Consider the following 60,948-nt stretch of genomic DNA (forward strand, 5'->3'; position numbering starts at 1 on the left):
GAAGAATTATCACACAAACCCACTCCTTCACTGGGGCTTTCTGCTTCCTGATGCAGGAATCAGGTCATTTGGTGAAGGAACTGTTAAAGCAGAATCGTGTGGTCGTGAGAGACGCGGTCTCTTTCTGTGCCTGCCTGTGTCCTCTAGGAACCAGGGCTACCTTGGAGTCTCTCAGGAGATAATCGGGAAACAGCCTAGTCTTTGATCATGTGAGGGTTACTATCTGGAGAGCAGAGGTGGCCAGTGGGGTAACTGCTGACGGCTTCTACTAGCGGAGGAGGGTGTTCTGCACATCTGTTACGGTTACTGAGCCCAGCGCCTGGCAACAAAAGGCAAGCACTAAAATTAACCAAATCTATGTAGATGTTATAATCTTAGATAAAATTATAATATAATGTAATATTATACTTAAAGGAAATTTTGACAAGAAAGAGAAAGGGTGAGTGTACAGAGGTGGGAGAGAGAGAGAGAGAGAGAGAGAGAGAGAGAGAGAGAGAGAGAGAACAAATGGAAAGTAATGGTCCCCGGGGGCATGGGAAGACAAAAACGGTGGTGGATCAGGTTTATAATACTGAGACCAGCATAGGCTTAACCAATTCCAGGACGGGGGGTGGGGGGGGGCGGGCTTTTCCCTGCCCCTCCCAAAAGTGGACTGTGCCCAAATAACTGTCGCCACTCTAGGGGCAGTGGGACTGGGGAGAATGTAGTGGAGCATCAGATGGTTCATACTCTGAGGGTTAAGCGGCACCACGTGAGTGAAGCTCTCAAGAGTTCAAGCTGTGTACAATCTGGCCGAAACACGGTTTTCCATAGAGGATTATAAAAGATAGTTTGAATATTCAATTGAGTAACACCAGCAAGCAGTAATGAGCAATCCAAGGTAAACTCGCGCCCACGGGCTCCACCTGGGAGGAGCGCGGAAGCACATTCCGAGAACAGTTCCGTGTTTTGAAGAAACCGATGCCACAACACTCCTGTCTTGTTCTCTTGGAGTGTTCTAACATAACAAGCGCTCAGACTTCTCCTCCTCGCAAGACTCCACTCGCAAGACTTTGGACAAAAAGCAACACCCGACGTTGAAAACAATTCCCCACCAAATATAACAAAAGTAAGAGATGCTAAAAAGATTCTTAAGATGAATGAGACCAATCACAAAGCAAAATAGGAATCACCGAAAGAGGTTTAAACAGTTTGTGAGGTGGCCTAGAACCAGGAGCACCTAAAGACCACTAGGTGGTAACCATTGGGTGGTGACCACTAGATGGGCTTCACTGAGGATGGTTGTTGACAAAGACTAAAGGGTGAACAGTATTTGGACTCGGAGGACAAAGCACTTGCCATGCAAAAACAAATCCTAGAGTTCATATCCCTAGGACTCACATGGGGCCAAATGTGGAGGATATAATTCTAACCCAACAAGGTCATGGAAAGGGTGGGAAGGGAAACCCACAGGAGACCCCAGAGAACCCGCAGCAGGGATAAGAGAGACCACCCAAAACAAAGTGTGAGTGCTGACACCCCACATGTGTGCACACTGGCGCACGTGTGTGCGTACACACACACACACACACAGAGCACAAAGAGGGAGAGAGAGACTGACTTACATCTGACCAATCGCAGGAGAATGTGAGCTCACCCTGCCACAACAGAACACCCCTGTGCAAACCCTCAACGATGCTTGGCTGTCTGACGGCTGCCTGTCTGTTAAAAGTCAGGATGAAAAGAGAAAATTGATGATAATTTTTCCATCTTGTTGAAGTGAGGGCCGCTTGTTAGTTTCCCTACCGCACAGCAGCTCATACCTGAAATAACCACACAGAAACTGTATTATTTAAATCACTGCTTGGCCCATTAGCTCTGGATTCTTATTTCCTAACTCTTACATCTTAGTTTAACCCATCTCCATTAATCTGTCCATTATTAGGAGGTCATGGCCTACTAGCAAAGTTTTAGCATGTCTGGCTCTGGCGGGGCTCCATGGCCTCTCTCTTCTCCACCTTCTTGCTCCCAGCATTCAGTTTAGTTTTTCCCACCCAGCTCTGTTCTACCCTGTCAGGCCAAGCCAGTTTCTTTATTCACCAATGGTATTCACAGCATACTGAGGGGAGTCCCATATCAGTTTGTGTTTTATTTTGTTTTTAACTTCTGATATAACTGTTAGAAAAGAATAATGCATGAGAAAGAAACTGTGATAACTCACTGACATGGGGAAGGTTGGTTTTGCTCATAGCTTTAAAATATTTATTTATTTGATGTGTGTCCATGCACCATGTGCATGCCTGGAGCTGCCAGAATCCGGAAGCAGGTGTTGGATCCCCTGGGACTGGAGTTACAGATGGCTGTGAACCTTCACGTGGTTTATGGGACTCGAACCCAGATCCTTTGGAAGAGCAGCAGAGCTCATTATGACTGACCCATCTCTCCAGCCTTGCTCTAAGACTCAGTGTATGGAACTGAATCACCTTCTGGCTGTGGGCATCTCGTGCTCTGATGTTTGATGCAGGGGTTGGTGCATGAGGAGGTGATTTCTGTTACTCCCTACGGTTCCTCCCTCGATTGTCTGCTTCCCCAGCTGCCTCATAAGGTGTGATGTTTATTATTATTATTATTATTATTAATAATAATAATAATTTTGTCACTGTTGTGGACTTAGGCTGTCACACTGCCGCCTAGGCTGGTTTGGAACTCACCAGGAAACCCAGATTAAATTGCCTTTGCCCATCTTGACAATCATTTGCCTCAGGCTCCTAAACACTGGGATTACAACAAGGACAGCCACACCCTGCTCTGTTCATTTGTGACAATCCCCTGTCTCAGCCTCCAGAGTGCCAGGATTGCAGGCCTCGGGCAGGGCCATCGCACCTAGCAGAAGAAGAGGTTTGTTTTTCTTTTCTTCCCAGCGCTGGGTGTTAAGCCCAGGCCCTCATGAATGCTGGGTAAGTACTCTCTATCCGAGCCATACCCACGGCTCAGCTTTTAAAATTCATTTCCAATGTCTTAGAGCTTCCCTCATCTTCACCAACCTGATGCTTGCCTTCTAAGCTGCCCGCTAGTGGCCACATCTGGGGATGAGGAGCCTTTCTGGTTTTCCTGAGGCTCAGTCAGAGATGACAGGACTGCCTGGAGGACACGCACAGGCCCTGAAAAGGGCTTGTCTGCCAGAGGTCAGGGTTCCTCACTGATGATGCCCCACCATTTGCTTCAGCCTGTGGAGGCTGCAATGATTGTTTTTCTGCCACTACCTCACCAAGGTAGCATTGCCTCTCAGTCTAGGAAGCAGCAGTGGACAGTCCTAGACACACTGCTAGCTCCTCCCTGGAGCCCACCCCATTACCCGAGATACAAGAACGCATTTATTTCCTTGCAGTTTGAAGGCAGACAAGTTAGCAGGATGGTCTCTACTGTCTTCCTGATTGTGTATTTGTGGTTAGAACTCGGGTTTTCTACTCTAGAAAGACAAAGTATTTGCCCAGGAGTCAGCGTGTGCGAAACTGCATGGTGGGATGGGCAGCTGATGGTTGGCTCTTTTCCCGTTTTGTTTTTATTGTATGTAAATGGGTGTTTTGCCTCCATGTATGTCTGTGTACTACGCGTGTGCAGTCCTCAAGATGACCAGAATGGGACATCGGTTCTCCTGGGACTGGAGTCACCGGGAGCTACTGTGGGTGCTGGGAACCAAACTTTGGTGCTTTCAAGAGTATCTGGTGCTCACAACTGCTCATCCCCTCTCCAGCCTGTGGGGTTGGCTTTTGCTCATCTCTCTGTAGTAAGGAGGCCGCTTGTTTGATCCCAGCTGCTCAGCTAGCTTAGACCAGAAATAATCACACACAAACTATATATATTATTTAAAACACTGCTTGGTCTATTAGCTCTAACCTCTTATCTGCTGGCTCTTACATTTTAATTTAACCCATCTCCATTAATCTGTGTATCGCACGTGGCAGTGGCTTACCGGCAAAGTTTCGGCATGTCTGACTCTGACAGTGGCTCCATGGCATCTCTCTCTGACTCCGCCCTTCTTTTTTGTTTGTTTGGTTTTCTTTTTTTGTTGTTGTTGTTTTCAAGACAAGGTTTCTCTGTAGCTTTGGAACCTGTCCTGGAACTAGCTCTTGTAGACCAGGCTGGCCTCCAACTCACAGAGATTCACCTGCCTCTGCCTCCCAAGTGCTGGGATTAAAGGCCTGCGCCACCACCACCCAGCTGACTCCACCCTTCTTTAACCCAGCATTCAGCCTAGCTTTCCCTGCCTACATAAATTCTACCCTGCTTAGCTCCAAAGCAGTTTCTTTATTCATTAATGGTAATCATACCACACAGAGGGGACTCCCACATCACCTCCCCTTTTCTGTTTAAATAAAAAGGAAAGTTTTAATTTTAACATAGTAAAATTACATATAACAAAACAGGTATCAAACAAGAATTACAGTTACAATATTTATATCTACTTTATCTTTTACTATAAATAAGGAAAACTGTAACTATAAATTCTTCAACTCTATCAAAGACTCCAGAAGGATATAACATTACCTAAGTAAACAAGAAGTACATTGTAAGCAACTTCCAAAACTCTAGAATTGCCAGATACATTTTGCTGCCTGGACAATCACCCAAAGTTTTCCTCTACCATTGGGTCATCCATCTTCAGCCTACAGGACCATAGTATCCAGCAGACTTTTCCATGAAGCAGGAAATTTCAAAGACAGTTCCTCCTATATTGGCAGTTTGCCAGTCACTTTCTTTTGTATCCTGCAGAATGTCTAGCAGACTCTTTTATGAAGCAGGAACCCCAAAGGATTATCTCACCTTTAAGCAAGTTCAGCAGTCATCTTTCTGTGGGTCCTACATGTCCAGTTCATCTAACAAACTCCATAAGGAGCCACCATGATGCCCATCTTCCTCTTGAAGTAGCTTGGTGTTGCCAGGAGCAGATGTGTCTCACTGTCATGAAAAGTCCTAAATTTGCTAGGGATTGAACCCAGGCCCTGAAGCGTGCTAAGCATGGTGTTCTGCTGATGTGCTACGCTCCCAGCCCATGTGTTTCTGGGTTTGGGGCTATATTTCTTCATCCTGCATTTCTTTTATCTTTTAAAAATATTTTTAGGCTGGGAGGTGGTGGCGCAAGCCTTTAATACCAGCACTCAGGAGGCAGAGTCAGGCAGATCTCTGTCAGTTCGAGGTTAGTTTGGTTTACAAGAGCTAGTTCCAGGACAGCTAGGGCTGTTACACAGAGAAATTCTGTCTCAAAAAAACAAACAAAAATTTTTTATTTAGTATTTATACATATGTATTTGTTTGGATCAAATCTGCTCTCATTCCCTTTTCTCCAATTCCTCATCTCCTACATCCCCACTTTATCCCCCAACTTCATGTACTCCCTACCTATCTACATACATGCATGCATGGCATGCATACATACATACACTCACTGAGTATCCTTGGTGCTGCCTGTATGTGCATGGGTGTAGGACCATGTACTGAAACATGGGTAATATCATCGCAGGGCCCATATCCAGACTCCCCCACAGCAGGGATCAAGTGTCAACCGTACCTGGACTAGGGATGGGACCTTTTGGGCTCCCCCACATTTTGTTTTTGAAGCAGGGTGTTGTTATGAGTCGACACTGGCCCAGAACTCAGAATGATCCTCCTGACTCAGCCTCCTTGGGTGCTGAGGTTTACACAAATGTATCACCTGGCTAAAATAAATAAATTCAATTAATTAAAACAATAATTAATCACAGACTCACAGGAACAACATCTGGTGTGCTTCAGTGACTTGGAAGAAAATTTGCACCAACTTAGTCCTCTTTGTGAATGCTCATCCACCTTTTCCACGTTTTCTTTGTTAAACGGTGCAAATAAAAAGCCTCTTAATGTCAGGGACCAGAGGGCAGCTGGGTGCTGGGAACGGGGTGGGGGTGGGGGAGGCTAAAGAGGATGGACATAGAGAAGAGGGGCTATCACAGGGAAAGCATTGGCCATCTGGATGGAGCTGCCGAGGAAGGCACCGAAGGGAGCAGGCCCCTAGACCAGAAGGAATAAGCCCTAACAGAGGCCTCCTGAAAAGACATCTGGTTTTAAAAATGGGAAAGAAGTGTCTCTATTTGACAAGAACTCCGAAGACAGCAGCCCCTAGCAGCTCCACAGAAACCAGACCCATCCTGCCCTCCAGCCCGAGGCGATACCCAACACACCCGGTTGCGGATGAGGGGAATTCCCCAGGAGGGTGACTTTCGGTCATTCTTGCTCAACCTATGAATTGCTGCGGAGTGTTCCAACTCACTCCCTCCTCCCGGCATCTCCGTACAGACTGAAGCAAAGGTGGAAATAAGCCAAATACCCAGTTGTGCCTGGAACGGGTTTTCTGCCCCCTTCCGAGCAGGGTCAAGTGAATGGCACAACTGGGGGTTCTGAGAGATGGGGAGGGGGAGAGGGTTGCCGCATTGCAAGACACAAAGCCCGGGAACAACCCTGTCCTTGCTTCATTGACAAAGGAGAATGAGGAACCGGAGCCAGGCTGGCTTGAACTGACTGTAGAAAAGCCACTTTTGTAATTCATGGCCCCCGGGCGTGCAATGGAAACACTGGCAAAGCAGCTGGGCAGGCACGCACTCTCCGGGAAGCAAGAACGTGGCGTGTGAAATGATGAGAGGCTCTGTGGTTGTGGACAGGTTGCCCGGAGCCTCGGGGAGTTCCAGGATGCGGTAGGAGTAAGAAGAGAGCCCCCCAGCCCTCGGGGTCCCAGTGTCCTGGGTATACTTCTCAGGATACGTGCATCTAGCTTCCTGGCAGTGGAGGCAGTGCGGGCTTCCGCAGCGTCTGGACATGATACTTCGGAAGATGTCCAGAAGACATCGAGGGCCTCCAGGATATGGCTGTTGGCCGAGGAGAGGTACAAAGGCTGAATCAGTTGGTAGACAAGGATTCCATGGGCGGTGCACTCACTGAACACAAGGAGGTAAAAAAAAAAAAAAAAAATTGGAGGAGTCTCAATGCCAGGGACAAACTAACAGGATACAGATAAAGGTTGAAGCCACCGCTGACCCCACACTGTTTCTCTGCTGTTCTGGGTCTCCCCTGGTGCCAAGCAAGAGCCAGAGCAAGCAAGCGAGCACCCTTCTATCTTAGTAGTCCCCAGTAGTACCTCACACCTGAGCACCCCAAACGCTATTGGCTGAATGAATTTACACAACACCCGCCGCTCAGCACAGCTGACCCTTGGCTTCCACTACCTTTAACTGGTATAGAATATTGAAGATCTGCCCCCACAGGTGCTGTAAGAGCCTCAAAGAGAAGGTGGAATCTTGTTGGTTGATAATGGATTTCTTATCAGCATTGGTAGGCACACCTTTTATATCCAAGTCATCAGAGAAAAGCCTTACTAATCACCTGGCAGCACCCTGCTGTGGTCGTGCTAAATTAGGTGTGGGGGGGGGGAGGGGGATACAGCTGTGCCCAGACAGAGATAGATCTCCGGGGCCCAGAATGGGGTCGGTGCTGGAAGAATGAGGTCGGTGCTGGCATATGGGCAGGATATGGAGCAGAGGAAAGCAGGCATGGGTAAGACAGTCAAAGACTGAGGTGAGCAGGGTGGGTTTAGGGCTTTCGGGGTGATCAGCCTGTTTGAGGTTTGGCAGGTGCTTGGAGAGACAACTGGGGTACAGTTGTATGTGGGCAGGACACCACGGTGCTTAGGAGGGTGATGGCTTTCCGGGTCTTGAGGTTCATCCTGGGTCCTCTGTTATGAAGACCTTTCATCGGGGTTCCCAGCATGTTTTGGCTGATTTCTCTTCTCACTCACTGAATCCCCACAGGGTGCTGTCGAGAGCAGGAGCGACTCCTCTGAGGTACTGAAATGCTGAAAACCTGTGCTCTACCCTTGCAAGAAATATGAGAATAACTCATCTTTTATGCAAAACACAAGTTTGGGTCTCTTGGGCAAGAAGGCAGGGGATGAAGCAAAAAGGCTTCACCTTTGCTGGGAGACCACCAGGTTCTCTTTGGAATGACAGAATCTAGGACCTGCTGAAAGGCAAGACCGTTTGCTCTTGCTGCCTCTGTTCCTCTTTATACAGATACCTTAATAGATGCTATGGACAAGGAAGTAATCAAAGATGTGCAAATCAGGAGGGAAGAAGTAAAATTCTATTTCCATACCACGGTTTTATCTGCAGAAAAGCCTAAGGAATCCACAGATGTCTACCAGAGCCAGTAAGCAAAGTTAGAAGGCCACAGGATACTCCACCAATAAACAACAGCACACATCTTTAGTCCCAGCACTAAAGGCAAAGGCAAGTGGATCTCTGTGAGTTCAAGGCCAGCCTGGGCTACGTAGCAAGTGCCAGGACGTCTAGAGCTATATAAGAGAAAGACCCTGTCTCCATAAAACTATAATGATAATGATAATAAGCAGGAAAATAAAATCAAGAAGGATGTTTCATTCATACTAGCATAAAAAGAATACAATAGGACCAATATTTATTTATTTAGTCTGTCTGGACACACATCACATGCACGTAGTGTCTGCAGAGGTCAGAAGAGAGCATCAGATCTTCTAAACTGCAGTTACAGATGCTGTGAGCCATGATGTGGATGCTGAAAACTTCAAAACATTGCTGGGGAAAAAAAAAAGAAAGAAAGAAATCACAGGTCTGAGCAAATGGAATGAGCTGCTGAATTCACAGATAGCAGGATGCAAAAGCGTTAAGGTAGCAATTGTTGCCAGGCCTAGCCGAGCAAGCCTGTGATTCCAGTCTGAGGCAAGAGGAGTAAGCTCAAGTCCAGGCCAGCACCATCTCAGGAAACAAACTAACTAACCAAGAAGAACACAACTCAGTGGCAGAACACCCGCCTGGCTCTGGCTTCAGTCCCCGGTGATGGGGAGAACAGAGTCCACGTGCTGCCCTATTTAACTTGTAACAACCCCCAGAAAGCATTTGCTTATGTTTGTTTTGATAAGCTTGTCCTTTATGTGGAAGTGCAAAGGACCTAAAGGAAAGAATTATGATCAGAAGTACGGAAGATTTTTAATAAAGTTGCAGCAACATAGATCTACAAAATGGGAGGACTTCAAACATACTCACGGCCAACTGACTTGACAGCAATGCTAAGACAAATCTTTTTAGTCTATTTTAGAATATAGTCTTATATTTTTAGAAGATTGTCTTTTCAGTAAAGGATGCTAGGATACCTGGATACCAATATAAAAATATGTAAATAAGTAACATTTTTCATCTCACACGAGCCCAATGCAAAAATTAAACATGAATCATGAATCCAAATGTATAAGCTAAAACCATAAAAATCTAGAAGAAAACACAGAAGAACATGTTTGTGTTCTTTGCCTAAAGATTTCTTAAACATGAGACCCACAACCATGTTTTCTTTAAATGGAAAATATTGGTAAATTCAACATCATCAAAATTAAAAGCTTTGCTTTTTAGAGAAAAAATAAGTCAAAAGCTGGGAAAGTATTTGAAGATCATATATCTGTAAGAGACGTATGACCAGAATATATGAAGAATTCTAACATGAAAAACGAAACCATAACATTTTCGGGGAAATGGATGTAACTGGAGATCGTTATGATCAACAAAAAAACAAGACTCAGAAAGACAAATACTGGATGTTTTCTCTTGATAGGAGAAACTAGATTTTAAATTATATATGCATGTGCGTGCGTGTATAAAAAGAAAGTCTAACAATTCAACTGGAGTTGATAGAAACCAAAATGACCAGGATTTAAATGGCTATCACAGCAAAGCAGATCTGAAAAGACCATCAGCATCATTGTTACCAAGGAAATGCAAATTAATGCCGCCACTATCCACCACTAGAGCTTCAGCAGCCAAAGGTTGATGTTTTCAAGTCTGGGCAAAAGTCTGAAGAAACCGGAACCATAAGATGGTGCATTTAATCTAGGTAATAGTTCAGCAGCTTCTTAAGATGTTAAACATATTTGCTGTATGACCCAGAAATTCCACTCCTCAGTATCTACATAGGGATATGAAGTCCTATAATTACAGATTTAACATGCAAAAGTTCATAGCCACACTATAATAGTTTACACTGTAAATTATTTAGAGGACTTATCAACCTGTATATACATGAACACCACTGACACATGCAACAACACGCGTGAACATCATGTCACAGGTCAAGGTTTGATTGCACTGATTTGCCACCTCTGGACATGGCAGAGGTGTGGAAAAGAAGAACTCAGGAGAGCAAGGGCATCAGCAGTGATTGACGGCAGGAGTAGGGGACACCTTGTGGCTGGTCCGTGTTCTGAACTTGGATATTACTATTATACGGGCTGTACAGCTGTATAAATTCACTTAAGTGCAAGTATATCCTTATAATTGGTGAACTTGGTACTAAATTATACTTCCGTAGAGGTACTGAAACAGAGCAGAAGAATCTAGAGGCCTTTGGGAGACAATGGTTGATGTGTGCATGCCCGCGCGTGCGCTTGTGTGCATGTGTGCACATGTGCTTGCTCACAGGAGAGAAAGCACCCATGGGAGATGGGTTTAAACCTGAGCACGGTGGGAAAGCACAGACACTTTGCTGGGCCTGAATTTGGCTTTACCATATGCTAACTGTGTGAGCTGGAGAATTACTTCTCGAGCCTGTTCTGCCTTTTGTGTACCCTAGAGTCATGTGCATTGATGGTCACATGTGTGAAGCCCTAAGCCCAGAGCCTGACACCATACAAGGTGCTTGCCGAGGGAAAGATCTGAACTGATTTCTTCTAAAAAAAAAATTAAAACAAAAAACCTCAAGGCTTTGTTAAAACCACAGACTTGTGGGCCCTCCAGGTATATCGTAGGAGATTCCGAGACACTCACTGGCCTGATTTAGCAGCTTTATTAATGACCAAGGCTGACACTACCATCCATAGAGCACCAGGATGGCTGCGTGTGAGTATACCACAGCTCCTAACCTTGTCTGGGTTCTCGCAGTAGACCCTTCACAGTGCGGTTAGCAGGAGTCACAAGTGTCCTGTGTAGTAGGGTGATAATGGCATAGAACGCAGGGTGGGGGCTGGAGACCAGCACCAAAGGGACACAGTCTGCACTGAGTCTGGGTGCTGGAACACTTGAAGAGCAGCCTAGCAGGAGGCCATGGAAATTTTCGCAAACTAAAATTGGCATGAGCTAGAAAGCTGTGAACACAGGAAGCTGCTGAAAACAGTGTGGGCAGCATAAGGCTGCTACCTGAGGTGTTGGCAGGCTTCACCCCTGCTGGTTGATTGCAGGAGGATGTTGGGTCATCAGGAAATAGGGATTTGAAATAATCCCACAGGAAGGTGTGAACAACAGAAGTAACTGGGGGACAGGGGCGCCCAGCACACATTCAAAGATGGCATTGTGGTAGATTCTTCACACATCCTGGAGTTGGGGGTAGCTTTGTGCAGGCAACTCATTCCTGGCTCAGGATACTGGCAGCGAGCCTTCCGTGTAATTGCTTGTAGAGGACACTTGCTATTTATTTTGGATTCCCAGTACACACTTCTACTTTTCCCTGTAACCTCACTTGAATTGTCTGGGGGGAGTTTCCTCTTGCCCAGTATGTGCATTCTTGGTCAATACAGGAACGCTGCCCTCCTCTGGTCAATTAAGTCCTCTCTGGAACTCCAAACAAGGCTGCATCACAGGCAAGAACTAAGACACCCTTGTGGGAGACCTGACTCCCAGGCCTCCAGCTTCTTGGATGACCTCTGGACACTAGTCTGTGAAGCTGGTCAGCGAAAGGGGACTGTGGTCCATTCTGTTACACAGAACAGACGTGGAATGAAGCTGTGCCCTTTCCACGGCATGCAAGGGGAGAGAGCCCACCTCTAGCTACGCGCCATTGAGCTTTAGATTCCTACGTGAATATAGATGAGTCACGCACTCCTTCTGAGTATCAGTTTCTCCCATGAAATGGAAAGACTACCACTTTTCAGCACTGTTGAGATTAAATGTATTTATGAATCATGTATGTGCTGTGGGCCCAGTGGTCTGGAAACCTGTGAAGAACCAAGAGACATGAACAAGATAGACATAGTTTTCATGGATCATGTGCTCTCAGAACTGAGGAGAGACATTGGAAGGATGGTGACAAGGTTAGCAATGTCAACAGAGAAGCTCAAGGCACGGAGGCAGTGGTTAAGAAGAGGACCCAAGGAGCCTGCAATAGAGGGGCCCCAAGGCCCTTCTCTTTTCTTTCTTCTGGGTGTTCCTTTCCTAGTCGTGACATTCTGCATCTCGTAAGCATGTTTTCTTCGTGGACCACTCACGCACACATATGTGAACGACAGCACTCCACAGAGGTCCTGATCTCACCCAGAGGCAGATAAGCAGCCACCCTATTGTACCTGAATCCTAGATTCAAACCCACTCATTTTACCAGGTGAGCCAGTTGTGAATTCCCAGACCTTTGAGCTGCAATTATTCAACCTTGCCAGTTTTGCACCCATTCCTTCCCTGCCCATCCTTTCTCATGCCCATCTCCTCTACTGTAATGAGTCAAAGACTTAAGGTCCTGGAAGAAAACTGGATATTGGGAAGGTTGCATGAAGCAGCTCCAAAGCAAAGCAAGTATCACTCCAACAAATAGTCACTGAATGCCAGCTCTAGAAAAACTGTGCTAGATAGTCGGTGGGCAAAGGGAGGAATTTGAGATCTGAGAGTTAACGCTACCTGTCAGTTATTCAAGGATGATGAGCACATAAACCATGCTGCTGCTCTGAGGCAAGATAAAGAAAACCATGTTCCTCAAGGATACAAAGTACTGAGGCTTTCTGGCATACAAAAATTTAGCTGGGAATGGTGTTGCATGCCTGGAACATCAGTGAGAAAAAAGGCTGGGAAAACAGCTCAGTCTCAAGCATAGAGACACGAATTGATTCCCCGGAACCCACAGAAGAAAAGCTGAGTGTAACCAGGTGTGGTAGAGCAGACCTTTAGCTCCAGCATTCAGGAGACGGAAACACACAGACCTTTGTGAGCTTGAGGTCAGCCGGTCTACATAGGGAAGTCTAGCCCAACCAATGCTACACAGTAAAGCCCTGTTCTCCTTCCCCACAATCAGTAAATACATTCCAGTTTGCCAGGTGTGGTGGTGCATGCTGTTATTCCCAGCACTTGGAGGCAGGTGGGCTTCAGTGTTTGAGACCAGTCTGGTCTACAGAATGAGTTCGGGGACAGCCAACACTCCTCAGTGAGACACTATCTCAAAAATAACAGAAAAGTAAATAAAGTGGTGGGTGCCTTGTAATCTCAGCAGTGGGGAGCCAAGACCAGCAGATCCCTTGGGAATCATCCTAGCCTATTCAGCCAGCTCCAGACCAATGAAAGACCATGCCTCAAAAAGGGTGTGTGTGTCACCTGAGCCTGAAGATTGTCCTGGCTTCTCATTACACATGTACACACGTATGTGTACAAAGAAAGAAAGGGGAAAAGGGAATTCTCAAAAGTTTATACCCAGAGAAAACTACAAGGTTTAAGACCATATTTTTCTCCTTACTCCAACCCCATCGTATGCTGGAATATATATATATATATATATTTGCACAAGGAAAGGAACACTGTGTTCTCATTTCCACCGACTGCATGCATCCCAGCTGCCAGTTCTAACATCTGCCATCCCTTAAATGTGCAATGAAGCATCAGGCTTGAGGACTCACACAGAATCGCTAAGCCCCTGCTTGGACCGACTGTTTAAATAGTCTCTGGGGAGAGAAAAGAAATCACCAGGGGAGCCTTACGTCACCACATATATTCTTACGAATATTACAGATGTCCATTCAGCAGAAGTTTCTGAAAGTCTGTGTGCACGGGAGAAAGTACTCCAGATTTCTCAATGGCAGGGTTAAGGCTGGAGTTCTTGGCTGATAACATCGCTATACAAGGAGAGTTGGCTGCAACATTTCATAACTCCAGAGTGCAGGCCGAGGCCACGCTCTTACAACATAGCTGGTCTCCGTGTATTGTGGTGGCGAGAGAGTGGGAGGAAATTTAAACATTCTTAGCTTTGTTTGGATTATCAAAACAATTCCCCTTTATTGAGAGCACCAAGGTGTATCTCATGACTTGTCAAGGGCAAAAGGCAGGTTAGGATTCGATGCGGAGGAAGAGAAGTGCATTGTTTTCTCCCCTTGCTGCTCAGAGGCTGGGATAGAGGTAGGGGCAAAGATGCCCAGAAAGGGGAGGCTGAAAAGGAAATCAGGAAGAAGGTAGATTGGAGAGATGAAAGAGCTCTCTCTTGGATGTCCTAGCATGGAAACAGTGCAAGTTAACTAGGCTCTCTGATCACAGGCAGAAGGGTGAGGAGAAAACGAACCCGCCAAGCTTCAGGAGCCGCTCAAGGTGTAGTATTTGTGTTCATGCCCAAGGACTTATACAACACACAGCTCTATCTCTAGAAGTCAGCTTTCTTATAGTCTGGCCTCCACTGCTGGATCAGAGAGCTTAGAGCCCTCTATTTAGAGGTTGAGAGTATACACGCACTCAGGAACACAATAAGCCCTCAATCCTGAAGCTACTGTGAACACTGCAGTTGAGGTGGACTGTTGCAAAATATTTATTTAACTATACAAAGAGGTGTTGCATTTGTTTAACTATGGAAAGATGTATTGCTGTTTTCCTTTGTCTGCCTAAGGCATCTGATTGGTCTAATAAAAAGCTGAACAGGAGACGTGAGTCTGGGACCTCCGAGGGAGTAGGCCTGAGCCAGGACCTCTGCCAGAGCAGGCCCAAGGCAGCAACCTCAGCAGAAAGAGCCCCAAGCAAGCAAGAAATCTCCATGGGAGCAGGCCCAAAAGACCCATGGTTATGCAGAGCAACTCTGGGAGTGCTGAGTCACCTCCATGAAAATGGAGTGACCGCTGGGCGGTGGTGGCGCACGCCTTTAATCCCAGCACTCGGGAGGCAGAGGCAGGCGGATCTCTGGGAGTTTGAGGCCAGCCTGGTCTGCAAGAGCTAGTTCCGAGACAGGCACCAAAGCTACAGAGAGACCCTGTCTCGAAAAACCAAAAAAAAAAAAAAAAAATGGAGTGACGAATGGGGTGACTGGAACTGTTGCCCTGACTGCACCACAAGGAGCAACCATCTGAGCCTTGGATCCACTGGCACCTATAAGATTGATCACCAGAGTCACAGTCAGCCCCAACTACACCAATCAGAGGAAAAGATGGGTAGACAAGGTAAGAACACATGCAACACCACAAAGAGCAACACAACACCAGTAAAAACTAGAGACCCTACAACAGCAAGACTTGTACAACCAAATATAGATGAAGCAGAAGAAAATGACCTAAAAATAACTTTAGTAGAATGTTGAGGCCCTTAAAGAGGAAATTAAAAATTCCCTTAAAGAAATGTAGGAAAAGACAAACAAAAAAAATGGAAGAAATCAGCAAATCCCTTAAAGAAAACAAACAACAACAACAAAAAAGCAATGAAACATATGAAAGAAACTATTCAAGACTTGGGAACTGAAATAGAGACAATAAAGAAAACACAAGCTGAGGAATTATAGAAACAGAAATCATGAGAAAACTATCAGAAACCACAAATGCAAGCATAAACAGCAGAATACAAGAGATGGAAGAGAGAATCTCAAGTGCTGAAGATACAATAGAGGAAATAGACTCATCAGTTAAAGAAAACATTAAATCTAACAAAAGCATAACCCAAAATATCCAGGAAATATGGGATACCATGAAAAAAAATCCTTCGACAAAATACAACATCCCTTCATCATAAAGGTCTTGGAGAGAGCATGGATACAAGGAGTAAATTGGGAGCATGGGAGAGGTTTGAAGGGGAGAGAAAGGGAGAGGAGCAGAGAAAAATGTATAGCTCAATAAAATCAATTTTTAAAATTCTGAATGGCTAATAGCATGGGAGGAGATATAGGAGGGACTTGCTGGTAGGGAAAGGGAGGAGGAGAAAGCATTTAGGCTCAGGGGAATAAGAAAGGGAGCCGCCAGAGGCTAGCCAGCCAGATATAGAGAAAGCAGGAATGTTGAACATACAGAATAAAAGAAAGGTAAAAAGTCCTGAGGCAGAAATGTAGATGGATAAAAACAGATTAAAGCACATAGTAAGAGCTAGTGGGACAAGGGCCAAGCATTCACAACTAATAGTAAGTCTGTGTCTTTATTTGGGAGCTGGTTGGCAGCCCAAAGAAAATGCCAGGCAGGGCTCGCTTGGCCAGGTCCTTACCATCATTAAGAAGAGGGCGTCAAATATACTTCATATATTCATCTCTCAGTGGACTGTATTAGGTTGAAGAGCTATCGGGATGTATTTTTTTTTTCTAGACAGGGTTTCTCTGTGTAGCTTTGGAGCCTGTCCTGGAACTAGCTCTTGTAGACCAGGCTGGCTTTGAACTCACAGAGATCCGCCTGCCTCTGCCTCCAAGTGGCTGGGATTAAAGGTGTGCACCACCATTGCCTGGCCTAAAATGTAACTTTGGAAGGGTTTTTCACGGTCAAGTCTGGTTCTTTCTCACTGTTGCATGCAGGCTTATTGCTCATAGCTGTCTAGATCAACATGAATTCTCCATCACCCACAAACACTTATGGCCTCCTTAAATTCGAGTTTTGCAAGTCATGTATAACTTCCTACAAAATCTGTGACGAATTCTTTATTTAGTCACCGAAAGCATAAGCCAGCACAAAATCTGATAGAAAACCGCTATTGTGTCTTGCTTGAGAGGCCATAGATGCTGTGGTCACCAAGAATGGCTGCTGCCAGGTTTCTGGGCCATTTCACCTCTGCTTCACTGACTTCAAAGAACAAATCACAAAAACATACCTCACTGCAGCCATGCCATGAGCCGATGAGATAGAACTTATGCTCATTTGTCGAGTATTTGTTGAGGCCTGATTGTTTCAAGCAATAGAGCTACAAAGATACACGAATAAGATGATACATCCTTGCTATTGGGATCACAGTCTTAGTGATAGACAGGAGGGACGGAAATACAGTCCTGTAAGTGTCCAACAGGAAGGGCCGTAGGATACCCTGTACTGTGGGAACAAAGCCATTCCTTATCATGTGGGTTCTGTTTACTGTGCCAAGGAAGAGCTGTTAACTAACTAAACCAAGGTGTTTGAGAAAGCAACATTTGAGCAGAGTACTGAATGACCAGCATTGTGCTCACAAGCAGGACAGGACTGGAGGACTGGACAGGAAAGGGTGTGAGGTCAAGGGAGTCTCCTTATCAGTGATGCCCGAAGGATGGAGTCCGGCGCAGAGCCTGCACCTGCAGTGAGCCAGGAGCAGGAGGCTGAGGTCTGGGGAAGTCCAGAGAAGGAAGAGACGTGAGAAGTAGTTAAACTATCAGTGGGTGTTTGCCTGAAAACTTAAGTGTTGTGTGAGCGTTCATGTTTCATGTTTATGTCTTCCGAGTCTTACTGATACACCCATCCTATGTTCTGAACAGCTTGCAGAACATGCCAAAGGAATTCCTGCCACCTGGTGGACAGAGACGACGTCACAGTGCATAGCTCCAGGTCACAGCATCCAGGATAATACTACTCAGTGAGTTAAGCAGTCAGATGGAGCTGGTTGTGGTGGCTCACACCTACAACCTCAGCACCAGGGAGGCAGAGGATCAGGAGTTCAAGGCCAGCTTTGGTCACACGGGCTTCTGTCTAAATTAAAAACAAACAATAATGGGGATGGAAAGTGGATGAGTACCCACATGGTAGCTGAGGCATCCTTAACTCCAGTTCCAGGGTTCTGACAGCTTCTTCTGACCGGTGTGAACCAGGCACAGCTGTGCTACACATACAGACAGACAAAATATTCATATTCATAAAATCTAAAATACTTCGATGTTCTTTACTCCTGTTATCATGTTGGTAAAGATTTATGTTTATGTGTATGTGGGTGTGTGCGTGTGAATTTGGGTGCACGTGGAGGTGCCCAACATGGGTGCTCAGAACTGAACTTGGGTCCTCTGCAAACACAGTAATTGCTCTTAACTGCTGAGCCATCCCTCTAGCTCCTCAGATGTATTTTTTAGAAAAGGTTAAGGAAAATGCTCTCCTGTATGAAAGACAACATGAAGGAGGCGGAGAAAATGCTATTGCTGTACACAGGGATCGCCTGCGCTCCTCCAAACCCTGCACGTGAGCCCCACTTTGCAGTCCAGACTGCTTTCAGCCTTGGCTTCACCCTCCTCCTGTCAGGGTTTCTTTGTCAATTAATAAAGGGTAAACAAGGAGGCATTAAAACATTCCCCAGTTGTGTCATTTGTACTTTTAAGTGTGAATATGAAATTAGAATACTCCAGGCCCCGTTCAGTGCCCAGAAGACCCTCGGGGACACACGCCCATCCATCAGTCCCCCGCACAGATGGCACAGACACCCATAGTGTAAGGGACATACTTTGCAAAGTCAAGAAGTTGGCATGCATTTCCAACAACTTTTTATTACTCCCAGTTGAGGAAGACAGCCTTATAAATGCAATTTGGATGCAGAAATGTTGAGTTTCTCAGAACAAGTTTTTGGAATTGGCATGATTGGTTTAGAATCCAAACTATCTTAGGAAAAGTCTAGAATAAGCAGAAGAATGAATAATCCTGAAGTATGATTCATGTAGCGGGACATAGTCAAGTGTGAACATCACACTTTCCCATGGTATTTCATACACACTTGAATTTTTTATTGTTATGGTGTTTGACCCATGAGCAAGAGTTAAAAATGGAGAATTAGGAAACTTTTGCTGACTGGTCTAACACGAGGCTGTGGAGGGTTACTGAAGATAGGATTCCACCAGCTGTTTCTCCTCCGCTGAGGTCAATGTTCTGGGAACAAGTACCAGCAACTTGGAGAAGAGAGGAATTAGTATTGAGATGGATGGACGATGGGGGAGCTGGGAAGTCACAGGGCAGCTAGTTCAGCACAGGCAAACAGTATCACCCTTTGGCTGTCTAAGAATTAAAGGGCTATCTTTAGACAGGGGCTGCTATGGCGGGGCTTGCAAACACCCGCCTGGGGTCAAGTTCCCAGGCAACTCTAGTGGTAAGCAGCGTGAAGGAATGTTAAATGGGGTCTCTATCTTCAGGCGGCTTATACCTCACTATAGGTCTTCAAGGAAATCGCTACTTGGGCTGAGTGATCCCGGTAGGCTTTGTATAGAGAAAGGTGGGGCTGCTGATGACGGATACAAGCAGTGCATTTGGGATACATGGACTGAAGGGAAGACATTCCAGGTAATGGCAGCTGCAAAGTCCAAAGTCCCCTTTGGTTTATTCTGAACTGAAGTCACACTTTTACAAGGAAGGGAAAACTACTGGAAAAATACGCAGGGGCGAGCTATTTCATTTCTCTCTCCCTCTAGCTTCTTGTCTAGTGTAATTATATGCTGGTTTCCAGACAAGCTACAGAGGGAATGCACACAAAGATAAATACATCAATCAAACAACAGGCATGTGAATGAACATGCCCGTGACACCAGCACTTGGAAGAGCAAGGGCATCCTCAGTTACACAGGAAACTAAAGGCCAACCTGGGCTACACGAGAGAGACCCTGCTTCCAAAAGCAAACAAACCAAACTGAACCAGATGACAAGCATGGATTCTTATTGAGAGGTTTATGACAGACAGAGCTGGCTCGAGTCCAGTACTTAGGGACATATGCAGACAGGTAATTTTAAAAAGAGGCATGGATCTGAAGGAGAGCAAGGGAGTGCATAGGGAGGACTTGGAGAGAGGAAAGGGGGAAGCGATACAACTGGATTATAATCTCAAAAAAAGAAATCATTCTTAAAAAATAAAAAGAGAGGTTTTTAGTCTGGAATTATTGCCAAGAAAGCCAATTAATTAACAAGTGGATTATTTCAAACAGTATTGGCAAACACTTGGCTTCTCAGTGTTGGGACAATGAAGAGATGCTTCTCAGAAGACACAGAGAGGGGTACAGAATACCAGGGTGCTTCTAACATGAACTGATTATGCTTCTGTTCTATAAATAAGCGTTGGATATGAATATTTACAGGATTTTAAAGTACGTCAAGACGAAAGGTGCTGAGGGCCAGTGAAGTGGCTTAGGGGTTAAGCCATTTGCTTCCAAGCCTGGTATTCAATCCTGACCCAACTACTGAAGACTGTTCTCATGAGCTATTTAAATAAATAAATACAATAATTATTTTTTAAAGATATGCACCAGAAAAACTGTTCAGTGGTTAAGAGTGGATACTGCCTGGGTTCAGTTCCTGGCAACCTTGTCAGGAGAGCTTGTAACTGTCTGCCATTCCAGCTACAGGGGTTCCCTCGGCAGGCACTCAACTCACGCACGATGGCACATACCTTTAAATCCAGCACCGGGGAGGCAAAGGCACAGGAAATCTCTGTGAGTTCGAGGCTAGTCTGGTCTACAGAGAAACCCTGTCTCAGAAAAAGCATATACATACTTTTTTAAATCACACACACACACACACACACACACCCCAGGCATCTATTTCACCACCTTAGGGAAAAGTGTATGTTAAGGAAACGTTGGTGAGACTTTCAGAAAGCCTACTCACATACCTCCATAGGCAGTGTGACTAGTTTTGTTTTTAATCAGAGCATTTGGGTAGGAGAAAGGAAACAGCAAAAACCATGAGAAACAGAGAAACTGCTATTCTCTAAGAAGCATTACTCAGGGTGTCTAGAGACACGTGGTGGCAGCTGGGCTCCCTAGACGCTGCCCCTGTTCATGGAGACAGAGCTAAACACCGTGAGCCACATGACCGCTTCCAATTCACTTTTGTGGGCTTCTCCCAGTTGGGAGTGATGCCTAAGGCATATGCTATCGTCTGTGGCAAATACATAATTAAATACACGTGAAAGCACACGATGGTGAATTCAGAGGGAGCATGTGCGCCCCTTCTGGTGAGAAGTAAACCGTAAGGCAGTTCTGTCACTTAACTGTGCTCTTCCCCTGCAGCAGGCTGCACCTGGCTTTTACTCTTCGGGTTTTAGGATGTTCCGTCTTTCTGGTCCCCTGAGAGTGGCACTGACATGTTGAGGGAGGTTGTTCATTCTCAACCTTCTCTCATGTGTTGGGATTAAATGTCTGGGGCCTAGTCCAGTACCTACTACCTTCCTTTAAACATTTTTGTAGGTTTATTTTCATGCGTGAAAGGTTTGTCTGCCTATAAGTGAATAGCATGTGTTTCTGGTGCCCACTGAAGTCAGAAGACGGTGTTGGATCCCATGGAGGTGCTGGGAATTGACCTTGGGTCCTCTGTAAGAACAAGAAATGTTCTTAACCACTGCACCATCTCTCCAGCCATTACTTTTCTTAAAGCCCTGCTTCGGTAGAGTCGGAGGAAGAATTCGCTCAGTGTGTCACCAACAAAAGGATATTCTGCTCACAGGATATGCTTTTAAAACATGCAAAACCATTCACACTCTCTCAGTAATGTTCTGGCCTTACAAAGGGTTAGGAAAACACGCTTCTGCATCCTTTTCTATCATGTGCAAGCTTCTAAAGCACTAAAAAAATAAGTTCGAGGACAATTTTATCTTTTTAGTTCATTTTTTTCCACTGAGAAAACGAGCAGGCCACGTCAAGCTAAGGCTCCCACCGCAGGGTTTAAAGCTCCCTTCCCACCTTCACTTTTGCCTCGTCCTCACCCAATCCGCAGCTGCGCGGAAGACCGCACCTTCTCACTTGCGATCCAGAACACCATTGGCGGCAGAAGCCTTACCGTATCGGTGACTCTGGTTATTCTGATGAAAACCTTCTGTGAAATGCGGAGCACCAACTACTTCTGATTGCTCAAAGACAGATGGCAGTTCGGACACACCGACAAAAACAGGGAACGACCACATCAATTTTAACAAGATGGAAAAATATTCTGAAGCAAGACTTGACACGACTGTCTGCAGATAATGCTCTTTAAAGACCACAGATGACATGCACAGATGTGGGCAGAAACAACACATCTGCAGACACTGGCAGGCGGGACTACTCGCCAAAAAGAGATAAATAACTTTACAATGACGTGCTGGGCCCCAATTACATAAACAGAAGAAAGTACTAGGGCCTAAGCCTACAAGTTCTGTGGGTTTCAAGACCTTATGCAATCAATATCTGACATCTGTCACGCAAATTTGTTTCTACAATGCTGATGCCAGAAACTAAGGGATCAACATTACTTGATGACTTTTGTTCAGATTCTGAAACAAACACAGTTGGATTCTTTGGAATAACAATCCTTGAGCCATTTTTTATTTCTCTTTTCTTAATTTGGGTCATTAAGAAAAACACAATCATCTCCTTATTAGGCAAAGTTTCATTAGGGAGGCTTGGGGTACAGCCTGTTTCAAAAGCCAGCACTTGTAGCTTATGTTAATAGTTCTAAATGTCTAAAGGCCTATTAAATGAAAACAACCTCAACAACCTGAAGTTCAAGCAGCAAGAATTTTTTAAAAGCTGGCCACAAGAGTAGTCAAATATTCCAGGAACTTTTTAATAGCAAAACATTCAGTCACTTTGAGACAGGCCTGTGCCACCATGCCCAACATTCTTAACCTTTCCTTAGAAATGACTGTCGTGGGATGGTGTTAACCACAAGGAACTGAGACGACTCAGTCACTAATGTTTGCCACTTAAGCATGAGGACCTGAGTTCGGATCCCCAGAGCCCACATACAAGCTGGGGTCAGTGGTAAGCATCTGTAATCCCAGCACATGGGCAGATCCCTGGGGCTTGCCGGTGACTTAGCCCCACTATATTGGTGAGCTCAAGGTTAGTTGAGAGCCCCTGTCACAAAACATAAGGTCTTCTACTGACGAAGACATCTGATGGCAACACCCCAACACACACACACACACACACACACACACACACTCTTTCTCTCATTCACACACACACATACATCGCCACATATACAAATTCCTCACTAATTTTGATAAATGTGGTGGGGATGTTCCTGCAAAATGGATGCAACAGCCTCCAGATTCCCTGGAAACCAACGTGCAATACTGGCTATCTTAAGAAGTTACAACAACAGCTGTGGATTCTAAATTTTCCGAGACTGTTGATCCCTCTCTTTTGGCAAATTCTTTTATCCTCTGATGCTCCTGATAGTCAGCTTGCGTCAACATTGTAGCTGGGTTAGACTTCAGTCTCATTATTGAGAGTGTTTTACATTTAGACCAAAGAGCACATTGCTGCAGACACTGCCATCTTCTCCAGCCTCACTCAGCGAGGCCACTGTTTGTTCATCTATTCTCCTCTATGTAGTGGAGGAGGATTGTACATTAATCTCAGGAGCAAAAATAATTTTATTTAAGACAAGGAATTCCTACGACCAATAGCCTTTTAAGTTACCTGCCCCCTTGGGCGTGGCCTCTTATACTATATATGCCCATGTAAAGTGCATTCAGCCTCTTTCCTGGCTGCGGGATTTGGTTTCTGTTCCCTGTTCCAGCAGAGGATTGTGATCTGTGAGTCTACCCCTAGATAAATAACCCTCTATTTTACTCAGTTCTGAGCTAGTGTGGGATGTCTTTTTAGCATCCTTCTTCATCTGGCACCCCACGTGGATCCAAACTCCATACCTACTGGGTGGATCAGCTTAAAGGACTAACGGATCCACAACCCAGAAAGTCTCCCACCTTTGTCTGCTTGACTTGCTTTTACCTACTAAGCGGTTTTTATGTAAAACTCCCAAAACAGTGAAGCTAACTGCATGCGGCAACTTGGAAATTTCCCAAGCATGCAAGCACCTACACACACTGCCGTGTTCCCTGCTGTGTTGCAACTTGTACAGCTTCCGGTTTGTACTCCAGGCTCCTGAGTTCCGGGCTTCTTGCTCCATGTACAGAATTAATTTAATTGCTTTTAATTTGTCAAGCAAAGCATATTTCTCAGTATTTAACCAGCACCAAGGTGGGGAAACCAAAGCCGCTCAGGACTGTTCATGGCTCCAGGTTGTGCCTCTAGTCGTGACTCTGCAACCATGACACCTTCTGGAAAATAAAGATTATTACACCTAAAACAATTTACCAGATTTCATAATAGGTAATTAATAAATGAATAAACTCAAAAGTTATATAATGACAGACATTACCATTGAAACTTTTAGTAACTTTTTTACTAATACTATGGATTGTATTCTGCAAGGCTTATATGTTTATGGTGATACTTCCATTTATTGGACATTGGGACTCAGTTTTTTCTTCATATTATATCCTTAAGAAAATGATTTGATAGCAGAGCCAAGAATGAGGCATTTTTAGAAATGATACAGTCTTTACAGACTAATAATGAACAGCTAGCTGACAGGATTATACCATTGAAAATCAAAAGTTACCTGAAAAAAACAAATACTACTGAAAAGGGTAACATTAAATTGACAGACAAAATTGAATCCATGTCAAAGGATACTGAGAAATTATCTGAAAGAATTCATACTGTTGAATTTGACAATCAAAATTTGTTAAATAGTTATGATGGGTTAGCAAATAGAGTATCTCTCCAGGATGGCAATCTGCACGTTACCCAAATAATGTCCAAGGATGAGGTGCTATCTTTAAATGAGAAATTTCAGACCTTGGAATCACATGTGCAGAATGAGGACCAGAGGCTAGGTGCGTCAGTGAAATCACTAAAAATATATACAGGCCAGGAAATTCAGGCTTTACAAAAGACAGTAATAAAAAGATTTTTTTTAAGATTTATTTATTTATTATGTATACAGTATTCGGTCTGCATGTATGTCTGCAGGCCAGAAGTGGGTACCAGATCTCATTACAGATGGTTGTGAGCTGGGAATTGAACTCAGGACCTTTGGAAGAGCAGGGAATGCTCTTAACCACTGAGCCATCTCTCCGGCCCTAGTAAAAAGATTTGAAATGATTGAGGAACTTATTGGAGCTGATGAGGAAGGAAAGAAGGTACAAGGACAGGATTTAACTTCACCAGTAGCTGTCAGAGATGACTTAACCAGGGTTTTAGCTTCCTACCCTGTAATCTACTCTGACAAAGCATCAAGTTCTAAAGGCCCAAATGGATCTAAAGCAGGTAGATGAATACCTATAGGAATGAATGATCTAAAAGAAATTAAGCAATCTGTCATAACTTATGGCTTGCATTCTGCATTTGTTAGGGAAATGATAAAGACATGGGCTTCTAGCATTAAAGCCACATCACATGACTTCAGTTCATTTCAGTCCTGGATGATGAACTTCAACTGATGTAGAAATGCTATTTCAGAAAACAGGCTAAAATTTTAGAACAACAGGGAAAAGCAAAAGGACTTGAGACTTCCCAAGATCAAATTCTTTGTGAGGGCACTTATTCTGACCCACAGGCTCAAGCTCTTTATGATGAACAAATCTTGTCCCTATGCCACAAAGCAGGCTTAAAGGCTTGGGACAGGATTCAAAAACCAAGAAAATGAATTGAGTCACATATCAGGGTTAAACTGGTTCAGAGAGAATACTTTAGTGACTTTTTACAAAGACTAACTAAGGCTGTATAAATAGGAGTAACAGACCCAGATGCTAGATGAGTATTTATTGAATCTCTGGCTTTTGAAAATGCCAACTTAGAATGCAAAAAGATACTTGGGCCTTTAAAGGTTATATCAGCATCAATGTATGAATGGATCCTGCATACAATGAACATTGAGACATTTAACTATAATACTGAATCTTGGGAAGGAGAAGTAATTTCCAAAGGTATGAGGAGACATCAAAATGCCAAATGTTTTAATTGTGGTAGAACAGACCATCTGAGAAGGGACTGTAGACAAGAAATTCCTAGAAATAATGTCTCCTCTGGAAATGGCAAGGAGGACTCAGATATGTAAAAGGTGTGGCAAAGGCCAACATTGGACCAATGAATGCAGATCAACAAGACAGACAAGCCAACCCGATACCATTGGGAAACTCCTTGGCGGGGGGCTCTCACAGGCCCCCAAGTCAAAAGTGGCCCAGTCATTCCCAGTCACTGTGGAGGACATGTCTCACCAGGAATATTAAAATATCTAGAGCCTTCTGCAAAAAACCATACTGTTCTACATGATGGAATAAACATGGAGGATAAATCAAAAATTCCAATAGGAAATAGGAAATATATATTCTGACAGACTTCTATAAATCATCAAAGACCAAAACTAAGTGTATAAATGGCATTGTAATTGTGGGTTTGATAGACACAGGTGTGGATGTGAGTACCATTACTCCAGAATCTTGGCATCCAAATTGGCTTCTTCAAGGGGCAGATGTTTAATTACTAGGAATTGGAATCCTATCTCAAATGAAACAAAGCATAAGATGGGTTGACTGCATAGTGCCAGAAGGACAGAGAAGAAGGCTGAGGACATATGTGGCTAATATTGCAGTGAATTTACGGGGTTGTGACCTGTTGCAGCAATGGAATACCCAGATTAACATTCCTGCAGTACCAAAGACTCATGGTTCTGGGAAGGATATTATAAGGTACTATACACAAAACACCTGATCGAATAATTCATTTAAACAAAACCTTAGATGGCGATAAAGACTTGAATGGTCCCAGAGAATTAACAGCTGAAGTGGAAAAGGAATTGACAATTGTTGAGGAGAAATTACAGGAGGCACATGTAGGTAGGGTGAATCCAAATCTTAATTGTATTCTAGTCATACTGCCTTCCAGAATTTCTCCTACAGGAATTTTAATACAGAGGGACAATATTTTCTTAGAATGGATCTTTTTTACCACATAAGCTAAGTAAAAAATTAAAAACTTATGTGGAAAAGTCTGAATTAATTATAAAAGGTAAATTGAGACTTCATCAATTAGCAGGTAAAGACCCAGCAGAGATTATAGTGCCTTTCACTACTGATGAAATAAAAAGTTATGGTAAGACAATGAACCATGGTAAAGAACTTATGCTAATTTTGGGGGGAGAAATTAATAGCAATTATCCCAAAAGTGATAGACTTAATCTTATAAAGAGAACTTCTTGGATTCTTCCCCAAATTGTATGTGATGCTCCAATAACTGAAGCCCATATATTTTATACTGATGCAAATAAATCAGGAAAGGCAGGTTACAAATCAGAAGATTTAAGTAAGGTGGAACAAAGCCCTTATAATTCCGTCCAAAAGGTAGAATTATATGCTATTCTCATGGTGCTAAGGGATTTTAAAGAACCTCTTAATATAGTTACTGATTCACAATATGCATAAAGAATTGTTTTGGGAGCCGGGCGGTGGGGGCACACGCCTTTAATCCCAGCACTCGGGAGGCAGAGGCAGGCGGATCTCTGTGAGTTTGAGGCCAGCCTGGTCTCGAAGAGCTAGTTCCAGGACAGGAACCAAAAGCCACGGAGAAACCCTGTCTCGAAAAATCCAAAAAAAAAAAAAATTGTTTTACATATTGAAGCCGCTGAATTTATACCATATAATATAGAATTAGCTTCATTATTCATACAGGTTCAGGATATAATCACGAATAGGGTTTGTCATATATACATAACACACATCAGATCCCACACGGGTCTGCCAAGGTAATGCAGAAATTGATCAATTATTGATTGGAAGCGTGTTGCAGGCCTCAGAATTTCATAAAAAACATGTCAATAGCAAAAGGCTTAAAGAAAGAGTTTTCTATTACATGGAAACAAGCTAAGGAGATTATAAAGAGATGTCCTACTTGCTCTTTCTATAACCAAACACTACTACCTGCAAGGACTAACCCAAAGGGTACTCAAAGAAATAAAATCTGACAGATGGATATGTTCCATTTTACAGAATTTGGAAAATTAAAATATGTATACCACACCATTGACACTTATTCAGGTTTTCAGTGGGCAACTGCTTTAAGCTCAGAAAAGGCTGATTCAGTAATCACACATCTATTAGAAGTTATGGCCATCATGGGTATTCCTGCACAAATAAAGACAGATAATGGTCCAGCATATGTCTCTAAGAAAATGAAACATTTTTTTGCTTATTATAATATAAAGCATATTACAGGTATACCACACAATCCTAGAAGTAAGGCAGTTTTAGAAAGATCAAATCAAACTATAAAGGATATGTTAAACAGAAAGGCATGGAAAATGCCCCCAGAAGTAGATTGCATAATGCTTTATTAACCTTTTTCTTAACACTAATGAGAAAGGGACAACAGCAGCAGAGAGACATTGGGTAACAGAAGTCTTCTGAATTAAATCAGTTGGTGTATTCCATGGATGTGTTGACCTCACAATGGAAGACAGGAGATGTGCTACCTTGGGGAAGGGGTTTTGCTCATTTCAACAGGAGAAGAAAAGTTATAGATACCATAAAGATTCGCTTTGAAAAAGAGAAATCTTTTGAGAAAGAGAAATGACAGCTCATCCACAGAGGTGACAACCAATCAGGTGGTAAGGAAACCTTTTAAGGGTTGGGGCAGGGTTCTGTTCTTGTCTTTGCAGGAAAAAAACTCATCTTCAAAAAGTCAAGAGACCCTGGACATCTAGATGCCTAAAAAGGGAAAGATAACTATACAGATAGGATCACCAAGTAAAGAGAATTATCACTTATGAGGACAAGTCATCTGAGGGTAAGAATCTCTAAACATAAATTAGAATAATAGTCATGACTCACTTAAAAATCAAAGCTGACTTTGGAGTTGGACAACAGCTCTGTCTTTCTCTAAATCCAAGCATGTTGTTTAAAGAAAAATTCAGAGTTTCTATCTCATGTCCAGAGATATCTGGTATGGGACAGAAAGAAGAAAAAAATTTATGTTTCTTCATATTTATTTTTGTCTTTATCATACCTTTCATTGAATATATATCTGTATATGTCTATATAAATAATGTTTAAGTTTTCCACAACAAACAATGAATTTTCCTACAGTAAACTTTAAAGTTTCCAGGAAGAAGATGGGGTCCCACAACAACTCAACATGGTTGATATGTCATGATGCTGATAGTGCTACTATAAGATCATTTTGGGTACCAGCTGCTCAAGATGGTTCCGACTTGGTTAGCTAAAATGGTGCACTTTTTTTATAATGTTCTGGCCAGAACTCCAAATAGGAACCTCAGAAAAACCCTACCAAATATTCAGAGCCTATTTGCAATTATACCAGACAGTAATCTTGGAACTTAACCATCATTTTACTTTCACAGAATCCCATAGAAAGAACATCGCCCCCATGACAGCTGGAAGTAATTCTAGAAGATGACGTTCCCTCTCCCAACAAAGTTTGTCCTCAGGGTTAGGGACATCATTTAGGAGTTGATTATAATTGGTATAGGGTTGGGTGGAAAATTACGTAGGATTAGGGGTTTCTTTAAAAAAAAAGAGGATAGGATAGGATAATAGATTATTGTGAGCTTACTCACACTAATAATAATAGTGAGTAATAGAGTGAATACTTGTGAGCTACTATTTATAGGCAATTTACACTGGTATAGATTTTTGTATATTGATACAAACTTATTGAATGTTCCTATTCTCATCTACAATATTTGTACATCTAGGTAAAGTTATTTTGTCATATTCTATGCATGCATGCTTCTCTACCTCTGCTTAAGACATTTTGAATATTGACACAATTTTAGGGTATATTTATCATATTGCAATATACATTTCTACCTCTGAACAAGGTACTTATACATTTTGAGATCATTGTCCTCATTTGTTGCAGTTGTTTAAAGATTGTTTAATGTTCTAATATGAAGTCTTAGTCTTTAAGTTATATAGGTATTAAGATTCATAAGTCAGTAGTCATGCATGTTTGTCATAGTTAGACTAATCAGATTCTTTAGATACATAGAGATTGTATTCTGCATAGCTAGGTAATCTTCAACCACTTCAAAGAGCTGTAGAATATGGCATTTAAATAACTTAGGGTTCTGTTGAACTGAGATGTTGTAATAAGAGCGGCGGGGCTGCTTCCCACCGCCACCCAGCTAGCTTTACCCAAAATAATTACACGGAAACTGTATTCTTTTAATCACTGCCTGGCCCATTAGTTCCAGCCTCTTATTGACTAGCTCTTACTTATCGATCTAACCCATTTCTAATATTCTGTGTAGTACCACGAGCTGGCTTACCAGGAAAGATCTTAACCTGCGTCTCTCTGGAGTGGGAGAATCATGGCGACTCCTGACTCAGCTTCTTTCTCCCAGCCTTCTGTCTGTTTACTCCACCCACCTAAGGGCTGGCCTATAAATGGGCCAAGGCAGTTTCTTTATTAAATGAAAGTAACTCCTCCATCATTTCCCCTTTTTTTGTTTAAACAAAAAAGAAAGGCTTTCACTTTAACATAGTAAGATTACATATAGCAAAACAGTTATCAAGCAAGAATTACAGTTACAATATTTATATCTATTTTATCTTTTATCATAACTAAGGAAAACTATAACTATAACTAACCATTCTTCAACTCCATCAAAGACTTCAGAAGAATATAATATTACCTAAGCAAACAAGAGATCCAAAACTCTGGAAATGACAGAGACATCTCACTGCCTGGACAGTCACCCAAAGTTCTTTTGTACTGTTGGGGCATCCATCTTCAGCCTACAGGCCCTAGTATTCAGCAGACATTTCCATGAAGCAGGAAATTTCAAAGACAGTTCAGTCACTATCTGCTGTGTCCTGCAGAATGTCTCGTAGACTCTTTTATAAATCAGGAACCCCGAAAGACCATCTCACCTTTAGGCAAGTTCAGCAGTCCTCTTTCTGCGGGTTCTTTGTGTCCAGTTTATGCATTAGTCCAGGCAAGAGTAGTTTCTTGCCCAAATGGCTAACCAACTCCATAAGAAGCCTCTTCGATGCCCATCTTCTTCTTGAAGTAGACTGGTGCTGCCAGGAGCAGACGTATCTCACTATAACAGTCCTAAGTTATTAAAACATTTAAATGCCATATTCTGTAGCCTTTGAAAGATATGAAGAATGCCTATCTAACTGAAATATATCTATGCTCATCTAGAAAATCTAACTAGAACGACTACAAGCTTTACTATTATCGATGATTATCCATTAGCAACCTATATTTCCTAATTATACATTACATTTTTAAATGAACTACACAATCACAATACCTTAATCAAGATCAGAAATACATATACATATAACAAAATTGACCTTGAAATCTATACAAATGCAAATTATTCATATCTATATCATATCCCCCTTTAAATGTAAAAGAACATTTATAAACAATATTTGGGAACATGGGCGCAGTTTTTTCTCTCCAAACTGCTTCCTGCTGAATGGGGGCGCTGTATTCAGATCTTTCATGGTGTAACCTGTGTGTCAGGGTCATCTCAGTCGGCAGTTGAGTGAAGTAATTTGAAGGTGTTCACAGCAACCTTTCAGGAGGGCGTGGTCTATCATACCATATCAGGATAGACGCAATCCACAGAGTCTCATCCTCTGTGAAAACAAAAGAAGACCCTCTCCAAAGCATCATATCCTTAGACCCATATTCTGAAATCATAATACCCTTATATCCATTCTGGTTTAGCTTGACAGCCCATATAATGAAATGTTTCTCTGTACTTAGCTCCTTCACAGTCAAAAATTTTAAAGAAAACACAATAATACAAAGAATCCAGACTCTCTGTGAATTTTCCATTTTTACGTGGCTTATTTTTCTTTATTTCTTTTAATCTATAACTATCTGTACTCTGTCTCTTTAAAGACTTTACCCTTTTTTTAAGACATTAACTTTATTCTTTATATATATTTTTTTCTCTCTCTCATTCATCCAACAGCGTCTGAATCAGTTCTATTGTGAATCTGTAATTTTTTTACTATCCAGGAGCATTTTTTAAAATGTTAAGCACTTCTCAAAAACTTAAGTTGCACCATGTATGGGTAATACGGTACTGCCTGTGTCCTGCCCAGCTGAAACATTAACTGTGCTGTTATTATGGTAATTACGGTAGTTCCTGCCTGAGACCAGCACAGTTCAGCATGGGGGAGCTGAGCCCTCCTGCCTCAGAGCCATTTGGTGCCCGAGCCACACACAGTTCCAGGCACACAGCAGTCCACATTGCCATCAAGCAAGCCATAGCACTTTACTCCAAATGCTCCATTCAAAGACTCTGTCTCCTGCAGGAGCCAGACAGAGATCACAGTGGCGGCACAGCCCAGAAAGCCGGCATTTTAAAACAGCCAGTTTTTTCCTGTTGCTGAGTCAGGACAATTTCTTTGCCGCACGCAACCCACAAACAGCAAAAATCTGTCTTAAATTCTCTCTGTGTCCTTTTTAAGCCCTCTCAGGTTTTATGTGGAGTTCATTAGCACGTTGGGTGCCACTCTGTTGTAATATGAGCGGCGGGGCTGCGTCCCCGGCACCTGGCCGCCCGCATGGCTAGCTTATGCCCCGAAATAATTACACGGAAACTGTATTCTTTTAATCACTGCCTGGCCCATTAGTTCCAGCCTCTTATTGACTAGCTCTTACTTATTGATCTAACCCATTTCTAATATTCTGTGTAGTACCACGAGCTGGCTTACCAGGAAAGATCTTAACCTGCGTCTCTCTGGAGTGGGAGAATCATGGCGACTCCTGACTCAGCTTCTTTCTCCCAGCATTCTGTTTGTTTACTCCACCCACCTAAGGGCTGGCCTATAAATGGGCCAAGGCAGTTTCTTTATTAAATGAAAGTAACTCCTCCATCACTGAGACAGGATTATTCCCAAGAGAATGTTGAGCACCGAAAACACTCTACTTGGAGCTTGTCTTCTTCTTGGCACAACTGGCTTTTGGGCAAGAAACTGCCAATGCGTCAACCACTGACAAAATGCACGATGTCCAGACAGGACAAGCAGGATACAAGAAAAAAGACTGTCAAATCTTGCCAAGACAGGGAAAGATGGTTTTGAAATATTCCCTGCCTCTGAAAATCAGCTGTCTGCTACTCTAGGCCTTAGTCAAAGTTGTTTGCTCCAATGTTGCAAATGAGACTTTGGGTGATTGCTCAGGTAGCCAGTTGTTTCTGTCATTTGTTGTATATTTTGGAAGTTGCTTGATTGCACTTCCTGCTTACTCAAGTAATATTATTTCCCTTCTCGGGTCTTCGTTGGGGTTGAAGACTAGATAGGTATAGTTACTTTCCTCTCATGACTTGGCTGAGTTATTTATTATACAAGACTTAAACCCATTAGGATAGGATAATTATTGAAACATTTATTACATGTTTCTTGCTTGATATTGCTTATGCTAGTTGTAATTCTAATTTTTTTTTTTTTTTTGGTTTTTCAAGACAGGGTTTCTCTGTAGCTTTGGAGCCTGTCCTGGAACTAGCTCTTGTAGACCAGGCTGGTCTCGAACTCACAGAGATCCGCCTGCCTCTGCCTCCCAAGTGCTGGGATTAAAGGCGTGCGCCACCACCGCCCGGCTACTAATTTTTATACCTGTCATTTGTTCTTATTGTATATAACTTTGTGTTAGGCTTAGAACTTTCTTATTTAAACAAAAGGGGGAAATGCTGTAGGAATTTCTACTGCCAGTAGCCTTTAAGTATCACATACACTTGGGTGTGGTCTCTTATACATATATGCCGACGTAAAATGTATGTCTGGCCTCTTTTCCGGCTCTGGGATTCATTGCTGTTCCCCATCCCAGCAGAGGATTGTGATCTGTGAGTCTACCCCTAAACATATAACCCTCTATTATACTCAATTCTGAGCTAGTGTGGGATTTAAGTATCCTTCTTCACAAGGTCTCACTATACAGTCCTTGATAGCCTGGAATTCATTATCCAGATGAGGCTGGCTTTGAACTTAGAGATCTGTCTGCCTTGCCTGCTGAGTGCTGGGATTAAAGGTGTGTCCACTATATCTGGCTGAGAAAATAAAAATGTAAAAGCTGTTCCTTTTTATCCCCCCTCCTCCCTATTCTTCTTTGGCTCTCTCCATGGCCCAAGTAACCTGAGAAGACTATAGCACACACCACATGCGTCCAGCTCAAGTAACCTGTAACCTGGGCAGACTATAGCACACACCACGTGTGTCTGGCTCAAGTAACCTGGGTAGACTGTAGACACTTATCGCATATGCCTGGTTAAGTTACCATTCTTTAAAGGAGCAGTCTGACATAAATATTTAAAAGGAAATGTTTATTATTAAATACATATTCCCAAAACATTCACATTTTAAAAAAAATACACACAAGACAAAATGTATATACATGCTGATCAGTGCTCAAAACAGGATGTTTTCTGAGTGACAGGTCCCTAGAACCTGTCATTATCCAAGGGGACTCCTCAGCAAGTCTACCCTTCCGACCCCTGGGAAGCCAGAGCAGTTTATAACGTAAAAAACGCACAAATTGCTGTGCAAGTCCTTAGCTGCTTTGTTTACTTCATTATCCTTCTTCCCAATCCACCTGAGACTCCAGTAACTATTCCTCTCTGAGCAAGGTCAACTTAGAACAGAAACACAGAGATCTGGATGCTCACGGCAGACAAAAACCCCCACAATGTTCCCAGCTGTACACTCACCTTTCCTTGTGGCAGATACCTAATTAAATAATAAACTAAGACAGTGTGAAAAAAATGGTTGTACGAGGAAAAAAAGCATTTCCGCCTTATCAACAACACACACATCATTAGGCTGTCAATATAAACATGGGCTACACTGGTAAAGCACCAGAGACTGCAGCGAGCACTGTGTAACCTCCCTGCATTTCTGCGGAACTACCTGTGTTTATACGCACACCTACAGGAAAGGTCTCTATCTCTCCTATGCACCCCATGTACACAGCGTAGACCGCACAGATCTGGAAGCAATCTTTTTCATTCATTTAGGCCCTGTCATACCTGTGAATTTTATGACCTGTTCCTTGAACCTGTGAATCAGACTAAGGCTGCTCTAGAAGCAGAGAAAACCAGGGAACTAAAGATCTGACTCAACTTGGTGGTTTAACTCAAAGGTCACGCCAGGACATCTCTCTGACATCAGAGCAAATACTGTAATTTTAAAATAAGTTATTCATCCTCCCTGGACTTGGATGCAAACAAGAACCTGTGGTTACCTGCCCCACCTCAGACACAGCAGAGACAGTGAACGGAGAAACTGTATCAGGAGCTCATGTCTTTAAAGAATGGATGCAATAAGGCTGCTTCTGCTGTTATTCGTGAAGCTGGGTTTAGATCCAGAAGTTTATCAAGCAGATCATAGGCCTCATCGGGCACTGCGTCCCAGCCTTCCGAGTTGGTAGTGCACTCCATGGGATGAGTCTCACAGCCACCACTGTCCCTTTGATACACGGAGTCCTTCGAGTGCTGTGGTGGAGGTATTTGTACGGGGGAAGACGTGTTCTCTGGAGAAGCACACCCTGGTGGACCAGCTGCTAACTTGGGGGTGTTAGGGTCCAGACCCCTTAGACTCTCACAGAGTTTTCTCAGGTCTTGTGCCGGAACTTCTTTGCTACACAAAATTGATTTGCCTAAAAGAAAAAACAATTACCTGAATTTATCAGAAGCAACTTGTGGTGATATCTTGTTTGTACAAATAAAGCTTGCCTCAAGATCAGCGGGTGGAGCTCGCCACCAGCTCACCCTGTCTGCACAGACAGGGAGTTACATGGCTGGGTAGAGAGAGGAAGTGATGGGGTGGGGGAGACAAGAACTCAGTCTTCTTTTGGCTGGGAAGTTGAGTAGGTAAGGTTGGTTTTGCTTCTTCATCTCTCTGATCCCTCAGCGTTTGCCCCCAATATTTGACTCCGGGCTTTTAATAAGACCTATTAGAACTCGTGGTACAGAAACTCACGAGAAACACGTAAGACCAGTCATGTGCCTCACGAATGTATTCAACCTTCACAGGTGAAAGCCAGGTTACAAAGTAGGGACCAGAAAACAGAAAGCAGGGATTTCTTGAGCTGACTGCCAACTTCTCTGCATACCGCAGGTATGTTAGGATGTTCCAGTATACACATCTGGGCTTAGCTCAAGAATCATATGTATGAGGTCTGTATTCAGAAAGGGCCTTGTTAAGCTCTTGTTAATCTGTGGAGGGTTGTTACTATGGTAACGAATGAAACATGTCTGTCTCACCTACAGACTTTGAGCTCCTTCAAGATTCAGATGTTTTTGATCTTCTCAAACCTATGCATTCCTGGTACACATGAGATACTGTCAATGTCTGCTGTGCTAGACCCTTTATTTGCTTGGACATCCCGCGTGCTGGTCTAGATGAACCTATCCTAAACAGTAGCCTCGTCCTTTCCTTCTTCTCAACTCTACCATCTGTAGTAAATGTTTTCTTGGACTAGGACTTAAGCTCACAATAAAGTACCTGGTACCCACCCCAGGCAAGCTCATGAACAAACCAGATCTCAGTTTTTCAAAACTATAAGGGTCAGGCGGGGAGGTAATCAGTGGATACAGCACTTGCTGCGTTGAGTGTGAGGACGTTCTCGTTCCCACAATCCACCCAAATGCCTAGTTGGTGTGATGGCACACCTTTTAATTCTAGTGCTCAGTAGGCAGAGACAGGAGACCTCTCAGGGCAAACTAGCTGGTAAGAATAGCCGTATCATCAATCTGTGCCTCCGTGCATAAGGAGAGCAAGAGGAGGGCTCATGCGTCAACTTCAGGCCTCCACAAGCACGCGCGTACACACACGCACACACACGCACACACGTTTAAAAATGTAAATGCCTGAAAATAACCTGCTACCAGTCTGTTGCCAGAATGGGCAAAAGTAAGGACAGAAACAGGTCATCGTCAACTATATACTTCTGTATCAGACAGAAATGCAGCTGTAAACAATGAGGCGCACACACAGGTCCCTTGATGGAGCAAACAGCTTGCCAACAAAGCAATCTTGGTAATAAAAAGTCTCCTTTACATATTCTAATATAATTACTGGACAGGAAAGAGGACGGGGTGGGCAGGAATGGAGAAAGTCAAGGAAGCGAATGAACACAGACTAAGCTTGTGAGAATATAACATGTGAGCCCATTTTTACTTTTAAAACTCACTTCTACTTTTGACAGGAAATTCGACCAGAGGAAGCAAGCCATACAGTTTTATTCCTAATTTATTAGCTTGTTCTGACATAAGATAAAGTCCAGCATGTTCTAGTGTCAGGGAATATTATTTTAAGGTTTGTTTCTTTTCTTTATGTTGCATTTATTTAACTCTGTGAAGTTGTTACTTTGCCTGTCTAAAATACCTGAGGATAATAAAGAGCTGAACGGCCAACGGGCTGGGAGGCAGAGAGCACACATATGATAAATATGGGAGAAAAGGATCAGAGAAGGAGGAGAAGAGGACATCAGGGCCAGGCACCCCACACAGTGGCCATGGAGTCAGAGTGAAAGTAAGATTCACAGAAGTAAGAAAAGGAGAAAGTCCAGAGGCAAAAAGTAGATGGGATAACTAAGTTAAGAAAAGCTGGCTAGAAACCAGTCAGTCTAAGGCCAGGCTAGGTAAGAATCAGCCTCCGTATGTGATTTATTTGGGAGCTGGGTGGGGGGTCCCCTCAAAAGAGCCAAAAAAGGAAAACATCACATGGCCTCCTGGGCTGTGTGTGCACACAAATGTTAGCACATGACCAAGAGTACATTTAAATAAAGAACTGAGGGAAACACCCTAACGAGCACATTCAGCCAGGATATGCTGTGTCAGGCATTTGTTTCTGTTCAGTTTTCTTTGAATCTATTCACTACCGCCACCTACAGCGGGACAGGCTGCCATGAAGCAGCGTGTCTCTGGGCACCGAGTCTTCTGCGCCCAGCTCAGGTTTATAAGATCTGACTGAAGGAATTCCATTACTACCCCTCATTATAATAACTATCAATGAGGGAAATTCAAGCTTTTCAACAAAATGTTTGGTACTGGCTGACAGGCTGCAGACCTCCAGCCTTCTTTTAAAGCTGTTTAATGGGAGGTGGAAAGTTTCACGCAGTTGAGAACAATTGTGAGCACGTTCTAGTCTCTGTGAGAGTCCTAATTTCAGGACAGGATGTCAGTCTTCCCACGTGAGCGTGTTCTAGTCTCTGGGACGGAGTCCTAATTTCAGGACAGGATGTCACTCCTACCATGTAAGCATGTGCTAGTCTCTGTGACGGAGTCCTAATAAGTATTCCATTTTTCTAAATTGTATTTTCCATGTAGGCAGGGTGGGGGCAAAAGTATGTAGTTCTTAAAGTTTGTCAGTCAATTCTGATATGTATTTCTGTCTACGATCCCCTGGTCCTGGGGCTGGGCACACAGCAGCTTAGTTACTCTGGAGCAGGCCACCTGAGTCTGTCCACGGCACACACTGACGAGCTGGGAAGCAGCAGTTGTACTACTGCTTGGAGAAGAGACACACGGTGGGATCTGAGTCTGGGCCACTAGAGCAAGGCTGAGGTCATTCTCAGGACCCCGTGGAACGCATCTTCTCAGCCTGAACTTATATTGCTAATATTTAAGCTCACGAGCTGGGTGTGCTATCACACATCTCTAACACAAGCACTCAGGAGGCACAGGCAGGAGGACCTGTGAGTTCCACGCTGGCCTGGTATGTAGTAAGTACCAGGCCAGCCATAAATATACGAGACCCTGCCTCAAAAAATAAAGAAATTACACATATGTGTGACAATGTGCCGTAACGAAGGTCGGGTAGTCTTACCTCTCTGCCTCCCTGACCCCAGGAAACTACACATTACCTTCCCTAGGGCAGTCCTTCCTTCCGCGCCAAGAACCTGATGCTTATTCTCCTTCATCTTTCTTGTCGTATTTTTAAAATCTAGATTCTGCTTATGAATAAAGACATGGTACTTGTCAAAAAAAAAAAAAGAGAGAGAAGAACCTGATGCTTAATAAACAACACATTAAATTTTACTATTAAAAACATTTATATAATAAAAGTCAAATTACCACCAAAGAGTTAAGATTACAATGCTGATTTCTAGCTGGCTGACAAAGAAATGCAGAGCCTGGCTTCTGGTACCAGAGCCATTAGTGCTCTGTGACCCAGCAAATGATTTCATGTTGTAAATAACCGTTTTCAGGCAAGTGACAATTTCCTAGGAGTAAATGACTATGAATACCAAGAAAGATATTTGCAAGAATTTTGTAAGAATTTATTTAGCAATTTATAGGCGATAATGAAAAGCATCTGTGTTGCTCTAGGACATGAAACTCACCGAAAGCTTTAGCAGCCTGGACAGTTTCCCTGGACCCTCGGACTGTCATGATCTGAGCCAGAGCAGTTAAGTCGTCACTGGCCTTGTAGAACGGGTACCGCCCACTGAGCAGGGAGAGCAGGATGACACCTGCTGACCACATGTCGATCGCTGTGACAGGAAACCAACGTTAGAACCCAGCCTCCGCTGTGAGCGTGCGGCCATCTGACTGGGGGCTGCGGACCTTTCCTGTGAACTGACATCAACAGAGTCCACCAAGTAGCTCTGGAACGGCTTCCTAAGCTTCTGAGGAGAAACTTTAATGTATGACCACAGCTCCAGTTCAACACTTCCTGCAGAGTACTTTTCTCTCTTCAACACACCGGGATTAGAAACATTTCATTACTGTGAGTAAATGTGTATCACAATATAATCAGAGGGAATTAACAACAGCTGCATGGGAAGAACCTGCACGCTCTTCAGGAATTCACCTTGCTAGTGAGGGTTCTCCTCTAGTGAGACACCGGGCATCAACACCAGCGCAGTGAACCCTGGGTCTGAGCCCCAGGCCCAGGAGGAAAACACGGCCAGCCTGACTCGAGCCTCCTTGTCGCTGTCCCCAGCCGCTCACCAGTCTGCTCCTCCACCCTGTGCTGAGGTTCCTCAGAATTCCAATCTCTTCCCTGCATATTTCCCAGCTCCACCACAGTACAGCTGCAGCCACCATTTATACCCTGATGCTCAACCGTGACTCCATCCCAGCTCCTGCCCTGAGCTTAGGACTCTTACTCTGCAGGACATTCTATTTGGACGTGCCATGAATCTCAACCCGGCTACGGCTCAGTCAGTTAGATCTTTCCCTACACACCAGGCTCTCCTTCTCTGTCTTGTTTCTGGACATGCCCACACCCCTCAGGCTAGCAATATAAACACACTGGATGCTGTTTCCCTCCAGTACCCCAACCAACACTACTAGCTGTGCTCGTCAATCCCTTACCTTCACCCTGTTACCAATTCCGTCATTCATGTACTCCTCCCCTCAGCTGGACCTCTATAGGACACTCAGAAGCTATTCTTTCTGCGTCTCCTACAATACAATCCCTACTGTCTGTCCAAGGTTTACCAGCGCCACCCGTGTCTTTCCCGTGCATCTCCAATCATGCCCTCATTTCTATTTTACACCAAGCAACACTAGACTCACGGCTTCCTCTCCTGCTGACCATGCTCTTTCTGCAGAGTCTCGGGTCTTGCTCACTGCCAGTCTCCAACTCTACAGTATTTCCTCCGCGGTCATCTTCTCGAGCCCCCTCACATGCCCGCAGTCTTGTGAGCACGCGTCCTAACTGGGTGTAACGAGGCAGCCGTGCTCACTTACACCCACTAGTGTCACAGGACGGGCTCATAGCGAACGACTTCTTCGAGGCCCATGACCCACGTGAGCGTCTCCAGGCCCCACCTCCACAAAAGGAGGCTCCTGCACTTCTGACAGGGTCTTCAAGGCTCTACGACTTCCTGGATTCTAGAAATCTTTTCTCCTTTTCAAAGTCTGTTAACTGTTATTGCATTATTTTCATGGTAACAAAACACTAAAAAAAATGTGTCTGTGCCACAGAAAGCACTGTGTAGAAATTTCTGAGGTGGAAGAGACCGGGTAAGTGCTGCAGCCCTAACATACCGGACAGCGCCCCCTGCTACAGGGTAAGTGCTGCAGCCCTAACATACCGGACAGCGCCCCCTGCTACAGGGTAAGTGCTGCGGCCCTAACACTAACAGGACTACTGGACAGCGCCCCCTGCTACATACAGGGTAAGTGCTGCGGCCCTAACACTAACAGGACTACTGGACAGCGCCCCCTGCTACATACAGGGTAAGTGCTGCAGCCCTAGCGCTAACAGGACTACCGGACAGCGCCCCCTGCTACAGGGTAAGTGCTGCGGCCCTAACACTAACAGGACTACTGGACAGCGCCCCCTGCTACATACAGGGTAAGTGCTGCGGCCCTAGCGCTAACAGGACTACTGGACAGCGCCCCCCCCCAAAGGCGTCCTTAGGAAAAAGAGCAGCAGCACAATCAGAAAGAGGAGCTGCTGCAGCTGCCAGGATTTCAATCTCAGGCATCGGGATAAGCGCTCTGGATGACTCCGCACCTCGAGCTACGCACCTGTAGTTTGGTTAGGACACTTGGTCAGGACCTCCGGTGCCCTGAATCCTGGTGTGCCTGCCCGAGGGGCAACCTGCTGCCGCCTTGTAAGGAAAAAGAAGACACCTAGTTAACGTTAAAATTGAGCTATTAGTGGGGCATGGGGGATACATGCCTTAATCCATCCTAGCTTGAGAGGCAGAAGCTAGCCTGGTCTACACAGATAACAGTTCTAGGACAGCCTGGTCTACACAGACAGACAGAGCTCCAGGACAGCCTGGTCTACAGAGATAAGAGCTCCAGGACAAGCTTTATTTATTAAAACACAAATAATATACCACTATATAAGCTACCAAATTAGTTCACATGAATTCTGTCCTGGTGTCAGCAGAAATAAAATTCTCATAAGCACTGAACACTCCCTGTGATAAACATTCTCAATTGACTTCATTCTCCTCTGCCAACCCCCACACACTGGCGCTAGCCCAGATGGATTTCAACACAGTTTTCAAGTATAAAAACAGACGGTAGGTAATAAAAAGTGTGATAGAAAAACAGAATACAACAGGAATTCATATAAAAACCCTTTGGTTGGGGGACCTTGAGTTACTGATATACTCAGTCACGTGTAGATTTGAGTTAATCGGGAAGAACCTATAAAAATCAAACCTAAAGGAAAAACTTTCCAGGCAGAGAAGAGTAAGAAGCCTTATTTGGTTCTGGTTACTCAACAGGCAGGAGTAGTAAAGTCAACAGAAACAATGACTTCTGCGAGAAATGTCTCCAAGCGCCTCCTCCACCCACCCTTAGCTGCGTGTGAGAGCAAATGTGCTGTCCAGAGAGAGTTTTCAGCACATGAATATGTGACAACTGTATTTTACCAGCGTACGGCTGTGGACGGGGCCCATGTTTACTCCCTGCAGCCACTAAACCAAGATCCCAACAGTCCTTCCCAGTCTAAGCGTGTCTGGCTCACCTCACCAGGCAAATGCTGCACACTCTGTCTGTTCCGTAACAGTCGCAGGTCGGCACGGCCGGGCAGGAACTGGCAGTTTTCCTCACCACGCTAGTCACAGCTTTGGTAGAAATGGCTACCTTTTTTGTTGCTAGTTTTCTTGAGATTATGTCCACAGTCTTTGATTGCTTTATGAGCTACAAAAAAAAGTTGTATTTTCTATTTTTGTAGTATTTAACAGACACTTTCAAATGCTGGCACGGTAAAAAGCATTATCAGAAGCATGAACTTCACTCAAAACTCCTGAAGGAGCTACAGACTGCAATCAACAGCTGTCTACTAAAATGCTTTAAGGCCACTGGGCAGGGTCCTATATGTTAGTAATAGCTGAACTAGGGAGGCTGAGGCAGGATTCCAAGTTCGATGCCAGCCTAGGCTGGGTAGTAAAATCCTGCCTCAAAAAAAAAAAAGTTTGGCTTTCTGTCTACTAACATTAAGACTCACTAGTTAGCGTGGCAGATATAACGCTGTATTAGAACATGTCCTGACACACTAGAGAAGCACCTAACAGCACCTACAGTTGCTAATTACCAAGGTCTGACTCCACTTCACAACTGTAACACACAGTTACACTGCGTCCATCTGTTGTCCGAGCACTTGCCGCCAGAGTCCCTAAGTCAATTTAACATCACCTATCCTGAAGGCACATTACAGGTCTATTTAACCTACTGTGTGGGGACTGAGGTGCTGCAAGCTCCGGTGGAGTCTAGCCCTGTTCTGAATGTTCCTCTAGAGAAAGAACAGCAACAGCTAACCAGAATTAAAAACTCCATCAAAAAACTTCAGAAAAAAATTAAAGATCGACTTTTGAGTAAAACTACCTTCTGCCAAAGCCAAACTCCACCGCCTGCTCTAGCGCTAACTCTACTGGACGCCCTGAGCTTGGCGGCCTGAGGCTGACGGACAGTCGCTGCGAAGCTACATTACTTACTTTCTCTGCAGGGCTCTCATGTGAAATGGAGCTGTGTATATTGAAATTTCTTTCTCCAAAAACAGAGCGCTGGACAGAAAGGCCTACAGATCCCTCCTACAATACCAAGGGAAACAGGGAAAACAAGGATTACATCTGTAACACTTTCTGCCAGCGGTACTCTGCTCTAGTTTCAGAACAAGACAGCTGCACCCAAGACATGAAGGAGAAATAGCTAGGCAACTTATAACACCCACACCATGTCACCAGTCTCACACACACACACACACACACACACACACACACACACACAGAGTCCCCCACCACCACCACCGAAGTCTCTAAAGCCACTTGCACAGATGCTTCACGTTCCTGAGCAGCTAAAATGGAGACAGACACTTGACATTTTCCCCCATAATGCTTTTTAAAAAGGAGGACATCTGCATTTTGTAACACACAGGGAACCCCCCCTCCCCCATTTTATTATATAATGCACTCTATAACTGCAGAGACTGCAGGCTGATAGAGCAGGAAGCTTTAGCCTGAAGTGAGTAACAATCCTGTGACCCACCAACTGAAACGTGTGACCTTGAAAGGCCTAGCCTTCTGTCCCCCTCTGACGGCTGATGGAGAACACTCTAAATGTTCGTATTTGAAAATGTAAAAGGCAGAACCTTTCCGTCTTTTCCTGGCTTAACGTGAATCTGTGTGTTTGCATAGGATCTTTTGACAGACGTTTTTGGGGCACACTGCTGATCCACATTTTTAGGTGCTGGGCGACTCAGTGATCCCTTGTGTCCAGTGACTCCGTGGTACTTGTTTCGTGAACAACCTTCCTGCTGGGCCTCAGACTGGACAAACTTGAGAAGCTCAATTTTTGTGTCATGGGTTCCTTGGGCCAAACCAAAGTCCACCAAGGCATACCTAAGAGGCAGAGTTCAGTATTATCACCTTGCTCTAGCAATTTCATGACCTTAGTAACCTTAATAACATCCATCCAAACCATATCAGAAACTGCAATTCACTCCAGAACGAATAAGAATTTATGATGGGAGGGTGGCTAAGAGATGGCTCAGCAGTTGGGAACACTGCCTGCTCTTCCAAAGAACCCAGATTCAATTCCCAGTACCCATATGACCGCTAAAACGGTCTGTAATTGCAGTTCCAGGGGATCTGAGTTATCAGAAAGGATGAATCCTTTAAGCGACCAGTCAGTTAAGCACCCTCTCTCTGCTTCTGACCTGTGCGGAGACAAGGCAGAGGAGAGGGAGTGACAGAAACAGAAGGCAACACCCGTGGCTATTCAGGAGTGGGAGGTGGGAGGGGCTTACAGTGGGCAACTTCTTCTGAAACAAGTACAAAGAAATTACAGAAAAACACAGGCTACAGAATTGGTCTTAGTTTCCTGATCATACTAAGTATGATATACAGCATAAATACTATTTTCAGCTTGTAACATCTCTTCCATATTTAATCAAAATGCACATAACAACTTTGGGGTTAAAAGGGCTCTAAGGTCAAAAGGGGCTAGATTCTAAGTTTGTCTCATCTAAGTGCGTATCTCATGATGTCCATGTGTTATGAAGATAATTTTATTCTAAGTTTGTCTCATCTAAGTGCGTATCTCATGATGTCCATGTGTTATGAAGATAATTTTATTCTAAGTTTGTCTCATCTAAGTGCGTATCTCATGATGTCCATGTGTTATGAAGATAATTTTATTCTAAGTTTGTCTCATCTAAGTGCGTATCTCATGATGTCCATGTGTTATGAAGATAATTTTATTCTAAGTTTGTCTCATCTAAGTGCGTATCTCATGATGTCCATGTGTTATGAAGATAATTTTATTTTCCTCGTTGCATCTCCTCTCCCCAGTCACAATAAAAACTTGAAGAGAAACAACGTGAGCACCGTGGTTGTTTACATTGTATGTCTAAGAGACACCGTGAGCACTGTAGTTGTTTACATTATATGTCTAAGAGACACTGTGAGCACTGTGGTTGTTTACACTGTATGTCTATCTAAGAGACACTGTGAGCACCGTGGTTGTTTACATTGTATGTCTAAGAGACACCGTGAGCACCGTGGTTGTTTACACTGTATGTCTAAGAGACACCGTGAGCACCGTAGTTGTTTACATTGTATGTCTAAGAGACACCGTGAGCACCGTGGCTGTTTACATTGTATGTCTAAGAGACACCGTGAGCACCGTGGTTGTTTACATTGTATGTCTAAGAGACACTGTGAGCACTGTGGTTGTTTACACTGTATGTCTATCTAAGAGACACCATGAGCACCGTGGTTGTTTACATTGTATGTCTAAGAGACACCATGAGCACCGTGGTTGTTTACATTATATGTCTAAGAGACAACGTGAGCACCATGGTTGTTTATATTGTATGTCTAAGAGACACTGTGAGCACCGTGGTTGTTTATATTGTATGTCTATCTAAGAGACAATGTGAACACCGTGGTTGTTTATATTGTATGTCTATCTAAGAGACAATGTGAGCACCGTGGTTGTTTACATTGTATGTCTAAGAGATGAACTCTACAGTGCAAATTCAACTCTCATGTTTTCTGGGATTCTTCCTACTTACTTTTTCAGGCGTCTATTATATAAAAAGTTGCTGGGCTTCACATCACGGTGAACAATACCAAACTGATGAATCCGTTTCAAAGCAATGAAGAGATTAAACATATATTCCCGCACTTCTTCAAAGGAAAGAGAATTCAAAATGTCCTAAAATAGAGTTATGAACCAAGTCACAAAACTACTTCAGCTAAACATTTAGCTAATCAAAGCTATAAAACTATTGAGACCTACCAGAAACGACTCATGTTCCAGATACGGCATGGCAATAACCACATGGTCATCCTTCCTGAAGCAGTACTTAACTCCCATGACGTTGTCCTGCCCCCTGGTGGGAAACGAACGCACAATGCACTTTAGAGGGAAGGTCAGAGCACTGCAGTTTTATCCCTTAAAAACTGAATTAGTTTAGCAATGCACATGTACTTACTACTGGGATATGCAACAAAATCACATTAGGGAATACAATCATTTAATTGACATATAAAAGGTAAATTTTTCAAACAAAAATAGCACCAGTTGGGCTGGAGAGATGGCTCAGAGGTTAAGAGTATTGCCTGCTCTTCCAAAGGTCCTGAGTTCAATTCCCAGCAACCACATGGTGGCTCACAACCATCTGTAATGAGATTTGGTGCCCTCTTCTGGCATGTATGTATACACAATAAATAAATAAAGTCCTTGAAAAAAAAAAAAGAATACATCTGTATGGTGGCACACGCCTTTAATCCCAGCACTCGGGAGGCAGAGGCAGGCGGATCTCTGTGAGTTCGAGGCCAGCCTGGTCTACAAGAGCTAGTTCCAGGACAGGCTCCAAAACCACAGAGAAACCCTGTCTCGGGAAAAAAAAAAAAAAAAAAAAAATAGCACCAGTTATAAGGTTACTATGACAATCCAAAGATGAGAAACCCCGAGTTTTAAGTGAGGACATGGGCAGACAACAAGACAGATAAGAGGGGTCAGAACGAATGTAAGAGCCAGAGGGGACGGAGGGCTCCAAGGAAACGGTGTCCTTTTATTTTTATTATTGGCTTTTATTTTTTCTGTCTTACTAGTATTTTGTCTATATAGTGTGGTTTCTGACCTTGTGTTTTTGTGGGTTTTGTTTGGGTATGTGTTTCTCTTTTCTCTTTCATTTCATACATTCAGAGATCCTCCTGCCTCCCCACTCCTAAGAGAGGAGGTGCACACCACCGCACCTGGCCTCAGTCTGTTCTCTGTTTGCCTGTTTGTTCACTTTCCATACAGAGAAAGGGTGTGGAACTGGGTGGATGGGAAGGCCCAAAAAGCAACTGGGGGAAAAGGAAACCATAACGAGAATATATTGTATGAAAAGTTCTTCAGTTAAAACAAAACCCCAAACTTCAGTCTGCCAACACCTCATGAAAAAGGTTATCCTCCACCCCTTCTCACAAATGAGGGAACAAGGCAAAGGAGAAGGTCCCCAAAGTCACGAAAGGAGTTAAATCGTGAAGGTCTGACTGAACCCAGGCAGTTTCCTCTGGAGTAGATACTCCTGCTCACTGAGCTAGAAGGGGACTGTAGAGGGAAGTTATCAGTGGTTAGCAGTAAATTAGGAACACAAGAGATGGAAGCATCTAAAACCCAGTCAACAAGGCATTAAAACCATACCTTCCCAGTGAGAAGTCAAGCAAGGGATTGAGAACACACTGGCAGAAAAGACACCTTTTTTAGCTCAGGTTCTCACGTTATAGTTCAGTCTGGTCTAAAACCTCACAGAGATCCTTCTGCCTTAGCACTGCTGAGATTATAGGCATCGCCCGACTTGGGCAATGCCAGTTCAGGAGTAAAATGAAGAAGCTGAGGCTTGAACAACTCAGCAGGCAGATGTAGTGTCTTTTACACACAGGCAGAGGAGAACAATTGCTGGACTGGTTATTTTCTGGCTAGACAAGACAGATTAAACTTTAGGGGTGTATGCGCACATCCAATACACAAATACACAAATTAATACATCATCTTGTTCATACATGGAAGCCAATAAACTGGATCTCACAGAGTAGGAAGCAAAACAGGATCACTAGAGGTCAAGGTTAGTGATAATGGTTATCAAAACACATCTGGCTGCCAGCAATAAGGCCTGGTGTTCTGCTGCACAGTAGGGTGACTATAGTTCAGAGCAATTTATTTACACATTTCATCTGAGGTCTGAAATACAAAACAAGATAAAGCTTTAAAGAGACAGAATTATTACTGCACCTGATTTTGCTTATATAAAATTATTATATCATGCTCTATAAATGTGCAATTATTTTGTGTCTGTTAAAAAAGTCAATTATGTCCAACAAAGAGAGCAACAACTGAGTGTGTAGTCAGAAGTGTGCAGTCACACGTGTGTAGTCACAAGTGAGTAGTCAGAAGTGTGTAGGCAGAAGTGTGTAGGCAGAAGTTTGTAGGCAGAAGAGTGTAGGCACAAGTGTGTAGTCAGAAATGGTGTGTGTAAATAACTTCTGCGAAACCTGGCCGTTAAGGAGAGCTAAGGGGCAGCAGTGCAACCAGATGACGAAGGACAACTCAGAGCGAGTGGACACTGGCCATCACATCCGTGTGTCAACAGGACTAACCAAGCTGAGTCTAGACGCCGAGGGGAAAGACAGGAAACAACAGGAGGAACGGCTGTCAGTCCTGGAGAGGGAGACAGTTCTTCCCACTAAGAACAAGCGCGGACCATAAGCCAAAGCCGGTATTTGCCAGGAAGGAAGGTTACAAAGAGATATGGGATAAAAACAGGAAGCCATGCTGGAGCTCAGAAGAAATCCCCTCTAAAAGGATTAACGGAAATTTAACCATTCCAGGTGTGGGCAAAGCACTAGCCAAGAGCAAAGAGGTGGCGGGAACTTCAGGCACAATCTCATGATTCCTGCAAACCACAGTCAGTTCCGTGAAACGCCCGCCAGTCGCCTACCCCGCAACGGTCAGACACTGAAGCTCTGCGGCAATTCTTACAGGATGGCTTGTTGGGATTAAGTGTTTCAGCGCAATTTTCTCTTCGTGTCCTACTTGCAACTGTGCCGTGGCCAAATAAACAGAGCTGAAGGTGCCTAGAAGCAATTCAGTAGATTTTTCAGTACTAGGCTTTAAAAATGTTAAGGTAAACAATGCTATAAGATTAATAAATGTCTCAATGGGATAAAAGACCAAGTTATGACTGTCTGTTTTACCCTAAATATTTATCACTTTCATTCTTTCCAAGGGGGAGAAAAATCTGTCACCATAGCTACTAACATTATCATGATTTCAACAGTTTCACAATATAAGATATACCCTTAAATTACCTTCTCCGATTTTGTCCTTAATTTTGAACAGATTGACAAGCTGTGGAACAGCTTCACAAAGCTTCTCAATATCTTTTTTAATGCCTATGAGGGAAGTAAGAATTTATAGTTAGAATCAATGAGAGGTATTTAAGGGTTTTGTTGTTGGTCATTTTGGTTTGGGACAGGGTCAGGCACACCCCCACCCCCAGATGTCCTGGAAGTCACTCTGTAGACCAGGCTGGCCTTGAACTCACAGACAGCTGGGATAAAAGGTGTGCACCACCACTGCCACCAGGCTTGGACAGGGTCCGTGAATCTCCCCTCTGACCCTCAAGTACTATTACAGGAATCTACCGTCACTGCTCAGCTTCTACAACTCCTTAGGTGAAAGAGAAATCAAGTCAGGTGTGGTGGTGCACGCCTTTAATCCCAGCACTTGGGCAGCAGAGGCAGGCAGATGTCAGAGTTCGAGGCCAGCATGGCCAACAGAGTAAGTTCCAGGACAGTTACACAGAGAAACCCTGTCGCGAAAAACCAAAAAAGATAAATCAATGAAATGCATTTTAAAGAAAGTAATTAACCACAAAATGATAAACATTAAAATCCCATAGAGTTGCTAAAAAGTTGCAAGCTATAAGTTACCAGCAGGAAAATAAAAAAGACAGCCTCAAAGGCAAACATGGCGAATTTCTACAGACTAAGAGATACACAGCCAGTACATAGCTGGCCTTTAAGATGAAAATGCCACGTTTAAAGCAAAGAGACCTAAAGCTGGGCAAGGTGGCCCACGCAGCAGACCCAGCTCCTCAGGACCCTAAGGCAGGAAGAGCACTGGAGCCCCAGGAGAGGGTGTGATAATACATGCTGGTACTTCCAGAGCCCGGGACGTGGAAATGAGAGGGTCAGGAGTTCAAGGCCAGCCTCAAACACATAGTGAATTTGAGGCCAGACTGTCTCAAACACCCAAAATATATGAAATAAAATACAAACAAACATGCAATGCGCACTGTTATCACTAGGTGGCACACTAAGGGCACAGCGCAATAGTCTTGAAAACCATTTCCTTCACCAAGACCCAAAATCTCCCAGGCTGCCAAGGTGTCATGCACAGACTGGTTAGTCCATCCTTACACAGACGGCCTTCTAAGGTCCTCTAGTATGGGGGGGGAAGAAACTTATTTAATGTGTCCCCAAAGTTAACAGCATTCTCTGTCTTTGACCCCAGAAAATGGCTAATTTTAACTAAACACAAAAGTATACATAGCTAAAGTGGAAGCAGTAACATAAAATCCAGTAAACCACTGACACAAAAAGAACCCCATAAGAATCGTCAAATAAGCATGAGCTAGTTTCTCAAAATTATACTCAAAGTGTACGGCATTTTCAAAGTGCTTTCTCATGCATTACTTTCTCCGGTGGTTCTTCTCCCTGCAGGGGTGTGGCCAGAGCTCAGGGCTCACTAGGTAGTACACATATCACCTGGCTTCTGATGCAGCCTCACTACGTAGCTCAGGCTGGTCCCAAGCTTGCAATCCTTTCTTCCTGAATGCTGGGACTCCAGGCACACGCCACTGGTTGGCCCTCAGATTTTCCTAATAGCACCATGACGTTGGCACACTGACTATCTCGCCAGGCACAGCGGCACACAACTTTAGTCCCTCACACAGGAGGCAGAGGCAGGCATCTCCATGAGTTCCCAGCAGCCTGTTCTACACAGGAAGTTTGACACAGCTAGCTAGGGTGTGCACAGAGAGAGACCTTGTCTAAATCAGATTCAGAAATCAAGGCAGAGAGGTTACATCCTTTGCTCAGTATCAGGGAGGCACCATGACGCTTACACCAACTCACAATCACTACCTTTAAAAATGTTCGGCAACGAGTATACTCTTAAACAAACTCAAGCAACTGAGCTTCTCCAGGAATTCTAGTCTAGTAGAAGACTCTTTTTGTTGTTCTTTTCCTAAGACAGGGTTTCTCTGTAGCCGTGGCTGTCCTGGAACTCAGAGATCCACCTGCCTCTGCCTCCCCAGTGCTGGGATTAAATGCGTGCGCTGCCACTGCCCAGCCTAGACAGGTTGTGTGCTAGTGTGGAAAACGAAAGGACATTTTAAGAAGACAGAACTATGTATGCAGAGACACTGAGAAAGGAAAGATCGGGGCGAGAAGAGTTAAATGCAGCAAAGCCGAAAAGGGCAAAGCAGAGAACGTAAGCGAAGGCTACAGAGTTCAAAGCAGAGAAACGACAAGAAGACAGATTGAAGGGGAAGAGGAACAAGCGTCAGAGACCAGAGTCCAAGAGGAGCCAGCAGTGTCCTCTCAGGGAGGCAACAACTTAAGCTGCATCAGACAGAGAAGACTCCACACAATTTCAACACAGGAGGCAATGTAACAATCCTGGAGATGGGGACAGTAGGGTCTGTCTTGAGCACAGAGTTCATCTCTGTGAATAATCTAAGTTTCCTATCTATAGGCCTACGTATATCATCATCATCATCACTATGGTTACTGGAATGCTGAGGACCAAACCTTGTGTACACTAATGCAGGGCTCTACCGCTGGGCTACATCACCAGCTGGTGCTTTATCATCTACAGGAGAATATAAAAGTTGAGATAAGAAGGTTCTAATAGTATCCGTGTCATTTGGGCATTCAGAGGATTAAAATAAACATGTACACACACTTCAGACAAAACTTGCCACATGGTAAACACTAAATGTATGACTATGATAATTCTTACTATTATAGTTATATGGGTGGGGGCAGTTGACACAGGGTCTCTGTAGCCCTGGCTGTCCTGGAGTTTGCTATGTAGACAAAGCTGGCCTCAAACTCAGAGATCCTCCAGTCTCTGCATCCCAAGTGCATGAAAGGCTATGCCGCCACTACCAGCTATAGGAGCTTGAGAAACATCAATCACTGATTTATCGCTAACATCTAGAAAAGCGCCTGCATATATGAATATATAGTAAGTATCCATCACTTAGACATGTTCTAAGTCTCACCACAGAGCAACAGTATGGAGTATACTGAGGGGATCATGTAGTTTCATACAAGCTGAAATAAATTTTAAAGAATAAAAAGAGAGCAAACCAAGGTAATACCTGCAACCACTGCAAGCTTGCACGTGGGCATCCCATACCCACTGTAGGGCACGCACGCGGGTATCCCGTACCCACTGCAAGCACGCACCCGGGCATCCCGTACCCACTGTAAGGCACGCACCCAACCCGGGTATCCCGTACCCACTGTAGGGCATGCACCCAGGCATCCCGTACCCACTGTAGGGCACGTACTCGGGCATCCCGTACCCACTGTAAGGCACGCACGCGGGTATCCCGTACCCACTGTAAGGCACGCACCCAACCCGGGTATCCCGTACCCACTGTAAGGATGTTTTACTTAGACCTTGAAGAAGGCACTGTGGGAAACAGTGATTGTTTGCTGTTGTCTACAGATCTGTGTTTCTGAAGGGGCTCTACGGTCTTGGCATGACTGGTCACAAGACCCTCCTGGCACACCCGGAACACCTTGCTTTATTGGTCCCACACACTGTGCACAGTAAGGAATAAGCTGCAGGGGTGTGACGCTTCCTTCAGAAAACATGAAGATTAGATCAGGGCTTTGGTGTGAGGAACTTGTGTTAACAACCAATAAAGACACCTTTGCATGGCTGTTCTCCCTGCTGTGACAGAGCCTGAAATCCACCTGGAGTGACCCTCTATCTTTGATTATTCCACAATAAACAGGACGCCCCCACAGCAAATGAAGTGCATACCATAAATTAAAAGTCAAAATTAGTATCTTTTTGGACAAGTCTAAATCTCCTTAGGACAAAGACGATGGCTGCATTTTGGACTCTTCTATTTAAAAACATGCATGTTAAATGAGTATGACCACATGGGCACCAGGCACAGTGTGTATGAAGAGATACTGTTTCTGTGGGTGGCCCTGAGACTGGGTGTCAAGTAGCCCGGGCTGGCCTTGAACTCCCGATCCTCAGGCCTCCACCTGCGCCTGAGCTTATGGCTGTGGACCCCCACGGCCAGCTGAAGGGGCACGTTTTAGCTGGTACCCGGCTAAGGGGCACGTTTTAGCTGGTAAGATACCATATTTTCAATCATCATCTTGAGTGGCTAGCTACAAATCATTCCATTCATTTTTATCTGTGAATTCTGTTTCTGAATACCTAAGATTCCTTCCCTGACAATTTCTAAAACCAAGCTTTCCCAGGTAAGGCGGGTCTGGAAGGGACGTGCCAGTTTAGGCATCAACAAACACGTTTCCCTAGAGAGTATTTAATATCTGGACTAAATATTTGTTATCTAAAAGGACAAAGTTGGATTCCAATCCTCTTAAAATGCAACCCAATCCCAAGTCTAGATTTTATGAATCTATGCAACAGCACGTGAAATCCTACATAAACATACGACTCAGTTTATGAGTCAGGTGTTTGTGGGGTTTTATTTGTTTGTTTGTTTGTATTTCCAAGATTGTAATTCAATTACAGTTCAACGAATTAGAAAATGCAGAAGAGCCGGCTGGGCGTGCATTGTCTGAATTGGGGCATTAAACACATACCTGAAAGTTTAACATTCTGCTCATATTTTTTTAATGAGTCATCAGAGGGGCTCCTGTCACAGCCCTGCAGAGCAGAAAACGCCACCGGCTCCTCCATCTGAGCACCCACTGAGGCTCCCACCACACACAACTGGAATGCCAAATGCCAACTACGGAGACATGCCACAGGGGAGAGCAGCAGCTGTGAAAAACAGAACACTGTGAGAAAGGAGAACCCTGGACCAGGCACACCGCGCCAACTGCCCTCAACGGAACTAACATTAAAAACCACACCGTCCGTCCACCTCCCAGCCTGGAGGGCGGGATGAGCAGGGACTCCTGCGGGCTGGGGTGGAGCCGGCTCAGGCCGGCCTCGACACCCGCCCGCCAGCCGCGGGCTGTGAGGGAGGAACGACGGTTTGACCCAAGAAGACCCGGGAGGAGAGCGCTCGCCAGGAGGCTGGCCCACGGCCCCGCTCTAACCGAGCGCCAACCGAGCGCCGGGTCGGACCGCAGGGGAATGAATGAAGGGGAGAGCGGAGAGCGAGCACCCCCACACCAACGGGGAGCTCAGTGCGCAGGCGCACGCACCCCTTCCCGCCGCGGGAGCTCAAAGGAAGGATGCTCGCAGGGCGACCAAGCCTAAGTCAGAGGGGAACTCGCCCCCGATCCCTCACAGTGCAGAGCTGGGGAGCAGCCTGTCAGAAACTTACGGTTTAGGAGAGCCCGGACTTGGACGGTCGCGGCCGCCCGGAGCGCCCACCGAGGCAATGCACCAATGCGCCTGCGCGAGTTTTCCCGCGCTGCTTTGAATTGTCATGCGCGCTCCGAAGCACTCGGCTGCAAAGGCTCGGCCGGGGGCCGCTGGCGGAAGAGGTGTGGTCTAAGGCCGGCCCGGCGGGTTTGCCGGGGCCGCTCTGGTAGCAAAAGCAAAGCCGAACCGTGGAGAGACCCTGATGTTGGGGAAGGAAGGCCGGGCAAGGGTCCGTCCTTGGCTCTGTCTCAGCCACACACACTGTGGCCGTCCAGACACTGGCACTTCTCGGGTCAAAAGGCCCTTAGCTGAGTCCGTTTTACCTTTCTCCACTGAAAACAAAAAATGTAATTGCTGGTTTGTTGTGGCTTTTACAGTAGAGGTGGGCAGTGCCCGTCAGTGTATGCGGTTCATTTAGCCATGACAAGCCAGTTTTTAGGGGTTGAGGTAATAACGGCGCTGAACACAGCAGTCAAAGCCATCCATATCTCTAATCTTTTTAAAGTAACCAGTGAAGTGCCTACGTGCGTGGGCGTGGGTCGAACATGCCTGGGATTCCTACCACCCGTTGCACCCTCAGTGAGTCGGTCAGGGGCAGGCCCGGAAATCACCCACCCACTCTACGCTGGCGTCTTAGCTGATCTTGTGCAGGTAACCGCAGCTCCCCAGCGCCCTGCCTTACCCAGACGAGAGCTTTCCACAGCGCACCTCACTACCCCTGGCTCTGGCGTGCTCGGTTGACGCCCACCTCCACTAGACCAGCCTAGCCCCTGCATTCTTACCCCTGCGTCTTTCAGGAAGTTCCCTGGCCCTTCGTCGGGGAGAGGGGTGTTGATACAGACGTCCCCTTTAGGGCTGATCCCTTGGTCTCTTATTCTCAGGACTTTGACCAGTTCCGCATCTCTCTAAGGACAGCTGTTGGGGCAGATATTATCTAAGCATATATTATAGATATTTATGACTGAGTTCTGGCTGCTCAGTTTTCGTGTGGAGGAGGGAGGGGGAGGGAGGGGAGGGACAGAGAGAGAGAGAGAGAGAGAGAGAGAGAGAGAGAGAGAGAGAGAGAGAGAGAGAGAGAGAGACCTCGAACGAGTGGCCCTAAGAGATTAAAAGAATCAGAAATCAAGGAAGAAAGTTTTACGGTTACAGAGGAGTGACCAGCGGATAGCAATTGCTACAAGGAAACTGAAGACACAGATTTAGACCCCTTGGCACCTGGCAGTGCTGGCACATGCCTTAATCCCAGCACTTGGGAGGTAGAGGCAGGCCAGCCTGGTTTACAGAATGAGTTCCAGGACAGGTTCCAAAGTTACAAAGAGAAACCCTGTCTCAAAACAAAAGAAAAAGATCGAACCTGTGGCCAAAAGTGAGGCATAAAGATGGTATAGTAAAACCTGTTTTAAGAAGAAAGGATACTCCCTCAACCTTTCTATGATCCCAGGAAAGGTCAGAGGGGCTGCCGGAAACGAATTTTCAATATAGCTGCAGGATGGTGACTCAGAGGTGAATTAAATTTGGTTCAAGTGAATGCAGAAATGAGTCCTCTCAGGAGAAACTAAAACTGCCCGACCAGTTCACACGACAGTAAATAGGCGCGGATTTAATTCCGGCCGGGCTTTTTGCTGTTGGTTTGTCCATTGTCAGTGTTCTGCAGTGTGAAGACAAGCCAGGGCTTCGTTCTCTCTCCCGGTGCTAGTCTCTGGTCCTTATGTCCCAAAGCCTGTGCATCGTGCAGTGAAGGAGGGAGAGAGCAGGAGGGAAAACTAGCTACCCCTCACTCTGAGCTGTGCCCTGCAAGTCCACTTGTTAGAAGTTTGTGCTCAGTCACCTCTATGACAAAATCTGCTTATTCCAACGAGGCCACGCCTACTCCAGCGAGGCCACACCTCCACACAGTGTCACTCCCTGGTGACTAAGCTTTCAAATACCTGAGTCCCTGGGGCCATTCCTAGTCAGACTACTGCAGTTTGCTTGTATGTTGCTTTCAGCTCAGAGGCACTTTCTTTAGTAGTTCCAAATCCAAGTTTATTCAACACCAGACACCCCCACCATGTTGCCCGAGTTAGATTTCATCAAGATCAAAGTTGTGTACCTCAGATGCACCAGAGGCAAGTTGGCACCACATCCTCCTTGGCCTCCAAAATCCGTCCCCAGAATCTCCAAAAAAGGTTGGTGATGACATTGCCAAAGCAGCCTATGATTGGAAAGGTCTGAAGATGACAGAGGAAGGCACCGTTCAGGATAGACAGGTCCCGATGAGGTGGTCCCTTATACCTCCGCCCTAACCATCAAAGCCCCCATGGAGCTGCCAAGATACAGAAAGAAACAGGAAAACATTAAACACGTTGGAAATACCACTTTCAATGAGAGTTCTCAGCATTGCCTAACAGATGCAGTACTGGTCTTTAGCCACAGAAGTTTCTAGAACGGGTACGGAGACACTGGGTACACCCGCACGGTTTATAGGCAGCAATGTGGTGGCTGCCACCCTTGTGACATCGCATATGACAGCAGTGGTGCACTGGGATGCCCATCTAGATAAGAAGAGAAAATAGCTCTATTAAAAATCATCGAACAGCCAAAATGACTTTTTCTTTTATAGATATGGGGTTTTGTTTGCCTGGATGCATGTATATTCCCCACGTGCATGTCTACTGTCCAGGGAGGTCAGAAGGGGCATTGGATCCCCTACAACTGGAGTTCTAAGTACCTGTGAACCTATGTGTGGGCACTGGGAACACAGCAAGTGTTCTTAATCACTGAGTCTTTCCACAGCTCTGGGGTAAATTTTTACATGTGGTGTTAGATAAGGGTCTAATCTTGTTCTTTTTTTAAAAATGCTATTCTTTTGTTGTATATACTCTGTTTTTCTAGTACAATATTTTTGTTTTTTTTTTAACATAGGTAGGTATCAAGAGTATAAAGTCCACCACCTCTTATAGTCATCATAGCATAGCCAAGAAAGTGGCTGCCTATGGAGACCAAAGTCGGAGAACACAGCCCACAAGTGAGAGTTACTAGTACCTTCTTTCAGACAATGGATAAAGCAGAACACCTCAAATATCACCCTTAAAATTAAAATTAGAAACAAATATGCATTCTGGTTTTCGGTCCTAGAAAGAGGCAACGGTTGTCTAAACACTCACCTCTCAAGCAGAGATCACGTCTCTGGGACGGTGTTGGGTTTCGCTATCTCAGACTTTCTTCTGCTCACGTGAATCACATCTGGACCCTGTCAGAGCAGGTTAACTTTACACGATAGCTCCTTGTAGCGGCACCTCTGGCCAGGGCCCTCCTTCTGTCACTCGTCCACCGTCTTTCCCCCTGAATACTCACCATGAATATTAGACAGGAGGGTAAGTTCCTGTAAACGCCAGGTTGTGCTTGGGGAGAGGTGGGAAATGAGATTCTAACAATGAGCATTGCAAGTTGTTTATCTTTTCTTTTAGCAAATGTGTTCCCGTGATCTACCCTCTTCCACGCCATTTTTTCTGGTTATCATTTTATATTTGCTCTTCTACAGCATGAGATTAGGAAGTCTTTGAGCAAAAGTAACAGAAGTGCTATTTAGTTGTGGACGTCCTGCAGACGTCCCATTCCCAGAATCCCAGGCTGTTGTCCTCACTAGACCCCTGGGCCGCAGAAGGGACGCATCAGTAACCAATCACGTGCTCACAATGTTAACTCCGCCTGTTACGAGTCAAGCAGTGGGCTTTAGTTCCCTCATTCCTGTGATACTCTCACAGGCCTCCTCAACATATCAGTGAAGCGGAGGGCAACAATCTGTAAGACAGGTCAGGCCCACGAGGGCCCACCCCATGCAGTCCAAGAAACCCCTTTGCCATGTGAGAAGGGAACAAGGTAGAACCAGGGACTCCACCCCTGCGGTTCATATTTATTCATTAGTATCAAAGACCTGGAGGTCATATGGATCCTCAGCTGACATGGAGGCTCGAGGAAAAGGGGCAGGAGTTCCTGGGTGTGATTCTTCTCCTAATATGAGTAGTCTTTCACCAAGTGCTAGTAGTGATAACAGAGCCAGGAAATAGGCTGCACTGGACTTGTGGCGTCCAAGGAGGTAAACTTAGTCCTCATTGTGTAATTTAATCATCATTTAGTGGATCTCCTAGTTTGGAAGTCTATGCTGACAGACAGACTTGGTATTTGGAGGATGTTCTGTTTCAAAAAGCACAATGTTAGGATGGTCCACAGCATAGAGAAAACGGCTTTAAAAAACACCGATCAGATTATTTTTATCTAGAATTTAATGTCACATATTTTAGGACAAGATAGTTCTCAAAAAGGAGGAGTAATAATTGGGAAAAGAGATGGAGAGAGATCGGGGTGGGGGGCAGGTGTGGTCCATTCTATCCTCTCATATAAAGGAGGGAGTAACTGTCAGGGAAGTCTGCCTAGGGGATGGGACCAGAGAGCAGACAGCGGATGAAATCCTACCAGCACTGTCTGAAGATTTTATTTTTATACCAAATGTGAGAGGGAACCGTTGAAAGACTATGGAAGTCTTTCTGCGTTTAGATCTGTGGTTTAGAGCAGGGTTCAGGTAACCATGTGGCAGGGCCAGGCTTCCTGGCTTAGCTGTTTTCTGACACTATGGTAATAGATAACTCATTTAGCCTATTTATGTCATGGCTTTCGTAACTGTGCAATCAAGATAAAATTATTTTAGACCTTGTGGGTCCAGTGAAATTTGACGAAAGGGTTAATGAAGCATGACAGACATCGCAGTGCCCGCTGTGTTATACATGTTAATAAATATTATATATATTATACATGTTAATAAAGCATGACAGACATCGCAGTGCCCGCTCTGCTGTGTTATACATGTTGTCTCCTTGCCTGTAGATGGGGTGTAGATGGGAACCCGAGGAAATCTGGGCAAGGCAGTGGCAGTGAGATTGGAAAGGCGGGAAGAAACTTGGAACTGGGCTGATTAAGTCACCTTTAAAGGGAATGGCAGTCAGACCAGATGCCCCACGCCTCTCTCTCTCCAGCTGCTGGAGAGCCTGGGCAGCAGGGTCACAAGGCCTTCCTATGAAACAGAGCTGCTGGCTACAGTCCAAGTTCAAATTTGTAGCTGTTTGCTTTGTTGATGCTGAACATGGGCAGTCATCCCTCAAAAGCAAGAAAAGGCCAGTCTTGGAATCAGGGGAAATCAGTGCTAACTTAGGGCCATGGGAGTGATCCAGTGCTCAAACTAGGCAACACCTGTGGAAGCTAAGATGGGACCTGTGTCTGGCTGGACCAGAGGGATCCTGGTTTAGCCAGGACAGCGCTGGCTTCTTTCTTTTTCCTTGAGCCATCTGGTCAGTGCCATCTCAGAACTATCACAGATCAGATAGGGGGTCACTCTGCTTCCAGTTTATAAACCCTGTTTGAACATCCCCAGTCTCTCAATGCTCCAGAGAAGGCCCAGTCAGTGAAGTGTTTGTCCTGCAAGCGTCAGGACCTGAGATCAGATCTCCAGCACCCTTGTGAAGTGCAGTGAACTGAAGTCTTCCAAGCGGGTCAGCATGAGCTGAAGCACGGAAGGGCTGGAGTGATGACCGTGCAGCACTCACTGAGGCTCTGCTACCATCTGCTGAGCTATTCACCAGTCGGTCCATTTGGGCTGTGCTGGAAGATGTCCCAGGAGCTTGTACAAGGGTTCACAGGCCACAGTGAGCGTGTTTATAGAGGCTATCCAGCTAAGGCCAGCACCCGAAGCAGTCTGAATTAGGTACAACAGCGTGGACGGTGACAAAGCAGAACATATCTGCCATCCAAATGGGCAACTGCTTCTCATCCCAGCTGGGCGCTGCCGCCGGCTCCAGTACCGCCAGATTCTTTCTGTTGTTTTCCAAGGCAAGGCTAAAACCGCAGATTTTTACGTGAAAATTTCCCCAATTATTAAAGAATCTTGGAACTGGATATATTACATCTGCTTGCAACATCTGAGTCAAATAACGACTTGTGTGTGGAGATAGAGACACACCAGCAGGGTGTCACTGGACATCTGAATGGGGATTGACATCTCAGACTTAAGTTTTGCAGAGGTGATGGCTTGTACAGGATAGGTGGGAGAGAGATTAGAGAATGGTTACTTGCTACAAGCTTGTGGTAAGGACCCAAATACAGCAGTAAGATGAGAGTCTGTGGTTGGCTGAGAAGGAGATGGAGGGTCAGTGGGATCTGCTGTGCATGGTGGCCGATTAATAGAAAAGATAAAGAGAGAGGGATGAGCCAGAATAAATCCTTTGTTCTGTGTACACAAATAGTTATAGAAGCCATGGACAGTTCTTTTAGAAGGAGAATCCTGCTGCTGAGACAGGAAATAGCAAAGTAGTCCAGAAAGTCGAGCCAGGGTTTGTGTGGTGAAACACTCAGCAAGAGTATTTCCGATTGCTTTCTGAGCCCAATAGCGGGACTTTGCTGGGCACAGTGTCCGTTCTGCACAGGAGCTGGTTATACCCCTGGAGTCAGTTAATTTCCACTCCGCAATTTCCCTTCAGAATGTCCGTGTTCTTGTTTCATTTCTGTTGCTGTGGCATATGGTTGCAGTCTTTCACTGAAAGGAAAGTTAAAGAAGAAACTCAAACCATATACTCCCGCTGACTGTTTGCTTACTTCCTACGCAGCTAGCTTTC

The 60,948-nt window shown here is 44.6% G+C and overlaps 1 protein-coding gene across 2 annotated transcripts; it reads right to left on the bottom strand.

The window, feature by feature from the left end:
• Positions 1–34,041: 34,041 nt before the first annotated feature.
• Positions 34,042–54,319, bottom strand: Cdc7 (cell division cycle 7). Of its 2 annotated transcripts, XM_057771974.1 has the most exons (12): positions 54,264–54,319; positions 53,572–53,752; positions 49,012–49,095; positions 48,642–48,777; positions 45,953–46,046; positions 45,726–45,868; positions 43,800–44,049; positions 43,147–43,242; positions 42,177–42,352; positions 41,222–41,304; positions 39,082–39,231; positions 34,042–35,391 (listed from the first exon to the last, which is right to left on the bottom strand). In XM_057771974.1, the coding sequence occupies exons 2-12, from the start codon at positions 53,666–53,668 to the stop codon at positions 35,024–35,026; spliced, it is 1,677 nt and encodes a 558-aa protein (XP_057627957.1). In that variant the 5' UTR covers positions 53,669–53,752; positions 54,264–54,319; the 3' UTR covers positions 34,042–35,023. The 2 variants fall into 2 exon arrangements, with proteins under 2 accessions (XP_057627957.1, XP_057627958.1); XM_057771975.1 differs by lacking the exons at positions 49,012–49,095; positions 53,572–53,752; positions 54,264–54,319 and having other exon boundaries at positions 48,683–48,779.
• Between the last annotated feature and the right edge of the window lie 6,629 nt (positions 54,320–60,948).

This window comes from Chionomys nivalis, chromosome 6 (assembly GCF_950005125.1).
Source record: "Chionomys nivalis chromosome 6, mChiNiv1.1, whole genome shotgun sequence".
NCBI lineage: Eukaryota > Metazoa > Chordata > Mammalia > Rodentia > Cricetidae > Chionomys > Chionomys nivalis.

Coding starts and splice junctions, on each gene's coding strand:
- Cdc7 (XM_057771974.1), bottom strand. CDS start 53,668: ATGGAGGAGCCGGTGGCGTTTTCTGCTCTGCAGGGCTGTGACAGGAGC. Junction 46,047..48,641: donor CAGTGTCTGACCGTTGCGGG/GTAGGCGACTGG, acceptor GTTTCCCACCAG/GGGGCAGGACAACGTCATGG. Junction 43,243..43,799: donor AGCCAGGAAAAGACGGAAAG/GTTCTGCCTTTT, acceptor TTGGTATTGTAG/GAGGGATCTGTAGGCCTTTC.